General features: G+C 41.8%; 1 non-coding gene and 2 pseudogenes across 1 annotated transcript; 2 read left to right on the top strand and 1 right to left on the bottom strand.

Moving 5' to 3' along the window:
* Positions 1 to 43,257: 43,257 nt before the first annotated feature.
* LOC119625393 (U6 spliceosomal RNA) lies at positions 43,258 to 43,364 on the bottom strand. The gene has a single exon (XR_005241601.1). It is a non-coding gene; the product is annotated as a U6 spliceosomal RNA (small nuclear RNA).
* Positions 43,365 to 51,328: 7,964 nt separating this feature from the next.
* Positions 51,329 to 52,493, top strand: LOC103217688 (nucleophosmin-like; annotated as a pseudogene).
* A 5,567-nt stretch (positions 52,494 to 58,060) lies between these two features.
* Positions 58,061 to 64,300, top strand: LOC140712649 (keratin, type I cytoskeletal 18-like; annotated as a pseudogene).
* The last annotated feature ends 7,789 nt before the right edge of the window (positions 64,301 to 72,089 follow it).

Genomic DNA, 72,089 nt, shown 5'->3' with positions numbered 1-72,089 from the left:
TGAATGAGACCTCTCTTTTATTCTGCCCATTGACCCTCACCTCTCCTTGCCACTCATGGCAGTGTATGGAAGGCAGGCATGCAATCATTATTGAAGGAGGTCACATTCTGGGAATACAGCAATTACTACCTAAAAAGTTCAAAAGAAGACACTGTTGGAAGATGAGTTATTCCACATTATGCTATAAAATTCTGAACATGACCAGAAAACAGATTATCATTCACACATTTCTACATATTAAGTAAGATTTGCATTTGTGGTCATCCTCAGTGAAGCACAATAACAATTTTGGAGATGGTCCAATACTCACAGGCAGCCTGATGGATGATGATGTATCAAGAAGAATGCTGCATCAGCATTAAATAAATAAAATCAGGGAACCACAGAGGCTGGAAGATCTATATTGCTTCAATACAAACAGGTTCTGAAGAGCTTTAGGGTTGTGAGTAAGAACAGCATTGCTACCTTTTCCTCATGGTGGTAGATGCTAACTTAGCGAGGAACAGCATATTTGATGATAAAGATTACAAAGAAATGGTTCCCAGACCCAAACAGAAATCTTCATGTGCACTGATTAGACAAAAAGTAAATTCAAAAGTACCATTTTTCTACACATTGTTCTAAACTTTCATTGACACATCATATGGGCCTTACAAGGGTTGATAAATTTTTGTGATACAATTTGTGATAATTTTTAATCGAATTATTTATATAGAGAGAGGGCCCACAAAATAATCTTGCCCAGGACCCTGCATACCCAGAAGCAGCCTTTGTTAAACCCTTCAACAGCGGTGGTGGTGGCCAACTGTAGTTCATTGATTCTCCTCAATAAACTTACTTGGCCAACCTTCAACGAGAACCCTCCTCACATCCTAACCAATGAGCAGAAGCCATACAGGAGGCAGAAGTAGGGGCTTCTCCCAAGTCCACCTCCACCTTACCTAGGTGGGGGTAGTTGGAGATACAGATGTGGAACTCAAGCTTCCCAGTGTCCCTTCGTACATCCTCAGGGATTCCATTCTCAGCCAACTGCTGGCTGGGGTCCCCCAAGTTGCCTGCCTGCATAAATCAAGAATGGCAACTTCTGGTTGACTTTTCTGTATGAATTAGCGCCACATCACATAAACAGAGTGTAACTGAGTCCAGACCATCAGATCATAGAATGGTAGAGCCAGAAAGCACCTGAGAAACTCATCTACTCCAAATACCACATTTTGCAAGTTGGTATACTGAGGCCCAGAAACTCAAGTCAGTTCCCCAGAAGTCTCACATGGCAGATCCAGGTATCTGCACCTGGATGGGGATAAAGGGGGTACAGAAGCCATACAGCATTTCAGTTAGGAGACTGAGTTCTGGAGTCAGATTGTCTATATTTGAACCTCTATCTCAGTTTTTCCATAGGAAAAACAGTATAACAATAATAGTACCTAATTCATAATGAAAATTACATGATAAGATATATGTAAAGAGTTTAGCCCAATGCTGGGCACTTAAAATGCACTAAATGAAAGTTGTTCATATCACTACATAAGACTAATTCACTAGTCAAGTAATGTTGATCTAACTCTACACCTAAGCCTGTACTTAGCAGAGCGAGGCCATTCTGCAGGCATTACTGAGAACCTGCTATATGCCGGTTCTGGACCCTGGGGGAGTCGGCACAAAGGGGTTTACTGGGATGACAGACAAAGATGTAGGAGATGCCGAACTCCAACCTAGAGGCCATGTTTGCATGTGAAACCTGCAATCCCTCCTACTCATCCAACCCTGAAACTCACTGAAGTTTGGCTTCTAGCCTTCGCACTTCCTTGCTCTTGCTAGGGTTACAGGATTGTCAAATTCAGAGGACAAATGCCTACTCGTTTTTGTTGACTATTTGCCTTTGTTTAAACAGTCCTTGAAACCCTCTCATCTTGGTGTATTTGTCTGCTCAGGCTGCCATAACAAGACATCACAGACTAGGTGGCTTAAAAACAGACATTTATTTTCTCACAGATCTGGAGGCTGGAAGTTCAAGATCAAGATGTTGGCAAGGATGATATATGGTGAGGCCTCTATTCCTGGCTTGCAGATGGTGCCTCTTTGCTATGTCCTTACTTGGCCTTTTCTCTCAGAGAGAGAGAGAGAGATCTGGTATCTCTTCCCTTTCTTATAAGGACACCAGTCCTATCAGATTAGGACCTACCCTTATAACTTCATTTAACCTTAATTACCTTCTTAAAGTTCCTTAACTCCATATACAGTCAGATTGGAAATAAAGGCTTCAACACATGAATTTGGGGGGTGGGGGAGGCAGGCCATAACACTTTGCTTTCATGACATGGCTCTCTCATGGTTCTCCCCTAGCCCTGTAACTACTCCTTCACAGTTTCTCTGCCTCTAAAGGCTGGAGTTCCCCAGTTCCATTGTCTTCACCCTGCTACACATTTCCTGAGCAATCACGCCCCACACCCACATGCACGGTTTTTACTTCCGCATCCATGTGGATGGCACCTGAATCTATATCACCGACTTAGATTTCTCTCCTAGCTCCACATCTGTATATCCCATTACCTGTTGACCATCTTGTATGATGTCTCACAGAAATGCCTGAGCCTCTTCCCACATCAACCTAGTGCTTTTCTAAGTTTTTGTGTCTCTATCATCTAAACTAGAAATCTGGAGTTATCTTTGATTATTTCCTCTTTGCACACTGTACTGCCCGTGAGCAGGGATGCCAGCTCTTTTCTCCCCTTTATTTCCAGCCCTTACTATAATGCCTGGTTTAAAGTAGGCATTCATTAACTATCATGAATAAAATAAAGAATAAATGCATCCCTCATTCCCTACATCTAATCACCAAGTTATGGCGAATCTACTCCCCAAGTAGCTCTCAAATCTGCACCGTTTTCTTCATCCACTGTGCCCCTGGGTATCTTTCCAGGCTTGTTTTAGTCTCCCTGCCCCCCTCACTCTCTCTCCTCTACACACACTCATCCTACACACCAGCCATGCCACCATATTCTCACACCTCCACAACTGTACACATGCTCTTCCTGTGGAAACATCTTGGTCACTCTCTTCACTTAACTCAAGCTTTCCCTCCTACGAGAAGCTTCCTGAACCACCCTCTCATCCAGACCTCAGGCCAGACTCCGGTATATACTACTACTATAGGATGGATCACACTATATGCTAACATCTCTCTTCTTCTCTGATGTCCAGCCATCACTGAGCTTAGAAACTGTCCACCAGCCACCTCAATAGACAAGGCACTAAAAATCACAAGAAACAGTGGCCAGAATCACAGACTTTGCAGTCAAAGCGATGTGGATTCAGTCCTAATTCCGCCCCTTAAGCTCTCTGAGCTTTCATCTTTTTATCTCTCAAACGTTGGGGGCAGGAGGGAATCAGATCTGCTTCACAGGATAAGATTGTTAGAGGGATTACTAAATGCGGTAACACATGCAAAGCACTCAGTGCATGGCTTAGTAAATAATAGGATCTTGGTAAATGGTTACCAAATGAACTAATTCATTAATGCTGTGAGTTAAGTATATAAGATGAGTAATTTTTTTCTATCTCACATATCTACTCCCTACGCTCCCTTGACCAAGATGAGCTATTGTCAATGGGAAGGTGTGAATCTTATTAGAATGATCCCCAATTCATTTGGTGCAACGATGTTGGACTATGTTAAACTACCACCTGGAATAACTGGACCCACATCACCAGGTAAACCCTGGCTGAGGGATGCTCTCTGGAGGGTAAAATGGCTTGTACAATACCGTTCGGGAAGCTTCATTCCCTGGCTTCTCACTCTCCCTGCCACATCCTCTCTCTTTTTCTCACCGATATACCACATGCCCTGTACTCTGGGACTGCACCTCTACATGAGAGTGAATTGGAAACCTTGGGTGACAAAGTGACACAGTACAAATCTAGTGAAAGATGACACCTTTTTCATCTAAGCAGAAGTGGCTCATTTGGCTCTACTTCAGGTTTTTAAATAAAATCCAAGGAGATGTTGGCTAAATTGGGTTGAGGAAAGCCTAATTATCTCCACAGAAGTTTTAAGAACTAAAGTTCTCCAGTTTGGATGTTTCCAGACACATAGTCGCTAGAGTATTCAATTGGAATGGGTTATTTTCCATGAATATTTTCCATTTTCCATTGTTTCTCATGGAAAATAATATTTTATTTAATAAATTTAATAAATTAATGAGAAGCAATGGAAAATATTCATGGAAAGTAATCCATTCCAATCCAGTACCATAGCATACCAGTAACATAGGCTTGGGGTGGGGACAGCAAGGGTGAGTGCAGAGCTAATATCCCTTAGAGGGATTTGGATGAAGCTGAAACTCCTAGTCTAGCAAAACTTGAACAATTACATATGAAGCAATTCTCACAGTATTGAGGATTTTCAAAAATAGGCAATAAAGGAATAAAGTGTCTCTTTGCTATCATGGTTACCATTGTCAGTTTTTCTTTTGGTTTGGCTGGGATTTTAATGATCTGTGTACAGCGAGGCTTTTGTCCTCTTTCTGGTAGCAGGGGAGTTGCTATAGTTTAGTCCACATCATGGACAGTTGCCCTTCCTTTCAGCTGCCTACCATTTGAGTCTCCTGCCTCTATTTGGAGCTCTGCCTTTCTTATGAGTCTTCATGGGAGGCACAGCGCCCTTTCCAGTATAAAAACTGAGATGTGGTACTACCTTTCTCAGCATCCTTTGCAGGTGGTTATGGGCACAGGATCCAGGATCCACCAATCAGAAGCACCCACTCTGGAGTCTGAATCAGATGCTAGTGACACAAAGAAACAGCGATTCAGACCCTTTCTAGAGGTGGCGGCAGTGGCAGCAAGATTGGGTTTCCACAGCAGCAGTGGCTGCAGTGCTGTCCCCAGCCTGCACCTGGAGCAGATATTCTACTGTGACAGAAACAGAATACGGCATCTGGACAGGCTAGTGAGAATGACACCTTCACCAGAACACCCTGTGGCATGATTTTGGGTAGGCTGTCCTGCTACCGTAGCTCCAAGCCTGGTTTTCCAACTCTCCTAGAACCCAGTAAATGAGTTTAAATCAGTTGGAGTGTGTGTTGCCTACAACTAAAAATTCTGACAACACCTATAATCCCAGCACTCTGGGAGGCCAAGGTCAGAGAATTGCTTGAGGCCAGGAGTTCAAGACCGGCCTAGGCAATACAGTGAGATCCAGTCTCCACAAAAAATTTAAAAGTTAGCTGGTCATGGTGGTGTATGCCTATAGTCCCAGCTGCTCAGGAGGCTGAGGCAGGAGGATTGCTTGAACCTAGGAGTTTGAGGCTGCAGTGAGCTATGATTGCACCACTACACTTCAGACTAATGACAGAGCAAGACCCTGTCTCAAAAAAAAAAAAAGAAAGAAAGAGAATTCTGACAGATTCCGAGAGCCTAAGGGGGTGGTTGGGGGTGGAGTACATTCATGAAGCTGGAGCTGGGAGTTTCCATCTCTGGGAAGTATAGAGTTAGTGGTGATACATTCTTCTGATCAGACCCACCACCGGAGAGATGGCCACATATGAGGGGCTTTTAACATCCCAGCCCCCAGATAAGCCAGCTGGAGCACAGTGGGCAATTAGCCAATGCCAATGGGTGCACACAGCTACATGCTGAGTGTAGCATAAAAGAAAAGAGATCGGGCTGGGCGCGGTGGCTCACGCTTGTAATCTCAGCACTTTGGGAGGCCAAGGCGGGTGGATCACGAGGTCAGGAGATCGAGACCATCCTGGCTAATATGGTGAAACCCCACCTCTACTAAAAATACAAAAAATTACCCGGGCGAGGTGGCGGGCACCTGTAGGCCCAGCTACTCGGAAGGCTGAGGCAGGAGAATGGTGTGAACCTGGGAGGTGGAGGTTCCAGTGAGCTGAGATCGCGCCACTACACTCCAGCCTGGGCGACAGAGCAAGACTCCGTCTCAAAAAAAAAAAAAAAAAAAAAGAAAGAAAGAAAAGAGATTGAAGCAACTCACTGCACTATACTGAACATGGAAGTGTCAGGAGAGCAGGCAACAGGTGCCCATGAACGGTGAATATCTCAAACCACAAATTTAAAATCTGTAATCCCTTGGGTCTGTTTCTCAGTCTGTTTTGAATACAGTTCTTATTTCTGCTATCACAACTCTAGAGGTATTCAAATAAGTGGCTCCGACTATTTACTTTTGAGAAACTAAGTCAACAGAATTTTAGCAAGAATGTATCACCTATAGAGTAGCAAGCGGGATTTCTTTTAAGGATTCAGATATGAATTCGATGCAGGCCTCAATATCTATACATTTACAAAGATGCCCTATTACATGCTTAAACAGTACTTCAAATAATTCCAAGTGTTACCTTCTTTTGATACTTCTCACAATAAATATTTTTATTAGCAAGGTAATTTTGTTCTTAAAAAAAAATGCTTCCAAGGTATATGAAAAGGGTTTATTTTCTTTTTTGAATTTTTTTTTTTTTTTTTGAGACAGAGTCTCACTCTGTCACCCAGGCTGGAGTGCAGTAGCGCCATCTTGGCTCTCTGAAACCTCCATCTCCCAGGTTCAAGCGATTCTCCTGCCTCAGCCTCTCGAGTAGCTGGGATTACAGGTGTGCATCATCATGCCCGGCCAATTTTTGTATTGTAGTGGAGACAGGGTTTCATCGTGTTGGCCAGGCAGGTCTTGAACTCCTAACCTCAGGTGATCCGCACCCCTCTGCCTCTTAAAGTGCTGAGATTACAGGTGTGAGCCATTGTGCCCGGCCTAGAGTTTATTTACATGGATAAAATATATCCACGCATTCTTGTAAATTCCCAATCTAAAACAATCAAGTATTCTAGATACAGAAAATCTGTATCTGACCCATAGATTACAAACTTTCAAAAACAGAAGATAAGATGTGCCTATTCTTTAAAAATCTGTTTCTTGGAAAATTCAGAAAAACTCTGCACCTTCAAGATTTCTCAGCAAGTGCCTTTGGAGTGACATTATGAACTCTGATGTAGATGTCCCAGTGCCAGGTAAAAGAGAAGAAAATCCTTCGTGCCGATTTGCTTAACACACACCTTTGAGGGGACAATAGAAGTCAGAGTTCAATGTGGTCTCTTTCCAAATTAGACATACTTCTAATGATGAGAATGAGAATAAATTCAATTTCACCACAGACCCTGGGAGTGTGGATGGCGGGGCCTGGAGCCAGCCTGGCACACACACGTGACCCTCTCAGCAGGGCCAGGCACAGTGTGTTTGCAGGCACTGACAGCTGTCTTTGACCCCACCTTCTCCACCCCATTGTGTAATGTTAATATCTTGTTCCACCAAGAAATCCTGGACAAGCTCTGCTGTGGCCTCACAGGAAGCTCAGAGTCCAGTTCAAGTCCTTTGATCCTCATGTTTGCTGTTACTCTGGGCCTGCAGGTCCCTCAGACTCCCCGCAGGAACCCCCTATGTTTGGTGTCCAGCTCTTCTGCAGCTTGCTTGCTCCTCCTCCACGGGTCCTTGAACCAGTTATTAGCATGAGACCACTTCCTGTCCAAGCACTACCAAGTCCCAGACAGGCAACTCTCAAGGAAGAGACACAGAAGCTCAACGCTCTACAAAGTCCTGTGATCTGGGACTTTAGGGTGACAGTGTAGACCTTCCCTTCTGGAAAGCAGTGGCCGCCATCTACTTGCGCCACAGCTGCCCACGTCTACACAGGGCTCCGCAACCAAGATATTCTGGCAGAAGTCTCTGAAAACTTCTTTAGTCAATACCAATGTATTTTTAAGGTTTCCAAGCCCAGTTTTTGCTCAGAAAGTAACCCCACAGGCTCCTCCACACTGGTGCAAGAGGACCACCTCAAGATTGGGCATGATCTGGAGAAGGGGTGGCAGGACTAGGGATTGGGTTATAGAAACTATTGAACTACAAGGTTTGGAGAGCTTTCTGGGCAGGTGAACACATCAAGGTGCTGTGAGGATGGAGCACCATGGGAGGGCATGGACACTCCACTCCACACATACCCTACCCCTTGCCCTATGCATCTCTTCCATTTGGCTGTTCCCGAATTGTATCTTTTATAACAATCAACTAAACACAAATAAAATGTTTTCCTGAGTCCTGTAAGCCATTCCAGCAAATCACCAAACTTGAGGAGGAAGTCAAGGGAACCTCCAATTTATAGCCAGTCAGTCAGAAGTATGCGTGAGCTGGGATTTGCAACTGGTATCTGAGATGGGGGCAGTCTTGTGGGATCAAGCCCTTTAACTTTGGGAGCTGACAGTAACATCAGGTAGACAGGCTCAGAATTGAATTGAACTGTTGGACACCAAACTCATGTTAGAAAATTGGTTAGAGTTAGACAAAACACCTCAGAAACACCCATGACTCCACTCCATAAATTCCAAAGCAGTAGAGTGCCTGTTTTTCCAGGAGCCAATTTACTTTGCCATTCCTTTGCCAATGGAAAAAGTTAAATGCAAACACCCCCAAAGGTCACAGACCAATAAGTCATAGTCCAGTGCTTGAGGGATGAGGAGGTATATTAGTTTCCTCAAGCTGCCTAACAGAATGTCACCGGCTGACTGGCTTAAACAACAGAAATGTATCTTCTCACAGTTATGGAGACTAGAAATCCAAGGTCAATTTGCCACTGGGTTGCTGTCTGGTGAGGGGTTTCTCCTTGGGTTGCAGATGGCCACCTCCTCACTGTGTCTTCCCATATCCTTTCCTCTGTGTGCCTCTGGAAAGAAAGAGAGAGAGGTCTCTTCCTTTTCTTTTTTTTTTCTTTTTTTTTTTTTTTTTTTTTTTGAGATGAAGTTTCACTCTTACCACCCAGGCTGGAGTGCAGTGGCATGATCTTAGCTCACAGCAATTTCCTCCTCCCTGGTTCAAGCAATTCTCTTGCCTTAGCCTCCCAAGTAGCTGGGATTACAGTCATCTGCCACCATGCCTGGCTAATTTTTGTATTTTTAGTAGAGATGGGGTTTCACCATATTGAAGACTGGTCTCGAACTCCTGATCTCAGGTGATCCGCCCATCTCAGCCTTCCAAAGTCTTTCTCTTCTTACAAGGACAGCAGTCCTACTGGATTAGGGTTCCACATTTAGAACCTCGTTTAACCTTAATTACTTCTCTGAAGGCCCTGTCTCCAAATAGAGACACGTTGGGGCTTAGGGTTTCAACATACGGATTTGAGGGATGGGGAGGACACAACTCACTTCATAACAGGAGGAATGCCTCTATTTGTTCTCCAGCACCAAGCTGCGCCACTGCTTCCAGTTACTGGATCAGAGAATTATAGAACATTAGAGGTGGGAGGAACGTTAGCTGCTTCATCTAATAGTGAGGAACTTGGGTTCCAGATGGGTGAAGTGGCTTGCTCATGGATATAGCTACTGAGTGGTAAGTTTGAGAATGGAACCCAGACTCCCTCCTGCCGGGTCAGCACTACTCTCCACTGACTTGCACAGGCTCCCAAAGGGGGCTCCTAAGAGAAGACATCAAGGGTTCAACTCTTGAGTTACTAGTAAGGGAGGGCTTTAGAATATTACCTGCTACCTTATCATGAAAGGTTTTCCTCAAGGGAGTCATGAAATATATGATCAATAAAAACTCAATATGTATTCCTAAATACAAACGCTTGGGATTTTCTCCCATCAAACTGATGATCACGGTGTTAGCCAAACTGGATTCAAAGATTTTAGCCAACTCTGTATGTATAGCATGAGCAACTCCCCCTGAGCCTATGAGGGTTTTCTCAAACTTACAGGTGTCAGCGACCCCTCTTACTCCTTGACCTCATTCCCCAGGAAACCTGCTATTACCATGTTACAGCCAGAAAGACCTAGTGTCCTCCCCTCCCCTGGGTCATTCTCAAATCTCTTTGGTGAATCAGAAGTCAAATGACCAGGCTTGCCTATACGCCAGTTCCTATTTTTGTCCCAGCTTTGCAAAACCAGGTGCTTCTTGCTGGCAATCAAAAGCAATTCTCTCGTGAACCTCAAATCGTGTTGACAAGACACTCACATGGCCCAGGCCTATGTGAGGCAACGGTTCTCTGCAAAACTCTTAAGTGGTTTTCCAGGACCATCTTGACACCAATAGCTGAGCCAGGTGTCCCCTGATAACTGTGCTACCCCACCTTATCACACCGCAGACGCTGAAACCCAGGACTCCTTCCAAACTCCGCTTTGTGCATTCTGTATCAGCCCTGACCCTTACCCATCTCTCCAGGACTCATCTTCTCTAATTCTCCCCAAATACTGCAGCCCAGTTAGCCTCTTGGATTATGTTTTATATTTCTCATCTTCAAAATTTAAAAAAAAAAAAAGTTGAAGGGTTGTACTGTGGCCATAATTAATCTTTCCAATTCGTACTAGCACTCTGGGAAATAGCTTATCTCAAGTAATGGAAGGAGAAAATTCTCCTTCTCTTTTTCCTGAGTTTAGTGGTCTTGTCATGCTCCAGCCAGAGGCCTCTCTGCACAATCACTATCCTACTCCACCCTTAGGGGTAGGAGGAAAGACAGAGCTTGCATCCCAGAGTGCTGCCCCTCCTGTCCCCACAGGACCAGGGAGGAATCAGAAAACAGGGGCCGACTCTATTACTATACTGGGAAAATGACACCCACAGTATTCCCTCCCTCAACTCTGCCATGAGTTGGTGAGTTGGCACATTTGGTCACCTTTAGCCTAGCTTCTAAAATAAACCTCCAAAGAAAACTTAATAATGGAATTGGTGCAGTTTTGTTACTGTTTTTCCCTCTTGACTCCTCCATGTGCCTCTTCCTGGCTAAGGGGGATGCAGGCACAGCGCCATACTTGCAATAGAAAGAAGGTTGATGTTGGACACAGAATCTGAGCTTCTGAAAAGTATGAATATGATGCATGGCACGTAGAGCCAATCCGAGGGATTGGCATAAGCTGAGATGTAAGGAATGGAGAGGAGTTCCCAGGGCACAGGGAGTTTCTAGCAGAGCAGGCAATAGATGCAAATTCCCCTAGTAATGGAGACCATAGTGCTTTCCAGAAACTGAAAGAGACTCATGTGGTTGAACCAGAGAAAAGGAGAGGGAGCTCAGCATGGCAACAGGCAGGTGAAATAGACATGGAGATCCAAAGAAAAGAAGCTAGATATGAGGCAGCCATGTGGGAAACTTGTGTCCTCTTTCTGCATGAAGCTCTCTTGAACTGCAGACACAGAACATAAGGTGCAGGTGGTCCTTTCCACCAGCCTATCCCCTCTTCCTGCGATTTTCATTTCTTTTCAAACCCAGAGCCCACCTCATCCCCTCTAAAAAGTCCTCCCTCATTTCCCATGTCTACTGCTCACCTACCTGTCCTGACCTTCATGGCACTGCCCCGTTTCCTTTGTCACAATCAGTGGCTTTCCCTACGCCAGTTGATGCTAAAAATAAAGCATTAGAACAATAGAAAGCAGAAATCGCTCCAACTCCTGGTCCCCTTTTCCTGTAACCTGCGGGAAAATGCAAGCCTCACAGGATTTTTCAAAATGATGGCTTTTAATGCAGAGGGAAGAATTTCCTGGCTATTAAAAACACATTAACAAATGGTATCCAAGCATCCAGGTCCTTCCTCATGCATGTCTCAATACAAATTTCCTCCCTTGTTCCAAAGAAATAATTATATATCATCACAAAAAAAGTTTTATCTACCAAAAACCAAAGCAAACATACTGAAAAAATGAAAAATGGTTTTTGTGGACAAAAAGGAGGTGTGACTAGTTTAACAAAAACATCAGCTTTGTGTCTGATGGTATCACAGCCTACTCCCCTGTAACTGCAATGAAACATATGAATCCATAGATGGCAGAAGGTGACTGCTAAATAAATATCTAGTTCCGGACCTCTCAGAATCAGTCAGGTCTAAACAGCTCTAGGCGGGAGCTTCGGGTCCGTCCATCTTTGCAACAACCACCGTACTGGTAGTGTAGCTTCCACTTCCCTGTTACAGTTGGATAATGAATCATAGAGGAGGACTCAGATTTCGCCATTTTCAAAAACACTTTCTGGCATTTTAAATTCCATGCATATGAAAATTAGCCCAATTATTCAAATCCTGATGCAATCATCCCAGCCCCATCTTCAGTGAGTAACATCTGGTACACATGCACTACATTAGAATCCCAACTGGCGAGGCACCGTGGCTCATACCTGTCATCCCAGTACTTTGGGAGTCCAAGGCAAGAGATTCACTTGAGAGCAGGAGTTCAAGTCCAGCCTGGTCAACGTAGCAAGACCCCATCTCTACAAAAAAATAAAAACAAATAAAAATAAAAAAATTAGCCGGGCATGGTGGCACACACCTGTGGTCCCAGCTACTCGGGAGGCTAAGGCAGGAGGCTTGTTTGAGCCCAAGAGGTCGAAGCTGCAGTGAGCTATGATCACACTATTGCACTCCAGCGTGGGCCACAGAGCGAGACCCTATCTCTAAATAAATAAATAAAAATTCCAACTCTTCCTCATGTCTGCCCTTGGCCTCTGAACTCCCTCCATGTTTTCCACAATCTTCCTCAGTTTTAGTGCCAAGACCTGGCCACAAACACCAAATCAGTCTGGGGCAGTGACTATCAGAGCTTCAGGGCTTACTTCAGATAATAACTCTAAGTCTTGATATATTTGTTTACTGATAAGAGTTTATCAAGCCTGATCTTTGCTTAATAAATCCTCACAATGGTGCCATGCACTCAATTCAGAAGGGACAAACAAATTTAGATACCAGGTGGCTACCATTTTCTAGCCTGTGACATTGGGCCAAAATGGTCCAGTGAATTTTCAACCCATTCAGCTGTGCTTCTCCTGTATTCATGTGTGTCCTCCTAAACTGGTTCTTTTTTTTTTTTTTTTTTTTGGTAATTTCCAAAGTTTCAGTGGTGATCTATGGTCAGTTTGCCATTAACTATTATTGTTAAGATAATTTTAGTCAGGTATGGTGGCACGTGCCTGTAGTCCCAGCTACTGGGGAGGCTGAGGCAGGAGAATCGATTGAACCCAAGAGGCAGAGGTTGCAGTGAGGTGAGATTGTGCCACTGCACTCCAGTCTGGGTGACAGAGCGAGACTCTGTCTCAAAGAAAAAAAGAGAGAGAGAGAGAGAAAAAGAGAGAATTTCCATTTCTTAGGTATAAGCATAATGTCAACACCACTACCTTGACCTCCCGTTACAGAGCACTTCCAGGGTGCAGGTACCTTCCTAAAGTACTTGCTTCTACACATTAATTCAGGTGAACCTCACGACAACCATATGAAGTAAGCAAAAGCATTGTTATTAAGCCTCAATTTACAGATGAGGAAGCTGAGCACAGAGAAGTTTAATAATTTCAATGAAGGTCACACAGAAAACAGTAGAGTTGGGATTTGAGCTCAAGCCACCTGGCTCTGTCTGCCATGTTCTTCACCACTATAATAAGGCTCACTTTGAACTATCACAGGGCACAAAATGAACACAATTCATCTTCTCTCTCCCTATTGAATTTGTGACAGATTGGTTTGAGGGTGAGCAAGGGAGTGGAAATAGCTCCTGCCTGGAACCTTATGGTGTGGTCTTTACGAGTCCAGACTGATCAAAGAAATCCACTATAGACCCAATAAGGCTGCCCACAAGCACTCGGTGAGGCTTCCTAAGGGCAGAGCCAGAAGTTTGATTAGAGGAGTTCTGGTTATCAGCGGAAGAGTGGGTTATATCGCTGGCTTAGCCTCCTATTTTTGTTTCTCATTTCTAAAATGGGGATAATTCCATCTAGCTCACTTCAGCACACATTGAACAGAAATCCCCAAATAGATACAGTGGGCAGCAGCGACCAGCTGGAGAGTCACCTGGATCCAGAGGAGGCAGCCCCTCTAGATCAGGTCCAACGTTGGTTTCAACAACCATAAGTCTGTAAAAACAACATAAAATACAAAATGTGAAGGGCATCTGGCAGCCCCTCAAAAGGTTAAACACAGAATTACCACATGATCTAGTAATTCCACTTCTAGGTATATACACAAAACACTTGAAAGCATGGACTCAAACAGATACTGGTACACCAGCGTTCCTGGCAGCGTATCCACAAGAGCCAAAAGCTGGAAATAACCCAAATGTCTACCGACAGGTGAATAGGTAGATAAAATGTGATATATCTATAAAATAGAATGTAATTCACCCATTAAAAGCAATGAAGTTCTGATACATGCTTCAACCTGGATGAACCTTGGAAATACTATGCTAAGCAAGATAAGCCAGATGCAAAAGAACACATACTGTGTGATTTCACGTACATAAGGTACTAACTTCACGGAGACAGAAAGTAACAGAGAAATTCCCAGTGTCTGAGAGCCAGGGCGGTGTGGAAGGAATTACTGTTTACCAGGTACAGTGTTACTGTTTGAGATTGAGAGATGAAGCCAGCTGGACTTCTGGGTCATGTGGGGACTTGGAGAACTTTTCTGTCTTACAAGAGGATTTGGTAAAATGCACCAATCAGCACTCTGTAGTTAGGATTGTAAAATGCACCAATCAGCACTCTGTGGTTAGCTAGAGGTTTGTAAAATGTGCCAATCAGTGCTCTGTAAAAATCCACCAATCAGCGCTCTGTGGCTAGCTAGAGGTTTGTAAAATGGACCAATTAGCACACTCTAAAATGGGCCAATCAGTGTTCTGTATAATGGACCAATCAGCACTCTGTAAAATTGACCAATCAGCAGGACAGGGGAGGGGACAAATAAGGGAATAAAAGCAGGCCACCCAAACCAGTGGGGGCAACCCACTTGGGTCACCTTGAAATATGTAGAAGGTTTGTTCTTTTGGTTTTAACAATAACTCTTGCTGTTGCTCACTGTTTGGGTCCGTGCCACTTTCAAGAGTTGTAACACTCACTGTGAAGGTCTGCAGCTTCATTCTTGAAGTCAGCGAGACCAAAAACCCACTGCAAGGAATCAACTCCAGACAGAAGTTGAGGGAAATGTTCTGGAAATGGATAATGGTGATGGTTGCACGACATTGTGAATATATGTAATGCCAATTAACTACGCACTTTAAAATGGTTACAATGGTTTTATGTTACGTATGTTTTACCGCAGTAAAAAATAAAATACAACTTTTAAAAAATGTGAAGTGCCTGGGACATCTGGGAGACACTGCCAGTTACCTAGCCAATATCCGTTCTCCTATATTACTTTATTAACGGAACCTGGATTTGGTGGCGACAGCAATAAGCACAGCTAAAAATCTGTTTCCCAGGCTCCCTGCAGATAGGGGTGGTCACATGACTATAAGCTGTCCAGTGAGATGTCAGTTTCCAGTGTTTGAGTGGGGCTTCTGGGACAGTTCATTAAAAGGCAGGAGCGGGAAATGTCAATTCATCTGTCATGCTCCCTTTCATCTTTGACTCCTAAGTCGTTCTTCCAGCATGAAACAGGCGCAATGGCTAGGGCTCCAGCCACCATCTGGGAGGATGGAAGTCAACAGTCCAGAGGCAGAGCAGAAACAGAGGCTCCTGACCCAAAAGGCAGTGCGGAGCTGCTATACCTTTACATGGGATGCTTATCTCTGAACTTCATGGTACCTGAGGGAAATGAGAACTCGTGTCTGGTTTAAACCAGTGTTTTTCAGGTCTCTGTTACCTGCGGCTGAACACAACCCCTAACTGATTCAGCATGTTAACCGCTACTGTTGTCATTGTTGCTATTGGTTTTATCATCAAGAAAGAGGTGCCCCGGGCCAGGGGTGTTTTGACAATGTCAGAAACACTTAGAGGACCCGAGATGTGAAATGAGTTGTCCACAAGCATAATTCATTTGAAGTTGGAGGATCTGCAGAAACAGCCATGCCTGTCCCGTCCACAGATGCATGGAGACATCATGGCGGATCCCCTGAGGCAGTCATTTTGATTGATGCGCCTTTCTCCTCAGAGAGTGCAAGTGTGAAGAGTTTTTTTTTCTGCTCCTCAGGGTAGACAATGGACTGGAAGGCATCTGGCGCTTCCTTGCTAGATTTAAAGGGAAGCTGAAGGTTTCTCTAACAGCATTTCTCCAGTTCTGATGAAGAGCTCATCAGCATAGACTGGCTGACATCACCGGTGTGAGTCACCCACCACTTCCTAGCTCTTTAACTTCCTCTGCTTCACTGACCTTCGCCTGCACTGTGCCCCATGCCACCCACTTCCTGGTGCGGGCACACCCTGGACCTTGTCCTCAGCAGGAACTGTGCCACCAGAATCTTGATGGCTGATATTCCAGGCCTCACTGCCCCACACTCCTCTTCTACTCCCTACCCCTCCACTTCCGTTCTTTGGCCTCCTAATGGTCAGTCCCATGGGAGTGTACGTTGGGTCCAGGAAATTCTGCACTATGTATCAATATTTTAGATGCATGTGTCATTCTACCCAGGAATTCTATTCCCACACACTTACCCTACAGATTCCTGGAATGTTCTCAGTAACACATGTACAAAAATACTTAGTTCAGAAGAAAACAATTTTTAAACAACCTAAAAGACGTGTTAAATAAATTGTGGTGCATCCATAAAATTGAGTGCTATGCAGCCATTTTAAAAACTGAGGCAAAGCTACATGCAGTAATATGAAAAGTTCCCCAAGATACATTTGTAAAAGGAGCACAATATATTATATGCTACTGCTTGTGTGGGGCAATTTATGTAAAAACGTAAATAACATATATGTGTACACATATACACATATATATTAACTGCACCTGTAATATGCATACATATATAATTACCTACCTGTATAATATGTACACACACATGCACACACAACACCGTTGTACTATCTCTGAAAGGATATATGAGAAAGTGCAGCAGAAGACAGAGGTGGGTAGTGAGAAAAGGAGACTTACACTTGTCACTGTGTACTTTTATACTTGAATTTTATACAATGTGGAGTATTATCTATTCAAAATAATTTTCAAAAGGATGTTCATCAAGTAATTTTCCTTGGCCGGGCGCGGTAGCTCATGCCTGTAATCCCAGCACTTTGGGAGGCCAAGGCGGGCAGATCACTAGGTCAGGAGTTCCAGACCAGCCTGACCAATACGGTGAAATCCCATCTCTACTAAAAACACACACAAAAAATTAACCCGGCATGGTGGTGCATCCCTGTAATCCCAGCTACTCAGGAGACTGAGGCAGGAGAATTGCTTGAATCCAGGAGGCGGAGGTTGCCGTGAGCCAATATTGCCTCATTGCACTCCAGCCTGAGCAACAGTGGGAGACCCCGTCTCACAAAAAAAAAAAAAAAAAAAAAAAGAACTTTTCCTCTACTTCCTAGGAGAGAAAGTAGGGAAAAATTTTCCTCATAGCTTCACTGCCTCTCTGCCCTAGCCACACACCCATGGTCAATCAGCAAAAGACATGGTTGCTGCCCTGTCTTTACTCCTTCAAGCCTTATCTTTCAGTGGACACTGGTGGACAGATTTCCAGCAGCCACCAACTCTTAGTCTGTGGTCTTTCTCTGGCCACCAGAGTCATGAGCAGCTCTCCACCCATGAGCACCCCGGAGCAGACCAACTATGGCTGATGGGAATTGGGTACACTGGTGAACACGGGTGCCTGTCGGGGGAGATGACTCGGGTGTATTCCACACTGGCTCCCAGAGGGCATCAGCAGGATTAAGCTCCAGTTGTCCACAGTGCACACCCTTTGTTGGCTTCTTTCCCTCCTCTGCCTCACCCCTCCCCTCCTCTACCAGGATCACCTCCCAGTAAACTTATCTGGACCCAGACACACTAATAAAGAAAAGACGGTGTAACAAGCTATAGGGAGAGACGCTGGGACAGAGTCTCCCTCATAGCCATAGGAAGGAACCAAACCTGCTGACACCTTGATCTCAGACTTCCAGCCTCCAGAACTGTGAAACAATCAATTTCTGTTGTTTGTCACTCAGTCTGTGGTACTTTGTTAGGCAACCCTAGCAAACTAATACAGATTAGGTGTCCTGTATCCAAAATGCCTGAGACCAGAATTACTTCAGAATTCAATAATTTTTCAGATATGGGGATATTTGCATTATACTTACCCATGCAGAGCATCCCTAATCCAAAAATCAAACATCCAGAATGTTCCAGTGAGCATTTCCTTTGAACATCATATCAGCTCTCAAAAAGTTCCAGATTTTGGAACTTTTTGGATTTGAGACTTTCAAATTATGGATGTGCAAACTATATAGTGGGTATCTGCTAATTAGATGGAAGGTCAGGGAAGGCCTCTCTGAGGAGGTAGTATGTAAGCTGAGGCCTGACTAAAGGAAAGAGTCAGCCATGCATACGTCTAGGGCAGACCATTTTAAACAGAAGGCACAGCAAAGGCAAAGGCCCTAAGCTGGGAATGGACTTGGAAAGTTCAGAGAACAGAAGGAAGGCCAGTGTGGCTAGATTTAGTGAGTAAAGGGGAGAACAGTACAGGAGGAGGTTGGAGAGCTCAGCTAATGACTCAACCATCCTTCTGCCTTGTTTTCACCTCCTTATTCTCACCTCCTCCTGCTTCCACTCTGCATTTTTCTCCAAGTCCCACAATCATTAGATATAGTTATGACAACTGTCACTGTGGAGAATAAAAAAAGGAGAGCACTAGGAATTAGGATTTTAAGTGGCATTAATGATGTAGTTAAACTAGAAGACACTACTCTTATGTTATGCGAAATACTTGGTGGATGGCATATTTGCTTGATGAAACACCAATTTCCTAGTGGAGAACAGACCAAAAATCCCTGGGCCGGAAATCAAACACTTGTTTGCCATTCGTTCTTGGATAATAAGTCATTTACCATCTCTGTGTTTCAGTTTTCTAATCTATCAAATGATTATGAAATTAACACTGTCCCTACCCAACTCGCTATATACAAAAGAAGATTATCCTCAAAAGTATCAGAAGGGAAAAAAATGAAATCAAATAGAATACTGAAAGAATACCCTATCATGATCAAATAGTACTGATCCCAGAAGTAAAAAGATATCTGAACATTTAGGTATCTATTAACATTCACTATATTAACAGATCAAAGGAAAGAAGTCGAACAATAATCAAGAAAGATGCCCAAAAGTCATTTGAAAAAAATTCAACATGATTTATGATTTAAAAAAAAACTGTTATCAAGTTAAAGAATTTTTCTTTTAATTTCCGGCTTGCTCAGTTAGTAATATATCCTATGTGTTTCTTATAAGCATAGTTGTAGGGTGAAGCATTTCAAAAGCCCTTGCTTTTAATGCTTTGTAATTTTTGTAAAAGCTACAAAAAATGGTTTTCAGTGATAACAAGCATGAAGGAATAAAATTTCATTATTTAATATTATTTTAAAGGCTTATACTTATGTCACTATTTTTGTGCATGGCATGGCCTTAATTTACTAATGCACAGTCTTAAGTCAGAAATGCCATCTCCAATAACTGTGTGAAAGAGCACCTGCTCTGGAAGTAGGAATGAGGTTAGCAATAGAGAGCCAGGGGCACAAAATGAATTTGGATATATCTTTTTTTTTTTTTTTTTAAGGAATTGGCTGCAGACATTCCTATCTCTTTCTAACAACTCAAGCTGACTGTATCTAATTGGAACACAAAGGCCAGTCATTCAACGCTCCCACCCCTGGCTTTTCCCGCTGCTTGCACACCATGGAATGAATGCTGGCAGCCCTGAATCATTTCCAAGTCACTGGGAATGCACTGAGGTCAGCAGAGCTTGTATTTATGTCAACTTTCTTCAGTGCAAAAGTGATTTGCCTGTGCTTCAAGCTATAGAATCACAGCACATTCTTACTGAAAGGGGTCTGAGCAACTCAGTCTAGACCAGTGGTTTTCAACCCTAGCCGCACATTAGAATAACTAGGGGCCTTTTAAAAAACTTAGTGATGCCCAGACTTCCCCCTCAAAGTGTCTGATTTAGTTGGTCTGGTAAGAGACCCTTTCTTTTGTATTTTTGAAAAGCTCCCCAGGGTGATTCTAACATATAATCACAATTTAAAACCATTAGTCTAGTTTTGTCTTTTCATTAAATGAGCAAATGTAGACCCAGGGTGGCCAACTATAAAATGGCAGATAACATCTACTTACAGGTAATTCTTGTGATTATATATATATATATATATTTTAAAAAAAAAAGTGTCCAAAACCTTTTTACCCAAAACTTGGAAATAAGGCAAAAAGATGACTTGTGTCCATTCAATCCCTTATTAAAACATTGCTTTTAGCCCATCCAAGGATCATCTGACCTTCTAGTGGAAAGTAACTTTTACCATTACTACTATTAAAGATCTAGACATTTTTAAGTCTGTAAAGGATTTGATGTTAATTTGTGGAAAACAAATATGATGCAAATGAGTTTTTTATCATAGAGATAAAAATTATTTCTGTTCAGCTGAGATGATAACTCCAAAGGTTATGATTTTATTGCCCTGTGGGACATTAACCAGTTTTGTATGTAATTTAGCAATTTTATTCCAGCATATTTTTCCATTCTGTCTTTCCCCATCTCTCTCCCTTTCTCTCTCTCTCTCTGCCTCCCCCACTCCCTCTAATACGTCATTCGCCTGTCCCTCCCTGCCTTTTTTTTTTGAGACAGAGTCTTGCTTTGTCACCCAGGCTGAAGTGCAATGGTGCCATCTCGGCTCACTGCAACCTCCGCTTCCCAGATTCAAGCGATTCTCATGCCTCAGCCTCCCAAGTAGCTGAGATTACAGGTGTGTGCCACCATGCCTGACTAATTTTTGTATTTGTAGTAGAGATGGGGTTTCACCATGTTGCCCAGGGTGGTCTCAAACTCCTGGTCTCAAGGGATCCACACGCTTCGGCCTCCCAAAGTGATGGGATTACAGGCATGAGCCACTGAGCCTGGCCATTTGCCTTCTCTTTGTGTCACTTTCCTAACTGGCTTTATCATTCTTCTGGTTACCTCATTAATGAGAAATGAAACTTTGACACTTACCCACTAAGGGGTTATATGAAAACTATGAGTATAAATTTATAATTGTTTTGACACTTATAGTTGATGTAAATTTTAGTAAACCATCTTAAACCATTCAGAAAGCTTTAATTGATCATTCAAGGTATACTTTATTTTGTCTGTAAAAATATTACTTAACCACATTCAGAAGCCATAATGTTCAAGACTTCCACTTCAGGCAAAGTGGAGTACAAAAGACCTAGTTCATCCTGTCTTGAAAAATGCTAAAAAGTAAATGGGCAAAATATCAGAAAGTATAGTTTTTAGACACTGAACATCAGACAACACAGGACAGTGATCCCTAAGAGTAGGAAAGCAAATAAGGTGAGCTCTATGATTGTTCCAGCTCACAGCCTTGAAAATTTCCAAGACAGTGCAGAGAGGAGGTCTCAGTTGAGAAGATGGAGCTGGGAGTCTGGAATCAGTAGTGAGAAAAATCAGCCTTGGACCAAAGGCAGCTCTCATCCCACCTCACAAAGCTTAAAAGCAAACTTCAAATTGTTTTCAAGTAATTTACATGTATCTCAGAACAAACATTAAATTTATGAGAATATAAAAAAAAACACAATACCCAACAAGGTAAAATTTACAATATCTGGCATCCAATCCAAATTACTGGGTATGCAAAGAAGCAGGAAAATATAACTCATAATTAAAAGAAAAATTGTTCAGTAGAAACAGACCCAGAAATGATAAAGATGTTAGAATTAGTAGAGAAAGACATTAAGACATGTAGTTATGGTTAGGCTCAGTGGCTCACACCTATAATCCTAACACTTTGGGAGACGAAGGTGGGAAGATCGCTTAAGCTCAGGCATTCCATACTAGCCTGGGCAACATGATGAAACCCCAGCTCTACAAGAAATGCAAAAATTAGCTAGGTATGGTGGCACGTTCCTGTAGTCTCAGCTACTCAGGATGCTGAGGTGGGAGGATCTCTTGAGCCCAGGAGGTCCAGGCTGCAGTGAGCTGAGATCATGTCATTGTACTTATTGTAATTATATGCCATATGTTCAAGAAGGTGGAAGAAAGATTAAGCACATTAAAAAGAGGCATGAGATCTATTAAAATGACCCAAATAGAACTTCTAGAAATGAAAACTACAACACCTGAAATTAAAAATACATTGGGTAGGATAAACAGTGGATTCAACACTAAATAAAATGGTATTAGTGAACTTGAAGGCATAGCCATAGGAACCATGCATAATAAAACTCCTGGAGAAAAAACACTGAGAAATGAAGAGAACATCAGACACCTTTAAGCAGTCCAATACACATATAATTGGAGTACCGCAGTCCAGTTAGATATTATTTTCCTGTTGGAAGGCAGATGTGAAGACAGAAAAAATTTTTAAATATTTTTTTAGATGTCAATTTGTCTAAAGCTATAAACTCACAGATTTGAAGCTCAACCAACACCAAGCTTAGGAAACAAGAAGAAAATTTCATGAAGGCATAATGTTATCAAATTGCTTAAAATAGAAAGAAAATCTTCAAAGCAATCAGAGGAAAAAACCATGAAGTTGTGTTGCCTCCCCCAGATTGTGAAATGTTCAATTCCACACACCCTGGCCTTGGGAAACCACAGGAGGTAGAGCTTGGGACTTGTGGACCTAGAGAACATGGCTTTGCTTCCCAAGTAGAGTTCAGAATGCAAACAATATCTAATATGAACTATAAATATTTTTTCTCATTTATTAACATTTCCCCTTAGCAGGGCAGGAGCTAAGATGAGTTGACATGTCAGGTACAAATTTTAAGGAGCACTAAAAAAAAAAAAATTAAGTAACATTTTCATGTAATATTTTAAAGAATAAAAATGAATGTGGCTGGGCATGGTGGTTCACACCTGTAATCCCAGCACTTTTGGGAGGCTGAGGTGGGCGGATCACGAGATCAGGAGATCAAGACCATTCTGGCTAACACAGTGAAACCCCGTCTCTACTAAAAATACAAAAAAATTAGCCAGGCATGGTGGCGGGCACCTGTAATCCCAGCTACTCAGGAGGCTAAGACAGGAGAATGGCGTGAACCCGGGAGGTGGAGCTTGCAGTGAGCCGAGATTGCGCCACTGCACTCCAGCCTGGGCAAAAGAGCAAGACTCCATCTCAAAAAATAAATAAATAAAATAAAATGAATGCAAGAAAAATAAATTATTATCAAAATATCACATTTTTAATGAAGACAGGATCTGACCCTGTGCTTGCATGACTCACTTCCTTCTCCTTGGTCCCAGCCCTACTCTTTAGAAAGAGACCTGACATATCTTTAGGGCAATTCCTTCATATCTCCCCCACGCACTGCCCATAGTAACTCCAGCCCTCCACCCACTCTTCACTGATTTCATTTTGGTGCCAAGACAAGAAACCTTAAGGCCATCTCCTTTCTTTCTTTCTTTTTTTCTTTTTTGAGAAGAGGTATCACTATGTTGCCCAGTCTAGTTTCAAACTCCTGGGTTCGAGTGATCCTCCTGCCTCAGCTTCCCAATGTGCTGAGATTACGGGGATGAGTTGCCACACCTGGTCTTTCTTATTAGTTCATGTTTTCTTCATGTTTCTCCCCTCTAGAGTCACAAGAGAATTATCTTCTTCAAGTACAAATTATATTCCTAAAATGTTTGTCTCTGTACTAGAAAGGGTTATCAAGGAATTGAAATCTTTTCACAGGGGGTTTCTAAGCAAATGGATAAAGGGCAAACAAAAATAAATGCCAAACTTCACTTACTAGCAAAAAGTGGAGTTTTTTAGTTCATTGACACAGATTTTGTGTGTGTGTTTTAACAGGGCTATTGTGTTGCTATGGTTGCAAGTTTGCATTGGTATTTTCACTAGGAGACAGTGTGGTCTGAACATTCCTCCCACTTTTCACATCTGCCCACGTGTTCCACACAGGGATTTGGTAACCTGGCTTCTAGCCCTAGCCTCCTCTGCCATCCCCGGGAGTGTGCATTTTTCAGCCCTTTCTCAGAAAATCTGAATTCCTCTAAGATGTGGTGAAGTTAAGTCCTGAATCCTGCTCAGAATGCAGATTGTCAAACCACAGAATGTTGATCAGCTTCCTGTGTGAGGCTCGATAAATTTTTACCTCTTTGGCATGATATTTATACATGAGATCGCTTTGAGATAATTAATTTAATAATGACCTCTTCAAAATAAATTTAGAAATTAATTTTATCACTAGAGAAGATATCAAGCTTAACAATTCTGGGTGTTTTTCTTAAAGCAATCGTTATGAAATATTTTGCAAACTAAGAATGACCTCTTAATGATTCTTCTAAGTTTTAGATATTCATATATCTTTTTTGTTTCCTCTCTTCCTCTCCCTGCTCCTTTTCCTCATCTTTTCTTCTCGTTTCCTTACCAGTTTTTCTTATAACACTTATATCCATCGTCCAAGCTTGCCTCTCTGAAATTTGATTCTCAAATCTGATCACAGATGTCTCCTAAGAAGTAAAGAGGCAGTGGGGACAATGGTCCCAAGTATTGTGTCTTCTGAAGACCTGCCCAGTGGCAGCAACTGAAACTGGTCATCCTCAAGCTTGGGAAGAACTTCTAGCCAAGACCTTGGTTCAGGCCCTTATCATTTTTTAGTGGCCTCTATTCCTGCATCCCTTTTCCAGCTTTTCTCCATACTCCAACCTGAGTGATCCTTCTAAACTGCAATTCCTCCTGCATGGCTTGAAATCCTCTAGTAGTTCCCCAGTGTCAACTAGATGAGGTCCAAGCTCCATAAAATGGCATTTGAGGCCTTTAGTGATCTGGATCTTCTTCCCACACTGACCTTGTCTCTCAGGTTCATGCTCCTCCCTATCCCTAATCTTCCCTTCCCCTGCCTCCCATACAGACACACACAGACACACACACACACAGCCACACCAAACACACTCCTTACCCAGCCACACCAAACTCCATATCTCCCAGTCCCTGTAATGCACCATGTTTTCTTATGCCACTGTATAAAGCTTTCTCAGCCTAGACTCCCCATACTATAAAATGATGATATAGTTTCAAGACTAATCTTTTATCCTTGAAGAGTGTACATAGCACTCTTCCTTTCATTGTCTCATTACTTTCATTGTCTCTGTTTTTTGTAGCCAAATATATTTATAACTGTTCTGACTATAAATTAGAATTCTCTGCAATGTAATTTTGTGATATTACGTGCCAGCAGGAAACTGAACACTTAAGTCAGTGATCCACATGTGTGACAATATTTGAATGCTTAACACTATGTAGCTCTGGTCTAAAAAGAAATGAGTCATTGTGGGTCCTTGGGTTGCCGTTCTCTGAAATCTCCAAGTACTTTCAAGAACATGCACATTCTCACATTCACTGGCCTTCCTCGGCTCCCACGTGGCATCACTCACATTCTGATGTTCTGCAAAAGATGCTTTTTACATGCAAAAGCAGCAGAAATTCGGGTTGCCTGAGCCATTGGCGAGTGCACAGTGGCTTGAACGCTCCCTGACACAAGTCCACCACTCTCCCGAGCACTCCTGAGCAGTGACCACAGGGCTGTTCTAACCCAACTACGTGGGAAGGGCTGTGATGTAATGGACAGAGTATGAGAGTGCAGGTGACGAGACCTAAATGCAAATGCCCACTCTATACCTCTGCTTCTATCATGTGGCCTCAAGCAAGTCATTTCCCCTCTGTGTGTCTCAATTATCTCATCCAAGACCAGTGAGTTGGGCAGTATCAGTATTTTTCAACTAGAACCACAGACTGCCTGCATCGGAACCACCAGGGCTGCTTTTTGGCGGCGTAGACGCCTCGGCCCCTCTCCTGACCTACTGAATCAAATTCTTTAGCCGAGGAATGAGAAGGGAGTTTAGAGAATAGGAGAGATCCAGAGTCAACATTTATAATAGCTTCTAAAGTAACTCTTGTGCTTACCAAAATCTGGGAGCCACTGAAATAGATGATCTCTTAAGCCGGGCTGTCTACCAGGCTCTTGCCATACAGTGCTAACTTTCTATCTGTTGTTAGATGTATTACAAACAAAAAAAAAGAATGATTTTTCTAAAGTATTATAATTTAGAATTGTATTTAGAATATAAAATTGAGAATTGCATTTAAATTTAATTACAGGGGATTCAATGTAATCCTATAAATTGCACCACTTCTATTCATTTTCCTTTTCATTTGCTTGAGCAGGAAAGCAAGGCACAAATTTACCCCTAAAACTCCAGAAATAGTACATAACCTGCAGCTTATTTTACCTATTCACAGGCTATTGGAGCAGATCTCTTTGGTGCCAGACATCACCTGCCCTGAATTCACCTCTGATTTCAGCCATGGCAGTGGTGGGGCAGTTCATGACAGCTCAAATTTATCTTCAGCTGGCAGTGTCCCACCTCCAGCACTCACCAAATAGTTTGTTTGATTTTTTTAAATAACAACCTATCAAGATAAAATTCACAGTCCATGAAGTTCACTCGCAAAGTGTTCAATTCAGTGGTTTTAGTATATTCTCAATATTGTGCATTAATCAGTGCTATCTAATACCAGAGCATTTTCATCATCCCAGAAAATACCCATTAATGGTCAATTTCCATTTCTTTCTCCTCCACCCCTGGCAACCACTAATCTACTTTCTGTCTCCATGGATTTGTCTTTTCTGGACATTTCATATGACTGGAACCATACAGTACATGGTGTTTTGTGACTGAATTCTTTCACTTAGCATAGTTTCCAATGTTCATCCATGTTGTAACATGTATCAGAACTTCATTCCTTTTTGCGACCAAATAATATTCTCTTATATGAATGTACCACATTTTGTTTATCCATTCATCCCCTAATGGACATTTGTTACCACTTTTTGACCATTATGAATGACTTCGTTATAAGCATCCATTGTATGTGATGAGTTTTTTCTTGCTTTTTTCAGTAGTCTCTTTGTCTTTCAAAAGTTTGACTATAATGTATGTATCTAAGTGTCAATCTTTTTGAGTTCTCCTGCTTGGAGTTTGTTGACCATTTTGGATGTGCAGATTAATGTTTTTCATCAAAGATTGGAAGCTTTTAAGCCATGATTTCTTCAAATATTTTATCCCCTTCTACCCCTTTCTCTTCCTCCTGTCCTTGGACTCTGATTATTTGTATGTGGTATGCTTGATGGTGTCACACAGGTCTTTGAGGTTCCATTCATTTTTCTTTATTCTTTTTCATTCTGTTCCACAAGCTAGGCACTCTCAGTTGACCTGCTTTCAAGTTCACAGATTCTTTCTTCTTCTAGGACAAAGCTGCTGTTGATACCCTCCAGTTAATTTTTAATTTTGGCTATTGTACTTTTTACTTATTCTCTTTGGATTGCTGTAACAAAATATTATAAACTGTGTGACTTATAAAGAACAGAAATGTATTTCTCACAGTTCTGGAAGCTGGAAGTCCAAGATGAGATTGCTAGCATGGTCAAGTTCTGGTATGGGCTCTGCCCTCATGACCTAATCACCTTCCCAAGGCCCCACCTCCAAATACCTTCTCACTGGAGATTCAGTTTCAACATATGAATTTGGGGGACATAAACATTCAGGCTATAGTAACATTCCAAGCCCTGAACTTCTATTTAGTTCTCTTTTTTCTTATAATTTATAACTCTTTGTTGATATTCTGTATTTAATGGACCAACATTCTTATACTTTCTTTTAATTCTTTAGACATGGTTTCTTTGAGATCCTTGAACATATTTATGATAACTAATTTGGAGTCTTTGTATAGTAAGTATAACGTCTGGGTTTCCTCAGGGGCAGTTTCTATTGACTGCTTTTTTCCCCCACTGTGTGGGCCATACTTATGTGAGGCCTTGGAAATAAACAGCCTTGAAACCGAGAATTGTGAAAACGCAGCTGAAAATAGCAGCTACCGCAGGGTGCAGAACAGACTCGGAGTTCCCCAAGAGCCCATCTCTAGAGAGTTGTCACTATTTGACCTGTCAGCTTATTGGTTTTTTTCTTGAAAACTAGATATTTTAAATGATGTCACTTCTGGAAATCAGATTCCCCTCCCTTTCCAGGGTTTGCTGTTGTTGCTCTTTGTTGTTTTTTTCATTGTTGTTGTTTATTTGGTGACTTTCTTTGACTAATTCTATTTAGTCCATATTCTTTGTCCTCTGCAGCCACTGGAGTCTTGGCTTGGTTAGCTTAGCGGTCAGCTAATAATTGGACAGAGATTTCTTTAAATTCTTTGAACCAGTGATTCTCCCAGCCTTTGCCTACTGTATCTGTGTGTATTTTGGGGCACTCCTTCAACATTTTATTTATTTTATTTATTTATTTTTTTGAGATAGAGTTTTGCTCTTGTTACCCAGGCTGGAGTACAGTGCCATGATCTTGGCCCACCGCAGCCTCCGCCTCCCAGGTTCAAGTGATTCTCCTGTCTCAGCCTCCTGAGTACCTGGGATTACAGGCACCCGCCACCACGCCCAGCTAATTTTGTATTTTTAGTAGAGACGGGGGTTTCTCCATGTTGGTCAGGCTGGTCTCGAACTCCCAGCCTCAGGTGATCCTCCTGCCTTGGCCTCCCAAAGTGCTGGGACTACAGGCGTGAACCACTGCGCCTTAGCCAACATTTTAGCAGCCATTTCCAATTCTGCCTTTACCTTCACTTCCTGCATGTGCAGAGCTTTAAAGTCAGCCACAGGTGAGAGCCTAGGGTCTTCTAGGCCTTTCCCGAGCATGTACACAGCCCTATGCATGCATGTGGCCTTCTAGATTTGTAGAAATACGGCAGAGCTTTTCAAAATCCCCTACAGATACCTAATTCACCAGTGTTCCTCTTACATTTTGTGCTTAGCCTCCTGTTAGCCTGAATTGTAATGGTACCTCAGGTAATGCAATGATAAACAACTGCCTTTTGTTTATTGTTGATAAATGCCCTATGGGTGGGGCTGGTTGCATGGAGCAACCTCTGAGTCAAATGAAACAAAGACAAGCCCTGAGCTGTCAGGTCAAAAAGTGACAGCTTCTCTAGGGATGGGCTTTTGGGGAACTCCGAGCCTGTTTTGCACCCTGCAGTAGCTGCTAGGCTGTGTTTTCACAACTGCTGGTTTTAAGGTTGTTGATTTCCACGGCCTGACCGAGCTGTGAGAGTGGGATGGAATTAGGGCAACTTGGAATGCCACAGGTCTTGCTTTTCTTACTGAGATTCAGCTGTTTTTCATGAGTAAGCACCCAGATTGCTGTAAGCCTTTAAGTAATTTCCAGAGTTCTGAAAAAGTTGATTTTGACAGTTCTCACTGCTTGTATGAAAGAGCAGATTTTTGAAGGTCTTTATTCCACCTTTCTAGAAGATCCCCCTACCCTGATTTGTTTTGGTTTTGTTTTACCTCATGGCTCTCTCTGGATTCCACCTCACCATGTGCAAGCATAAACCCAGAATTTCAGAGCAGTAAAGCTCAGGGCAATCCTCAACAGCATATGATTGGAGAACCCTTCAGGTGGATGCTTCTGAGACGCATTCGGCATGCTTCTCCGCGGTCCAGGGAGAATCAAGGCCCCCTTGCTTAATGTGACAAACTCCATCATGTGCTCTTATCTTAGCTTTTCCTCCTTTCCCACTTTATCTCATCACTCCTTAACTCCTGCTTCATAGAATCACCTCTCAAATAAACTGCCTGGGCCGGGAACAGTGGTTCACTCCTGTAATCCCAGCACTTTGGAGGTTGAGGCGGGTAGATCATTTGAGGTCAGGAGTTCAAGACTAGCCTCAAAAATAATAATAAAATAATAATGATAATAGTAATAAACTGCCTGCATCCAAGTCCTTGTTTCAGACTTTCCTTCAGAGAAGGCCCAAACTGAGACAGCTACCAGCTCTGGTGAACTGCACATAGTTCTGTCACTCATGAATAAGTGTGGTGCTTTGCTTTACCACAATTTGCTGTTTTTGATCAAATCTGGATACATTCAGTGGAAGTGTGTAGCATTCATGTGTATCCCCGCAAAAAAAGGGGGGATTGGGCATTAAGAAGAGGTATTCTAAAACACTATGATTTCTAGGACAGAAAAAGAACAGCCCACACATCAAGTTAGGAGGAAAAAACAGGGTATCTCCATATGCCACAACTCCTGTGTTCCCTAAACCTGATTTTATAACCAGAAAAACAGTTTCCCTTGCACTAAGTTCATCCTGCAACCAGCTAGAATGAGGCAAGCTCCTTCTTGGTTGAGCCGTCAGATAATTACCACAGAGCCATGAGAATGGTGATTTGGATGCTGACAACAGAAATAACCATCACTATTACTGACTGCTGACCATGCTACGCACTGTGCATGCATTTTCTCACAGAGCCCTCATCATAACCGCTGAAAGCTTAGACTACTCCAGCTAATGAGTTACCACCTGATGGGAACATGCATCCGGGTTACTTTGCCTTATCGGGTGCCAGAAGGCCATGGTGTTAGTCTAAATTGAATTTGGATTTACGTAAAGTGCATGTGTATCCCCAGACTTCCAAATGTTCTTTTAACTATATAAAGTCTCACTAGCAGCATCCTTCCATCTGGAGATTCTTGTTGCTATTCCAAGTGGCTACAAGATGCATTAGCCACTGAGACACATGGTTACTGTTACCAGGTACTCACAGAAAAACTTGCACCTAGCAGTTTCCACCAAGAAGCCTAGCAACGGACTCTGGAAAGATTTAAAGGGTCCATGTCATCACCTCACATACAGGTAAGGGGTGACTTACCTACCAGCAAGCAGCTTTTCAGCTACCACTAGGCAAGGGGTATGGCCTGTCTCAGTGGCAAAGCTAGTGAAAATATAGGTCAGGCCACCCTGATTCAGGGACCAAAAGACATCTTTCAACTAAGGATTTAGCACAGACAATAAAAATTAGTTTAAAAATTGTAGACACATAAGAGACACACTGAATCTTCTTTTAGGGATAAAACACACATTGTTTTCTATGCTGTTAATTGTAAGCAGCATCTAACATACTGTGGCACCAGTTCCTCCTCACCAGAATTATTGTGAAACCATTCCCCAACAGTGGTTAGTACTAAACTGGGCACCTAATAGGAAGAATAAGAACAACGACAATGTTCTAATTTTTTTTTAGTATCTGTTAGGTGCCAGGAACTTCACATTCATTATCCCTTACTTTCAGAAGTATCCTGTAAGCAAATTAAGTAGTACCCCTGGATTGTCCCCATTTAACCTGTGAGAAAATTGCCAATCAGAGAGGTTAATTTGCCTTAGTATATGATATTTAAATGAATATTTTTATGATCAAATAAGTGAGGATGAATGAATGAAATTAAGTAATTAAGTGAAAGGGGAAGCTGGGCTGTTCTAGACCTGGTCTAGTAATGCTTCTGCTTTTGTCATATTAGTAATGAAATGGTCTAGCTTTTTTTTTCCACCCTGTCTTCAATATTTCATGTCAGGCTGGCATTTCCTGATAGTGGATCCAAAATACTAATTTCAGAGCATATTCGTATTTTCCTATCTGCAATGCCTTATAGTTCTCTTTTTTGAATACAGAGATTTTTTGACCCGAATAAAGATATTTTATTTCTGCCCTTAATAGTCCATATATGGATGAAATGCCATAAATAGTGAAAAAACTCTAAAATACCTTGACAACATGCTTATAAATGTTTTTTGTCAAAGGAAACTTTTGCACTTAAATTTTTTAAGTTTCTCGGGTTTTTTTAGGTTTATTGGTTTCTCTTTTATTATAAAATATTATAAACTCATTACAGAAAGGCTGACAGCACAGAAAATAATAGAAAGAACTATTTATAAATACACATAATATCACTTTTGAAAAACAACCATTGTTAGTATTCTGGTGCACTCTATTTCCTTTTGGTCTCCTTTCTATGCATAAGATTTTTTTTCTGCAAGGGCAGGAGATATTTTTATACCTATCATTCCTTGTTTCTCTTAACCTTTAGTCTTGAAAAGGGGTTAATCATCCTATAGTCTTTTTAAACATCATTTCTAATGACAGCCAAGAAAGATACGTATTGCATTATTATCTGGGTGACAATATCTATGTCCAACAATTGCAGAATAGTTAAGTCTATCTACCTGAATGCATCTAGTACAAAGTATTTTCTAAATTTACATTTATTTCCTTAGAAGTTGGAGATACATATAATTCTTCACCGCAAAATTTATGAGCTCTGCCCCATCTTGCTTTGTGGTGTCTCTATTAAATATTAACTTTAACAGGTTTGGTAAAAGCCATCCCTTAGTTTCCTCGCTAATAGTTTGCTATTTATCTATTTGATGTCCACAGTTGCTTAAATGTGCTGCCTTGAATATGCGAGAAAAGATGGCAGATATTCCTAAAGGCTCTTCCAAGTCTCAGGCCTGCCAAAGGACCAAATTGCCAGTTTGTCCCTGCTTATTGCAGCAAGTGAAACAATACAGTTCAAAAACATAGACAGGCAAGGCTAATTATACCCCTCCTACCCCCACTTGACTTCCACCCTCGGAAGAGACCCATACTACCAATCCAGTGGACATGCTTCCTCCTTTTTCCTTCTTCCTGGTTCATAACACCACTGCAAGCATGCATAAAGATACATGTTAGAGGTTCTTACTAAGATAGTTCCAGATGAAACTACACAGTATTTGCGATTTGCTTAAAATTGTTTATTTGCTTAATTTGCTTGAAAATTTATTTATATGTAAATATACACACACATACATCCTTTTACATAAATAGGATTATATTTTACATGGTGGGCCCTTTTAAAACAGCCTCTGTTTTTCTAATGTGTTTCGATCTCTTACATCCATGTCCATCCGGTCATCCTGCCCTACTCTCCACCCTCATACCTCATGTTAACAACCAGTGTGTGCCCTTCTGTACTTTTTATATACACATAGCCACATACAAGCATATTTACGCATATACATATACACATAGATATTCATAAATCATCAGATAAATGGCAGGATTTTGACACCGGTTACTTTATAAGCATGGGGTCCTAGTATGCTTATCTCTTTCTGTATCTGATTTTTCTTCTTCAACAATACTTTGTGGCAATCACTGTAAGTCAATTGTTTTCATTCTTTTTAATGATTTCGTGTTACTCCATGATGTAAATGTACTCTTATTTATCTATTTCCTTATCTTTAGGCATTTACACTATTTCCAGTCTTTTATCACTAGAGCAATGCCAAATAAACATCTCATATTCGTGTTCTTACCTACTGCTGCTTATATTTCTTTTTTTTTTTTTTTTTTTTTTTTTGAGATGGAGTCTCACTGTGTTGCCCAGGCTGGAGTGCAGTGGCATGATCTTTGCTCACTGCAACCTCTGCCTCCTGAGTTCAAACGATTCTCCTGCCGCAGCCTCCCAAGTAGCTGGAACTACAGGTGCGTGCCACCACGCCCAGCTAATTTTTTTATTTTCAGTAGAGATGGAGTTTCACCATGTTAACCAGGATGGTCTCAATCTCCTGACCTCGTGATCCGCCCGCCTCAGCTTCCAAAAGTGCTGGGATTACGGGTGAGAGCCACCGCGCCCGGCCTGCTGCTTATATTTCTATGACATAGGTTATCCACAATTGGGATTGCTGCATTAAAGGATATATGAATTTTTAGTTTTAAAAGATGTAACCAAATTGCTGTCTTCACAGTCTATAAGAACTTAACAACATAAATATATAATAATTTGCATTTCCCTATCTCCATCAAGAGTGGGTGTCTCGTACCCCTCCCAAGTAGCTGGGATTACAGGGATTACAGGCACGCAAAACCACTGTCCGCTAATTTCTGTATTTTTAGTAGAGATTTCACCATGTTGATCAGGTTGGTCTCAAACTCCTGACCTCAGGTGATCCATCCCCCTTAGCCTTCCAAAGTGATGGAATTACAGGTGTGAGTCACAGTGCCCAGCCAATTTTAGCTACTTTCTACATTAGTTTTATCTTAAGTTATACACACTCAAATAGTATAGTGTATTACCCACTTTGATTTAACTATACATGGTTAATTAGATATAGTTATCCATTTCCGTTTAACTATACATATTGCAAGATTCATTTCATACCACTAATCTCTCCCCAAAGTATCTTCTTCTATCTTGAGGTCTTTGGATTTATTTGTTGTTTGCTTAAAATCTTTCCGCAAGTAAATTACTCCGATGTTGTTAAGGTCCTCTTTGATTATTTTATTTACTCTTTCTCTCTATGGCTGCTGGCCCAGGTGGTGAAGTGTTATTTTCTTTGGTCTGTTCTTGAAGATACTTTAGCAGTAGCAGTCTTGAGAGCAGTAGAAGTGCAGCAAGCTGTGATCCTCTGACCCATTGCATCAGTGAAAAGGTTTCTAAGCCTCTGCTGAGGAATTGGGAGGATGTTTCTCTTCTCCATGGGCCTCTCATGCTCACTCAACCTCAGAAGTGGAGAGAACCCAGCCTTCCCCCTCAGCCTCCTGGGGACCAAAAAGACAGGCACACTCATGCTAACCAATGTCAACCTTCTCCCTGAGTGCTCAGGGATGTCCATAGTCCAAGCCTTCCCCCAGGAACTGCTGCTTTCAAATCTTCTCCAAGGCTTTGCCTGGATTTTATTTGGCTTTAGGGTAGTAGCAGGATTGGAAGTTCAGCTACAGGGCTCATGCCCTCCAGGTTCCACCTACCTCCCAGTCCCAACTCCTAGTTAGCTGGGAAGAGGTTGGAGGTTGGAGTCTTCAGTAATTAAAGAGAAGGGAAAGTGAGACTTGCTGAGCCATCATCTTTCCAGCATGCCCTCTTCCATGTTTAATATATACCTTGGTTATGTAAATATCCACAATGATTTAGTGTTGTCCTTCACTGATGTAGGATGTACTCCTCCTTCAAGCAGCCCCCTCACCTTACCCAATACCACCTGACCCAACTCCATCTCCTTGAAGAGCTTCCTGCTTACTTGATGCACCAGTAAATCCAACTCTAAGGGACCTGGTTCAGAAAGCACTGGGGGCATTTATCTTCTTTTATTTGAATACCTTTTCTCTAGGGGTTAATTCCCCACTGTCTGTATCTTGAAGTAGAAGCCAGAAAGACCCAATAATTTGCCTCATCCTTAACACATAAAGGACATTGGTTTCGCCAATCAGATGCTTTCATCAGACACTTTGACTCTTGTGGTGGTGACACAAAGATCGAGGGATGGCTGAGAAACTGTATGTGTCTCCAGATGATCTGGAGAGTCTTCTACTTGATTAGGTTCATTTGAATTTAATCAATGAAGTCATCGTCAGCAGATCAGTTAGCACAAAGTTGGTTTATTTGTTAGGATTTGGTTTAGCAAATAGTCCCAAAATAATAGTGACTTTAAAAAACAGCTCTTTATTTCTTACTCATATGAATAAAGTCTGGAGGTAAGAGGTAGTAGGCAGGTATGAGTCCCTCTGTGGAGTCAGAAACCCAGATGCTTCTATCTTTGCTCTGCAGCACTGCAGTTCTGTCCTTGTCTGTATTTTCCAAGGTGACTTGCCATTCCATTCACACTCCAGGCCCCAGGAAAGAGGACCCCAGTGGGGCACTCTTTTCCCTTTGAGAACATTTTCACAAAGTTACAAATTAACCTCTGCTCACATAGGATTGGCCATTATTTAGTCACCTGGCCATACCTCACTGCCTATATCCTAGGTACCTTTGTACACAGCTACAAATCTTGTCGCTATGGAAGGAGTGAATAAATACTGGTACAACGGAAGTCTCTTCACAGTTGATGAATAAAATCAGCTTTCTATGGAAAACAATTTTCTACTTTAACAGCTTTCCTCATTGATCATTCTACAAATGTAATCTTTTGTAACAAACATTCAAAGTCCCAAGATAATCAGTCAGCGGATTTTGAAACTATTAAAGTTCCATTATTTCAGAAAAAAAAAATTTTGCTCTTTTTATCAAAGAGCAGTAGACAGAAACTCAATATAATAATAAGAAAGGGAATAGAAACTAAATTAACCCAAATCGTATGGTCCCTGGTAGGCAAACATTTTCTAACTTGCTTTCTTATCTCTCACAACAAGATGTCAAGAAGCCAGCTCAGAGTTTTGTATTCCCAAAGCACATGTATCAACAGCTTTTTATTATCTCAAGATTCCTATTACTAAAGATTTTAATTTATGACTTCAGCTCAATTTTAATCATGGCTGAATTAATGAATTTGGGGCTTATTTTTTTTAGGTCTACAGTCATCCATTCTTCTGTGCTAGGGTCAACTCCAGTTGTTTTATAAGAACATCTAGAAGTGCTGTCTGCTTACTGGGATTCTCCCACAGCACATGATTAGAGAAGGGGGATGACTGTATTTAGATGTAAATTTTCAGTGATTTTTCAGGTTCCTCATAGCCTTAAAGGCTTGTCCAGGAGTATAACCTGGAGGTCACTAGAAGTAATAGTTGTAAAGGACGTCTTGATTGCATTGGGCACACTAAAAGTTTATCCTCAAACCAAACCATCAGAAATTTGCACACTTATGTTGTGTGCCTTGTAGAGTTAATTTCACTGATGTGAGCTTTGGCATTGCGTCATAGATATTAAAGTGTATTGTAAAGAATGGCCCTTTGAAACTTGTTATTGTACTTGCAGTAAAGATGATGTCAAGGACATTATTCACTGACTTGCCCTGTGATTCATAAAAAAATTACTATTGTCTCATCACAAAGAGTAGTAGGTGGAATCCAGGGTGGGTTGGCTTTTGCTGCCCTGGCACATAGGCCAAAGGGCAATTGTCAGGATAATGAATTTTAACACTGCCTAGAGAACAGATGTTTGGAAATCACAGCCTTTGCTTGTAAGATAAAACCCAGAACACAACTGCTAAACTTTGAAATTACCTCTGTGGAAGGAGCTCCAAGTGTGTTTTCTGGACAGAGGAAAGAAGCAGATCATGACCTGAAATAAACACAGACACACACAGACACACACACATACACACATACACATACACACACACCAGTGAAAGAGGAGAAACAGAAAAGCAGATCAGCCCAGGAGAAAAATATATCAATGAAGTCCATTTCCACCAGAAGCCCTCCCTCCTTGCTTTGGCAATCATGGGAGACCCAGCCTGCCTTCCTGCTACTGCCAGACAGCCTATAGGAAACACTGCTTTTAACAATAATTGTCAACCTGGAAAAGTTTTCCCCAACCCTTGTTGTTGGCAGCTTGGGGCAGAAATAGGAGCTGGATTGATTTTTGCTTTTTAGCAACTGCTAAACCTGCAGTCTGAAGGTCAATGAATGAAAACAGGAGAATCTGCATTCAGACTGACATATAAAAGGAGAAAGGGGATAACAATAATAAATAATAACAGAACCTACTTCCTAGAGTTGTGAGGGCTAAATGAGGTAATACAAGCAAAGCCTCTGCCTAGCACATGGTAAACACTGTGTAAGTAATTATCATCATCAATTACAAAGTTCAAGTCTACCTTTAGTATCAGTCAAAATAAACTGGCCTTAATATATTATGTAAATAGTCAAGTCCTCCAGCCAGCCACGGGAAGGGAAAATGAGGAAGGAGACAAGGAAATAAAGTCTAGACCCTAAATTTAAGATTAAAATATTATCTTTTAAGGTCTGGCATTCTGTCTTGTTACAAGTTAGTCTAAAATTGTACTACATTAAGTCCACTAAGTTCATTTAAAAAAAATAATATTTTAAATAAATACTTCCTAATCAGAGGGTAGAAAACTCCTAAAGAGTTTAGAGGATTATGTCAAGGAGTGAACAAATCCATAGATACAGATATATTTGTATGTCAGGATCAACAAAAAACAAATTTGTAAAAATTAACCAAATTCTTAGAGGCTTCTTATCATTATCTCCTCAAGCAAAACACTATTATGTGGAAAAGTGATAAGGAAATTAGGGCACATGGTGCTCTTATTTTTTTATTTTTATTTTTCCCAACCCTTTGGTCAACGTACAACATGATGTTCTTCAAAGAGATTAATGCTTTTCTATTTCCAGTAATGGCAGGCCAGTTTTTCAGACCAATCCTTTCCCTAAAAATAAATGAAGGTATGTATCTATCATTTTATGGACTTTCTTCCTGGGCTATTCTTGGCACAAGGCACACAAGCATGAATAAATTGTGATCCCCACATTCAAGGAGTTCATAGGAACTCTTCAAAGTAGGAGTTTTCATACATAATTTCAGAGGTGACACAGAAAAATCAAAGTGGGGTGAGTGAAAGAAGTAAAATTTTTTTTTTTTTTTTTTTGAGACGGAGTCTTGCTCTGTCACCCAGGCTGGAGTGCAGCGGCACGATCTCGGCTCACTGCAACCTCTGCCTCCCGGCTTCATGCCATTCTCTTGCCTCAGCCTCCCAAGTAGCTGGGACTACAGACGCCTGCCACCACGCCTGGCTAATTTTTTTGTGTTTTTCGTAGAGACGGGGTTTCACCGTGTTAGCCAGGATGGTCTCGATCTCCTGACCTCGTGATCTCCTGACCTCGTGATCCGCCCGCCTCAGCCTCCCAAAGTGTTGGGATTACAGGTGTGAGCCACCGCGTCTGGCTGAAAGAAGTTAATTTTGAGCTATACTTGAAGGCTAGGAACTCCCGGAGTGGTGTGGGGAAGGTATTCCAGGTAGAAAGCGTAAGCAGTTTCCAGAGGGAGGGATTTAAGTCCTGGGCATGCACAGCAAGTGAACTGGCTGGGCTAAAGCAAAAGGAGCCTATTAAGGAATATAAAAATCCAGGTACTTCCATATGACCCCCACAGTACCTAGCACAGGAATTCGAGGAGTAGGTCATAAATATATTCTGGTTCATTACTTAGGTCCACCTGACTCCAAGTTTCGTGTATACTATAGTAGGCAATGAAGCTAAAGAGACATGAAGGGGTAGAGAGGCGAATCATCATGTAGAGGGAATATTATTGGCCTTCAATTCTGAAAAACTGGGGAACTGAAACTAAACTAAAAAATCTGAACAAACTCTTCTGGTATCTTAGTTTATTTTGGTCTGTCAAGTAAAGGACAAGAGATGTGCAGAGAAATTCCTCCAAGATTCTGAGTTAGAAAGGTACTAGTGACTTCTGTTGAGACAACCTTCTCCTTTTCCACTTTTTCAATTCCTTGGCCTGCTTAAACAATTTCTGTGGCTCTCCTTTCCATAAGCAACCTTGCTATCTGACAGAGGTGGGTTATGGGGCCTATCCATGATTTTAACTGGCTCATGAAGAACTTCTTCTTTTCTTTTATTAAATCTGAAGGTTATTTCTTGAGCAATTAATTCATGGTGATAAAATATCCAGCAATATATTTACCACCAATCTTTAGAATAAACGTGAAAATATTTAGATTTTGTCATCTGCTTTTGTTGCTCTGAATGAAATAGAATTTTCAAAGGAAGCGTCATCCTGGTAGTCATAAGTAAATGACTAAATTAGCTTTGATTTTTAGAAGCCTATATTGATGCTTGCTTTTCTGAAAAATTCACAAATTCTAAAAATACGCAACTTAAACACTTGAATTATAGTGGTCAATATGGATTTACAATCACAAAGCTTAACTAGTTTCATGGCCTACAGAAAGCCTTTTTCTAGTTCTTCCCTTTGGACATAAATGCAGAACCTCTGTGTTGTAATATTAAATGGAAACATCCCAGAAAAATAATCCTCCAAGTTTGTCCAAATTGCTGGTTTGGCTTTAAGATCCAACAATTTTCTTTCAGATGTACCCCAGGGCACAATGAATTGTCATGGGGTTTTCCATACGGAGAAAAGTTTCAAAGTTGCAGATTGAAAACCTCCATTGAAACAAATGCATTATGTCACTTGAAATAAGAGCATCTGTACATATTTCACAAAATAATTTTCTTTGTTCAGCAGAGGAAGGCCAGATGATGCAATATCTAGCTTCCAGCTGTGCCTTCCTCACGGCAATTCAGCCTCTTTTAGTGCTATTTGAAAGACTCCTGACCACTTACTGCGCAGTTTTGATGTGCTTACACTCAATTCTTCATCTCATCACTGCCAAGGAAGAGGGAACAGAAATTGTATGAGAACGCATGTGTCCACAAAGCAACAGAATGATGGTAATCTTTCCCTTAGGCATTATTTTTTAAACACAAACAGCACCAAAGGAAGAGGGAAATCAGTCAGAGGCCTTGGGGATTCAAATGAAGGAAATCCTCCCACAGGATGAAGCTATACATCCTATAGAAAGTACACAAACAGCATTATAAGCTGGCCGTTGTTATGATTTCTCTGAAGTTTTTACCTTTTCCAAACTCTTTAAACCATGAATTGTTTTATTCCGCCAAAATAGATGAGCTAATAATTTGGTTTCCTGCTACTAAAGGAGGTTAAAAGACAAGCAGAGAAAAGTCCCATAAATAAAACATAACCAAAATATTTCAGTAGATTTAAATATAGTCTTGGGCACTTTAGAATCGATAATATTATCAGGGCCAAATGTTGAATAACAAATAATCAAAATAAGAGTGTTGAGCTGAAACAGCTGTCAAATCGGCCATTTAATGAAGGGGGAAAAAATGTTCCAGTTCCACATCTGAGCATCTGATAACATTTTTAACTTTTCAAATTGGTATGGAGGGGAGTATTATTATTGATTGCCATTGTCTAGCCTTTGATTGTTCTGAATCTAGAAAACTGGACTTTTACTTATTTTCTGAAACTTTGCCCCAAGATAGATCTCTATGCTCCAGTTTAACAAAAAAAAATTTTTTTTAATAAACAAACAAGATTCATAGCTTTGAAATGTCTTATGTGGACCTTCAAAGGCTTCATGGTGCACCACCATTGGTGGGATGTGTCCTTGGTTTAGACTCTTAGAAGCAATCATGTGTTTTTCCCTCTTACCCCTGCCCTCTGACCTGCATCCTATCATGACTAGAGATGTGCACCAACACCAAACCCAAAAAGCTAACCGTTTTTTTGGTTTGTTTTTTGTTTTTGTTTTTTTAGACGGAGTCTCGCTCTGTCACCCAGGCCGGAGTGCAATGGCGCTATCTCAGCTCACTGCAAGCTCCGCCTCCCGGGTTCACGCCACTCTCCTGTGTCAGGCCTCCCGAATAACTGGGACTACAGGCGCCCACCACCACGCCCAGCTAATTTTTTGTATTTTTAGTAGAGACGGGATTTCACCATTCACAGGATGGTCTCGATCTCCTGACCTCATGATCTGCCCGCCTCGGCCTCCCAAAGTGCTGGGATTATAGGCGTGAGCCACTGTACCCGGCCCCAAAGTTAGCCATTCTTTAACCCAAAAAGCTAGGTGGGTTTTTGCTTGTTTGTTTTGTTTCTGTTTTCAAATCAGGCATGACCTGTGGTGACCAGCAATGAGAAAAATGGAAGGAGCTCTCTAATCTTGTCCACAGCTTCCCTGCCCATCACTCATGCACACCCACATCCCCCTCAGGCCCACAGGGTTACTTTGTGATGACCACTGGCACGTTTAGATTTCTCAGATGTAGGAAGAACTTCAAAGCACAAATTCCTTTCATGGGGACACAAGTTTTAAACTATGTTTCATAACTGTGAGCAATAGAAAAAATGGGACCATCTAGGGATACACTTAACATTCCTGGGACTCTGGACATACCAAAATGCTCACATAATTCTGTAACTGGAATGTTATAGTAAGCTTTTTACTCTAAGCAATTCATGGCAGATAATTTAAATAGGCATTGAATCGAATGTGTTGTGAAGAGAAATGCTGCCTGTGGCTCCCTGGTTCTTTAAATGAGTCAGTATATGCAAGCATCTAGTGTAGTTCCTGGCTCACATTAGACCTTGAGTCCTTCTTCCAAATGAGGCTCAGCTCCACAGAGGCTGTGAAATGCCTCCAGCTAGTTTCCCACCCATTGCAAACAGATCTTGGCCTAACACCTGCTCAAAGTCCACTTATGTCATCCCATCTGTATTTCTCAAACTCAGATCTACAGACCACCTCCATCTCAAACACTTGGTGGGATGAGAGTTAAAAATGCAGATTTCTGGGCCCTTCTCCAGGCATACAGAATCCAAAGCTCTGGGAAAGGGGCCTAAGGATGCACCTTTTTATCAAGCTCCCAAAGTCATTCACTAAAGCTTGAGAATCCCTGATGTAGAGCTTCACAGTTCTATCCCTCTATTAACTTAAACCTTGGAAAAAGAATTTCTGCACAATGTCAACAGAGCCTGTTACAAAAATAATTTCATTATTACTTAAAGTTATGCTCTCTGTCTTTATGGATGTCTGATTCAAGAGCCATCTGAGGGCTCATTTCAGTATCTTTTATACTGAAGTTAAGATTCTGTTCACTCCATAAATCTCTGTATTTTATACAAGAACCCACACCATTCATTGGTGATTTCATTTATTTGCAGGGAGGAAAAAAAAATCTATCTGCTGATGGATTTATTTGGTTCCTGTTGTCAGAAAATAAAAAATATATAACTGTGTTTCTCTTACAGCTTTGTCTACTGGAAATCTTGTAGCAATTTTCTTGCCCAAGTGTGGCAATCTGTTCAATTCTGTGCTCCAAATATATTTACTCTTTCTTCCCCTTTGGGGTGAACTCTGTTTTGTTTCACATTTTAATGGCATAGGCAGTGACTTCTGAACCACTTTAGACAGGGTATAAATTTTTACAAACTAGAGAGCATTTTCTTGCAGTGTTGTATTCTTGGCATGCAGCAATTCCTAAATAGCCGCTTGAGCCCAGATAAGAACTTGCTTGTTGTAGGATACAGGACTAGTAATACTGTGTTCTGTCCATTGAGTCTCTTCATCAGTTTGGATACTTGGGTCCAGTTATATTTGTTTTGCTTATCTGCTTTTACAAATGCAAGCCAGAGACAGGGAATTATGATGCACTTCCAATGCTTTCAGAATCCACTCGCCCTTTGTAGACTATGAATTTCTGAAGCAACATAGCGTCTCCATGGCTACCTGACAAAATTACTAAGGCTGCCAGCGCCTGCTTCTATGTGTGTGAACTAAACAAATTACTACAGCCAACAGAAGTAGACGATTTGCATCTCCAACTCCTATAGGGGGAGATGTTGAGCATCCAACTGAAGCCCAGCAATATTCCTGGCAGTGGCTGTATCAAGATTTGCTTTGGTGGTAGCCAAACCCTCATGCATAGGACGTAGCCCCATGAGTCATTTTCACCCCCAAACCTCCTACTGTTTATTAATCACTTATGGTAACCACACACTCATGGCGAAGTTTTAGTTGGAACAGCAATGAATTTTGCTTAACTTTGCTTCCCTGTGTGAGTCCTGTGCTTCCCTCAGCACCCAACACCAAAGCACTAGTTACTTAACAGAGCCTTTCAAGGTCCCCAGAAGTTTCTTTTTAAATTATTGTATTTATGTCATTTTTATTTTTACAAAATTCAGGTGGTAAAAATATGGAACACTTCAGGAATTTGCATGTCATCCTTGCACAGGGACTATGCTAATCTTCTCTGTATCATTCCAATGTTAATGTATGTGCTGCTGAAGTGAGCACCCAGAAGTTTCTTTATACATACCTATCATGAGACAGCTTCCATTTCAGTCCAACTCAAACACAATGAAGAAATCCTCTTTGAAATATCCCTGCTGAACTGTTATTATCCACACCACCTAATCACAAAATTCCTTAAGGGCAGTATAGCCTAGGGTTTAAGTGCACACACTTTGGATTCAAAAAGACCAGGATTCAAATCCTGGTCCTGCCTCTTACTATATGTGTGTCATTGGGCAAGTTACACAATCTCTCTAAGACCAGTTTCTTCATCTTCAAAGTATGGATATTAGTAGTAGTATTTCAAGAGTAGTTATTACAACTAAATGATTTAAGATTTTAGCACATAGTAAGCACTTAATAAAACAGTGTTTATTAGTACTCAGAGTAATCTGCTCTGAGATGAACAGCTCTATTGATAGCAAGTTCTTTCTTATACTAAACAGATAAAAATTTGTCCCATTTGTCTAACTCTTTCTTCCTACTTCTGCCTTCAGAAGCTATCCAGAGTAAGTATATTCCTTCTTCCACACAACAGCACTTTAAATATTTGAGGGAGCTATTGTGTGCCTCCTTTCATATATTTGAGAACAGGTATCATTTTTTTCCAGTTTGACTTTATCTAGTTCCTTCAACTGTGTCCCACATGACTTTGGATCTGTCACCATCTGTGGCAGAGGTAGCTAGATGCTCCCCAATCCCATTTCCTCTTCTTGGGCATACAAGAATACCGTAGCCATTAGGTTGGGGCATGTGACTGGGTTTTGGCCAATAAAACAAGATTGAACATATGTGTGCTACTTCTATGCTAGGCCATGTGTCTTATGAGATCTTCCTTGATCTCTGTCACTCATTGGCTTGCTTAGTGCAGAGGATCCAGTGGAAAATTCTCAGGACACATAAGAGGCATGGAATCTGTGAGATGGAAGAAGCTTGAATCCCTGCGTCAGCACATAGAAGGCTACCTCTCATGCACCTGTCAGACTGTGGCATGAGTGTTGCATTAAACCATTAAGACTTGAGGGTTGGGCCAGGTGCAGTGGCCCACACCTGTCATCCCAGCACTTTGAGAGGCTAAGGTGGGGGGACTCCTTTAGTCCAGGCGTTTGAGATCAGCCTGGGCAACATAGCAAGACCCCCATCTCTACAGAAAATTCAAAAATTAGTTGGGCGTGGTGGCTCTCTTGTAGTCCCAGTTACTTGGGAGACTGAGGTGGGAGGATAGGTTGAGCCCAGGAGGTCGAGGCTGCAGTGAGCCATGATCACGCCACTGCACTCCAGCCTGGGTGAAAGAGCAAGACTTTGTCTCAAAAACAACAGCAACAACAACAACAACAACAAAAAGGCTTGAGGGTTTATTTATCACTGCAATATATCCTAGCCTGCCATGGCTAATATATCTTTGTAGTTACCATTCTCTGGACATGCACTAGCCTGTCAATGTCACTTTTAAAAGGTGGTATCCAGAAACGAACACAATTTTTCAAATGTGACCTAACTCTGATGGAATAAAACTGGAAAACTACTTCCTTCTTTTGTTGTTGTTGTTTTTTTTCCTGAGCACCATATTTATTTTTTTTCAGTGCTTTCCAAAGTTGCCTTATGCTTAGCAACCACATTACACATACACAGGTGGCACAAGCTACATTTGTAGTTAACTAAAAACACTGCAGTATTTTTCAAGCCAACTGCCATCAAGCTAAGTGTGGCAGAGTCAGTGTTCACCAAATATCCCATTTGCTTTCCTGCACTTCCCAGCCTCCTCACAGTTTGGTAGGGGCCATGTTTATAGTTTCAGGAGGAGAAATAACATGTCACTCCTGGGCCAAGGCAGTTAAAAGTCATTATGTCTCTTCCATTCCTCTCTTCCCCTGCTGCAGAGACCTTGGAGGACACATTCCACATGAAGATAGGCTTCCCATCAGACTTTGCATCAACGAGAAAGAAATGTTTGCTCTTTAAAATACTGAAATTTCAGAGTCTGTTCATCATCGCATCTAACATTAGTTAACTTGACTCCTCAGTGAGAGGTGAAGCCAGCTGGACTTCCTGGGTCGAGTGGGGACTTGGAGAACTTTTCTTGCAAGAGGTTTGTAAAATGCACCAATGAGTGCTCTGTAAAAACCCACCAATCAGCACTCTGCAGCTAGCTACGGGTTTGTAAAATGCACCAATCAGCACTCTGTAAAATGAACCAATCAGCACTCTGTAAAATGGACCATTCAGGAGGACATGGGTGGGAACACATAAGGCAATAAAAGCTGGCCACTCCAGCCACAGCAGCAACCCACTCGGGTCCCCTTCCATGCTGTGGATCCTTCATTTTTCACTTTTCACAATAAATCTTGCTGCTGTGCACTCTTTGTGTCCCTGTCACCTTTAAGAGCTGTAACACTCACTGCGAAGGTCCGGGGCTTCATTCTCGAAGTCAGTGAGACCACGAACCCACCAGAAGGAACCAACTCCAGACACACCAGGCTGCTGCTTATGAACTTCAATTTTTGCACTTTCGCACTTCAATTCAAAACTTTGTATTTATTTTTGTTAACTTTTAAATTTTTTACCCATGAATTACATACCTACAGAAAAGTGCCATATCATAAGTGAATTCAATAAATTTTCACACCCACTGAACGCACATGTGTAACTAACAAAAAAAATTACCAACACCTCAGAAGCCCCTTCACGCCTTCTGGCATCTACTGTCTGCCCAACAGTAACCACTCCCCTGCCTTCTAGCAGCACAGATTAATTTTTGTGTTTTTGCATTTTATATACATGGAATCTTACTGTGTGTACTCTCTTGCCCAGTATTACATTTGTAAGTTTCATCCACAATGTCTTATATGGCTATCGCTGGTTCATTTTTGTTGTTAGAAAATACTCCACTATGTAATTATACTGCCTCTTCATTCTCTTAATGGTATATTTGATAAAACAAAATTTCCTAATTTTAATATAGCCTAATTAACCAATTTTTTTCTTTATAATTAGCACATTTTATGTCCTGTTTAAGCTATCCTTGCCTACTCCAGAATCATGGAATCCTTCTACTACATTTCCTTTTAAAACTTTATTGTTTTGCTTTTAAAATTTAGATTGACAACTCATCTGGAATAAAATTTGGGGGCATGGTATGAGGCAGAAATCAAAATACACTTTTTTCGTTTGGATATCCAGCTGACCCAATAGCTTTTATTGACAAGACCATCCTTTCTGTTAAAGGATCCATTGAAGGACTTTTTAAAAATCATGAGTCAGGAAACATGCATATGTGGATTCTGTTTCTAGACTTTCTATTCTGTTTCTTTTGGTAATTTTGCCTCTCCTTTGCCAATACTACATGTTTTAATCAGCGTTGATAATCTGATGACGTATATCCTTTAATTTTGTTCTGCTTCTAAAATGCTTTTACCATTCTAGGTTCTTTGTATTTCCACATGTATTTTTGAACTACCTGGACAATCTCTGCAAAATAATCTGTGGTATTTTGACTAGAATTCTGTTGAATCTATACATTTATTTCTGTAGAACTCACTTCTTCCCACCCCCACCCCCCGAGACTGAGTCTCTCTGTGTTGCCCAGGCTGGAGTGCAGTGGCATGATCTCAGCTTGCTGCAACTTCCGCCTCCTGGGTTCAAGCAATTCTTCCTGCCTCAGCCTCCCGAGTAGCTGGGATTACAGGCACCTGCCATCACGCCTGGCTAATTTGTGTATTTTTTAGTAGAGATGGGGTTTCGCCATGTTAGCCAGGCTGGTCTTGAACTCCCGACCTCAGGTGATCCACCCGCCTCGGCCTCCCAAAGTGCTGGGATTATAGGCTTGAACCACCGCACCTGGCCAGAACTCACTTTTTTATAATACTGAGTCTTCCAACCCATTAGTCCGGTCTCTTCCTCTGCTTGTTTAGACATTCTTTAATTTCTCCCAATAATGTTTTGTAATGTTTAGGGTAAGAGTCTTGCATGTGTCTTTTGTTACATATATATCTAGATAGTTAATAGTTTTTGTGTGGCTGGGCACAGTGGCTCACGCCTGTAATCCCAGCACTTTGGGAGGCTGAGGTGGGCAGATCACAAGGTCAGGAGGTCGAGATCATCCTGGCTAACACGGTGAAACCCTGTCTCCACTGAAAATACAAAAAATTAGCCAGGCATGGTGGCGGGCGCCTGTAGTTCCAGCTAGCTACTCGGGAGGCTGAGGCAGGAGAATGGCGTAAGCCCGGGAGGCGGAGCTTGCAGTGAGCCAAGATCGCGCCACTGCACTCCAGGCTGGGTGACAGAAAGAGACTCCGACTCTACAAAAAAAGAAAAAAAATACATAGTTTTTGTGCTGTTGCAAATGACATTTTATTTTCTATTTGTTTGTTGCTGGTATATAAAAATACAATGATTTTTGTATGTATGTCTTGTATCCAGAGACCTTGCCAAATTCATACATCAATATAATTTGTCTATAGATTCTTTTAGACTTTCTACATATGCAATCATGTTATCTGTGAATGATGACACTTTGTTTCCTCCCTTCCAATCCTTACGCCTCTCTCTAGTGCATTTTATCTTTCATTTTAATTCTAAAATTCAAACTGGTTGAGGTAATTTCAAATCACGATTTTACAACCCAGAATATTGTCTGCTTCCCCAGAATTTGTCAAATTTGTGGGTAACAAAGGTGCATGCTGTGTGCTCATTCAAATCAGTGTCCAGTAAAAATGCTTAAATAAGGCTGAAAACAAAGCCATGGAGAAGACCCCAGGAGATTTATTTCCAGGTTGAAACTAATCAGTTAGTTCTCTTTGGATGCAAGTATTCAAACTATCACTTGATCCATCTAAATGTGTCTCAGTCAGTATCCATTTCTTCTCTAAAATATCATGAGATATTTCATCACATTTTACTTGAAATCAGTGTATATTATGGACTGACAATTCTCTATCTCTTTAGACTGAAGATCTTATGAAAGATGTAAAATGTTTATTTACTCCTCTCTTAATAACTATGCTTGGTGACGACTACTTCTTTTTCTAAGTAATCATAAAATATCTGCTTGAGAATTTGTTCTGGCATTTTACTAGGAATCTATGTTTTCATGGATATGAATTTGCTGGAAGCCACTTTTCTCTCCTTTGGGGGGACTTCATGTACCACAGCTGCTTATCTCTAGTTTCCTATCGTGTTTCCTAGCCTCCACAGCTTTTAAGAAATTATTAATAATGATTTGAGAGTGCTAATAATACAAGTGACTTCAGTTCTATGAGTTATAATCTGTCTGTGGTTGAGAATGTAAATTCCCTTAATGCAGCAAGTAAATATCTAATCATGTCTTCATTTAGTGTGTTGGTCACGGTCCGGGTAGGACATAGAATCCTCTCCTCACCCCAGAGGGATAACATGAAGAGACTTTAATAGAAGGACAACTTACAGGGATGAGGGCAGAGTTAAGGAAATAGACAGGGATAGTGCAGCAACCAGAGATAATGGAAAGCTGGTTAAGACTCTGAATGAGTCAGGGTGGCAGAAAGAACTAGATGACCCACTTAAACTAGGTAATTGAGGGAAGGGAACACTTACAAAGCTGTGGGCAGTGTTTACGATATACAAGAAGTGATGGTTCAATATCTTGGGGGCTAGTAAGGACAGGGGAAGTGCATATCCCTGGGTCTGAATGAATAAGTGGAGGAAACTATTGTTAGACTCCACAGAGATTGTAGTATAGGACAGCTCTGACAGCAGCACTGTGTGGCCTTTGGTAGAGGCCCACAGCCCACAGCCAACCCAGCACTGTTGGGGAGGGGTATGGGAGGTATATGAGGACAGGGGAATGAATGCCCCAATCTCACCCTCCTCACTCTGAAATCCTGCTGATGCCTCTTATTGGCCGAGCCCACTTGGATGCCAGAGGAAAGGGAAGTTTTTAGTGAAGTCTATACAGGGGAGCCACCTGAGCACAGAGCAAGGCGGAGGATCGGGGTGAGTGGATTCAGAAGAGCAAAGAATAGCCAGCACAGCCCCTTAAGCCCAAAGGGTAAGAGAAGGAAGTGTTGTTGCTAGAACTGTCTGCAAACTGAAACTGGAACAGGAGTAGGGTCCATTGGTGTGAAGGAATGAGACACCAAAGTCAGGGAGGGTGCTGGGAAGAAACACCTCAGCCTCTCTCTCACCCAGCTCTGAACTGCCCACCAGTGCTTCCCACTGGCCAAACCCAACAAGAAGCCAATTAGCAACAGAGCACATGTGACACAGAGAAGGGTAGAGATGAAGATGAACCAGCACCCTTAGCCTGAGGAATCCCCTTAGCCATTTTTACTTCACATGCCTCAGTTGAGAGGTTAGTTTATTTCACATGCCCCAGTTCTAAAAAAACAAGGAAATAAAATCAGAATTGAGTGACTTTCTCTTTTTAGTGTCATCTGATATACCAACCTGGCCAAATAGTAGGCTGTCCTTCCTTTTTCTCCTATTAGGATGCTCTTCAAAATTCTTTGTGTTATCCTTAGAATTCCTCATGAGTCATTGCATTCCAAGTTTCAGATGCTCACACATTTAAAAAATATTTATAAGCTTTTGCCTAGTAGTAAACTCTGTGCTAGAAAATCATGGGATATGACTTTGAACAAGCATAGCCAGAGTTCAGTGCACAGGTGACCTCGACTCAAGGGCCCTACAGACCACTCTTCCTCCAACCGTCCTACGGACAATCTCCTTCTAACCTGGGAAAGTCCCGTGCTACCTAGACACGCTGCCCCTATCCAAGAAAGCTGTCTTCCTTTTTGATTAAGGACTCCTAAAGGCTCAAATTCTTGGAAACAAAAACTAGAAAGTCTTGGATATTTTACCACACTACAAATCTCTTCTGAGACAAGGAAGCTTAGGGTCGCTTGCTTTCTCAAACAGAGATAGTGGAAAAAGAGAAAACGCCATGAGAAAAAATGTAAGAACTGATGACTCAGTGACATTTGGCTGCTTTCTCATCCTCCATTGCTCGGATGTGTCCTTTTAAACTCTGAGCTCACCAGTAAGCTCCTCGACCACTTCGCTATCTCTGTTAGTTGTTTCCACTTCTTCCTCGCTGTAATCATTTTCAACACATTCTCAAGATTTCATTTTAAGAAATGCCCATCCACTTTGTATCATCTATCCTTTTGGAGTCTCCGGCCATGAGAAAACCCCAAAAAACATTTTGAAATCAGTTTTCATATGTAGGACAAACCCAATATTGGCCTCAGTGACTATTCTACGGCCTGTAAAATGGGTATAATCACTTTTTCCCCCAATGTTGGCTTAACTTTCACAGCAACTATATATTCGTTGCTGATCAATTGTTTCAGAGACATGGTTCTTCTCTTTCTATCCTCTGTATCCTGGAGGATTGGATCATCAATAAATCTGTTTTTTAAAAGAGAAAACACATATAAATTGTTTATTTTAGGAGATTGAGACTTCCAGCAAAAGTCCAGTGGTACTATTCAGTGCGTAAGAACAAACAACTATATACCTGACAATAAATAATAGCACATTAAACATGCCAATGTGGAGTTCACAAGCCAAAGTTGCCCACGAGGGACTTCTGTGTCTTGTGGAAATAGTCCTGCATTAGTACTTTCACCCTGGTTAGCCAATGGCTGGGAGCAGTCCACAGGAAGTTTGGCTTCGGTGTGAACAAAGTGCTTTCCAGTAGGGTAGCAGCTGGGGTCATCAGGCAATTGTGTTCCCTGCATCAGGATGTCTGATTAATGTGTTTGCATGGCCATCACAACCATGTTAATAGATCAAAATTAGAAAAGCCGTAAGATTAGCTTTTAAAATGAAAAGATGAAAAAATACTTGTTTTAGCTCAGTGTTCATTTGTTATTTTTAAAAACTACTTAGCAAACTGATGTGATTCCGTCCTGAGCGGCTGTTCTCTTGAGCAGTGGTCGTTTATCTCCGTCTGCCTTTTCTCCCACCTAAGTGCATGCTGCCACCTGATGGAAGATTCAATGGACATGGACATGAGCCTCCTGAGGCCCCGGAACTACCTTTTCAGTTGTGAACTAAAGGCCGACAAAGATGATCACTTTAAGGTGGATAATGATGAAAATGAGCACCAGTTATCTTTAGGGGCTGGTGCAAAGGATGAATTGTACATTGTTGAAGCAGAGGCAATGAATTACGAAGGCAGTCTAATTAAAGTAACACTAGCAGCTTTGAAAATGTCTGTACAGCCAACGGTTTCCCTTGGGGGCTTTGAAATCCCACCACCAGTGGTCTTAAGGTTGAAGTGTGGTTCGGGGCCAGTGCATATTAGTGGACAGCACTTAGTAGCTGTGGAGGAAGATGCAGAGTCAGAAGATGAAGAGAAGGAGGATGTGAAACTCTTAAGAATATCAGGAAAGTGGTCTGCCCCTGGAGGTGGTAGCAAGGTTCCACAGAAAAAAGTAAAACTTGCTGCTGATGAAGATGATGATGATGAAGATGATGATAATGATGATTTTTAAGAGGAAGCTGAAGAAAAGAACCAGTAAAGAAATCTATTTGAGATACTCCAGCCAAAGATGGACAAAAGTCAAATCGGAATGGAATAGACTCAAAACCATCATCAACACCAAGATCAAAAGAACAAGAATCCTTCAAAAAACAGGAAAAAAATCCTAAAACACCGAAAGGACCTAGTTCTGTAGAAGACATTAAAGCAAAAATGCAAGTAAGTATAGAAAAAGGTGGTTCTCTTCCCAGAGTGGAAGCCAAGTTCATCAATTATGTGAAGAATTGCTTCCGTACGACTGAGCAGGAGGCTATTCAAGATCTCTGGCAGTGGAGGAAATCTCTTTAAGAAAATAGTTTAAACAATTTGTTAAAAATTTTCAGTCTTATTTCATTCCTGTAACAATGATATTTGGCTGTCCTTTTTATAAAGCAGAGTAAGAACTTTCCTTACCGTGTCTGATAATTGTTGTCCAGGTTCCATTGCCAAGAATGTGTTGTCCAAAATGCCTATTTAGTTTTTAAAGATGGAACTCCACCCTTTGCTTGGTTTTAAGTATGTATGGAATGTTATGATAGGACATAGTAGTAGCAGTGGTCAGACATGGAAATGGTGGGGAGACAAAAATATACATGTGAAATAAAACTCAGTATTTAAAAAAAAATACTTAGCAAGTAGGACCCGAAGTGAACATACTTCACTGGAAAAGCACATCTACCCAAAAAAAAAAAAAAAGTCCAAAAAAGTATACAGAAAAACTATCATAATTTAAAAGAGGGTTTGGCAAGAATGTTGGATATAAAATCAATACATAAAAGTCAACTGTGTTACTATACAACAGCAACAAAATATTAAGAAATGTATCTTTAGTAAAGTTCTTTAACTTTCTTCTTGAAGTTATTGCATATATTTTCCGAATTTACTTCTATATACCTTATTTTAATTCTTTTTAAAGTGGTATAGTTTCAGAACACTAAATATATGCAGAGGTATGCTATGTATTTAGATGTGAAAACTTAGCGTATAAATATATATAAGTATATAAATACTTTCTCCCCAAATTGACCTTTAAAGTTAATGAAATTCCAATCCTAATACCAACAAGATTTTTCATAGAACTTGGTAAGTTAACTCTAAAATTTACATAAAACAAATAGCCAAGGTACTCCTAAAGAGGAGCATCAGAAAGCAAGATGTATTATAAAGCCATAGTTATTAGGGGAAGTCAATTTTAGGTCAACAAAATAGAGTTAGCTGAAACGAAGTAGAGAGTCCATAAATAGATCCACATCCGTATGTGGGTGACATTACACATTGGTAAAATGGTGGAATGAAGATCACGGAAAAAATAAAAGTGTATCCCAACTTCATACTGTCTTTAAAATAATCAGTGTCAAATAGATTGTGGACTTACATGTGAAAGACAAACTTAAAAACCTTTAAAAGAAAACGTTTATGATCTCAGGTAAGCGATTTTTTAAATGGAACCCAAACACACAAACTTAAAAGACTTTGAGCAGAAATTATCAATTTTATCTCAGCCAAGAAGACATCATAAACATCATGTAAAGATAAGTCACAAAATGGAAATATGTGCTTGTAACACATAAATAACAAAGAACCAGCATTCAGAAAATATGAAGAACTCCTTAAAGTAAAAGAGAAATAGGGAGAAAAAAAACACACACACAGAAAAACGTGGATAGAAGGCTTATACTGGAATTTTACATAAGAGAAAACATAAATAGCCAAAAAACATAAAATGTACTTAAGTTCATTTGTAACCTCAAAAATAGGAAGTAAAAAACATCGAGGTTTTTTTTTTTTTTTTTTTGAGACAGAGTCTCACTCTTGTGGCCCAGGCTGGAGTGCAGTGGCCCAGGCTGGAGTGCAGTGGCCCAATCTTGGCTCAGTGCAACCTTCGCCTCTTGGGTTCAAACAATTCTGCCTCAGCGCCCTGAGTAGCTGTGATTACAGGTGCCCACCACCACGCCCAGCTAATTTTTGCACTTTTAGTAGAGATTGGGTTTTGCCATTTTGGCCAGGCTGGTCTCAAACTCCTGACCTCAGGTGATCTGCCTGCCTCAGGCTTCCAAAGCACTGGAAGAGACACTTTTATACCCATCAGACTAATAAAAATTAAATGAATAATACTGGCAATGATGTGGGGAAATCGTTAACAACTATATTGAGGTATAATTGATACACAAAGAACTAGACACATTTAACGCAGGCAAGTTGAGGAGCTTGAAATGCAAACACCTGTGATATCATCACACGTAATAGACATATTCCAATACTTCCCAAAGTTTTCTTGTGTCCCTTTGTTTTTGTTTTGTTTTTATTCATTTTGTTTTGTTTTTGGCAGAACAAACACACAAGATCTATCCCCTTAACCAATTGTTTTCTTTTTATTTCTGAGACGGAGTGTCTCTGTCGCCCAGGCTGGAGTGCAGTGGTGCAATCTTGGCTCACTGTGCAAGCTCTGCCTCCCAGGTTCACAGCATTCTCCTGCCTCAGCCTCCCAAGTACCTGGTGTGTCCGGAATTGGTGGGTTTTTGCTCTCACTGACTTCAAGAATGAAGCCATGGACCCTTGCGGTGAGTGTTACAGTTCTTAAAGATGGTATGCCCGCCGTTTCTTCCTTCTGGTGGGTTCACAGCCTCGCTGGCTTCAGGAGTGAAGTTGCAGACCTTCGCAGTGAGTGTTACAGCTCTTAAAGGCAGCGTTAACCCAAAGATTGAGCAGCAGCAAGACTTTTTGTAAAGAGCAAAGCAGCAAAATTTATTGTAAAGACCGGGAAAATAAAAAAAAAGCTTCCACAGTCTGGAAGGGAACCCGAGCAGGTTGCTACTGGCTGGCTCAGCATCCTGCTTTTATTCCCTTATCTGATCCCACCCACATCCTGCTGATTCGTCCATTTTACAGAGAGCTGATTGGTCCATTTTGACAGAGAGCTGATTGGTGTGTTTACAATCCCTGAGTTAAACACAGAGTGCTAATTGGTGCGTTTACAATCCTTTAGCTAGACACAGAGTGCTAGACAGAAAAGTTCTCCAAGTCCCCACTAGGTTAGCTAGATCCAGTGTACCGATTGGTGTATTTACAAACCTTGAGTTAGACACAGAGTACTGATTGGTGTATTCACAAACCCTGAGCTAGACACAGAGTGCTGATTGGTGCATTTACAAACCCTGAGCTAGATACAGAGTGTTAATTGGTGTACTTACAATCCCTTAGCTAGACATAAAGGTTCTGGAAGTCCCCACTAGACTCAGGAGCCCAGCTGACTTCACGTAGTGAATCCTGCACCAGGGCTGCAGGCAGAGTTGCCCGCCAGTCCCGAGCCACGCCTGCACTGCTCAGCCCTTGGGTGGTTGATGGGACCAGGTGCCACGGAGCAGGGGGTGGCACCCATGGAGGCTCGGGCTGTGCGAGAACCCACCGCGGGGGTGTGGGCTCAGGCATGGCGGGCTGCAGGTCCCAAGCCCTGCCCCGTGGGGAGGCAGCTGAGGCCCGGCAAGAATTCGAGCCCAGCGCCCATCGCCAGAAGGCCGTCACTGCTGGGGGACCTGGCGCACCCACCACAGCTGCTGGCCTGGGTGCTAAGCCCCTCAATGCCCTGGGCCGGCAGTGCCGGCTGGCCACTCTGAGTGTGGGACCCGCCAAGTCCGCACCCGCCAGAACTCGCACTGGCCTGTGAGCGCTGCACGCGGCCCTGGTTTCTGCCAGCACTTCTCCCTCCACACCTCCCCACAAGCAGAGGGAGGCGGCTCTGGCCTCGGCCAGGCCAGAGAGGGGCTCCCACAGTTGCCGTGGTGGGCTGAAGGGCTCCTCAAGCACCACCAGAGTGGACACCCAGGCCAAGGAGGCACCGAGAGTGAGGGCTGCTAGCATGTTGTCACCTCTCACTGGGACTACAGGCGCCCGCCACCATGCCCAGCTAATTTTTGTATTTTTAGTAGAGATGGGGTTTCACTGTGTTAGCCAGGATGGTCTCCATCTCCTGACCTCATGATCCGCCCGCCTCAGCCTCCCAAAGTGCTGGGATTATAGGCGTGAGCCACCACACCTGGCCACTCTTAACCAATTTTTGAGTGCACAAGACTGTACTGTTTACTCACAATATTGTGCAGAACTCTAGATTTTACTTGTCTAGCATAACTAAAACTTTATACTCCTTTGACAACACCTCCCCACTTCTCCCATGCCCTACTCCCTAAACCACCATTGTATTCTCTGCTTCTATGAGTTTGACTATTAAAAATACCTTATACAGCTAGAATCATGCAGGATTTGTCCTTCTGTGACTGGTTTATTTCACTTAGCATACTGTCCTCCAGGTTCAACCATGTCACAAATGACAGGATTTCCTTCTTTTTCTAAGGCTGAATTGTATTCTATTGTATGTATATACCACATTTCCTTTATCCGTTCATCTGTTCATGGATATTTGTGTTGTTTCTGTATCTTGGTTATAGTGGGAAAAAAAACTGCAATGAAAGTGGGAGTGCTATGATCACCTCAAGATCTTGATTTCAATTATTTTGTTTGTAAATCCAGAAGTAGGATTGCTGGATCATCTGGTTCTATTTTTAATGTTTGAAGTGTTCTCCATACTGTTTTCTATAGTGTCTGCACCATTTCATATTCCCATCAACACTTTTTTTAAATAATAACCATTCTTACAGGTGTGAAGTGATAGCTCATTGTAGTTTTGATTTGTATTTCCCTCATAATTAATGATGTTGAGCATCTTTTCATATACTTGTTGGCAATTTACATGTCTTCTTTAAAGAAATGTCTGCTCAAATCTTTTGCCTATTTTTTGTTGTTGTTATTGAATTGTAAGAGTTTCTGGCTGGGTGTGGTGGCTCACGCCTGTAATTCCAGCACTTTGGGAGGCTGAGGCGGGTGGTCACGAGGTCAGGAGATGGAGACCATCCTGGCTAACATGTCAAAACCCTATCTCTACTAAAAATACAAAAAATTAGCTGGGTGCAGTGGCGGGCGCCTGTAGTCCCAGCTACTAGGGAGGCTGAGGCCGGAGAATGGCATGAACCCAGGAGGTGGAGGTTGCAGTAAGCCGAGATCACGCCACTGCACTCCAGCCGGGGCAAAAGAGCGACACTCTGTCTCAAAAAAAAAAGTTTCTTATATATCTTGGAAATTATCTTCTTGGCAGATATATATGGTTTAAAAATATTTTCTCTCATTCTTTTTGTTACCTTTTCATTCTGTTGTTTCCTTTGCTGTGAAGATTTTTAACTTGATGTGGTCCCACTTGTCTATTTTTTGCATTTGTTGCCTATGCTTTTGCAGTCATGTCCAAGAAATCAAAACCAAGACCAATGTCAACAAGCTGTTTTTTTATGTGTTGTTCTAGGAGTTTTACAGTTTCAGGTAATCCTAAACATTGCTAATGGTAAAGAGGATTGACACAATAACTGGAAAACAATTTGCCATTATCTAGAAAAGTTGAAATTTAACACAACCTAAAATACAGCAATTCCACTCCTAGATATATATTTTTTAAAGAAAATCTTCCACTCATGCACAAGAAGACATGTAATAGCCTGATTCCTTAAAGTAGAAAAAAAAGAAAATAACTAAAATTGGAGACCAGAAAGATATATTGAAACAATGGAAAAACTGTAACAATGGAAATGTATAGCATCAGTATAGATAACTGTCTCAAATCTAATATTGAGCAAAAAAGCAAGTTGCAGAAGAAAACATAGAATATGATTCTACATAAAGGTCAAAACATGCAAAACTGAAAAACATACTTCTTAAAAATGGATACATATATGTTAAAATTAAAGAAAAGCAAGAAAATGATAAAAACACATATCGATGTTTATCTCTGATAAGGAGAAAGGAATATAGAATAGAGAAGGGATGCAAGGAACTTCCCATGTAGACAATCTTCCATGCAATAGAAAATAGTTATTTTCTATTTCTTATTCTAGGACAGACATATACAGGTTTTCATTATATTATCATACGTTGAACCACATATATATGTGTGCACACATATTATACATTTATTATTCGAACTCTTTTTATGTGGATGGTGTATTTTGCCAAAAAATAATAACACTTTTGAGAAGAAAACAAGACAAGCTCATGAAGGCTTTTGACCCTTTACGTTTCTTCCCGAATGATACACAGATATAATTCCTGAAATGAAGCAGATACCTTGCAAGTTTGAGGACAATAGCCAAATCCTAAAATGGTGGCGTCTGAAGACAGGAAAAGCCTGGGCTTTGATCATGTGATTCCGCTCCTGTACCAGCCATGGACAACCTACCAAACTTCTCGTGATGCTGTTACTAAAACCCCAAGGATTTGGTTTATGTCCTTCTGCTTGCTGCACAGAACGCCACTTGCTGAGATGCCAATTACTGCTGGGGAAGAAGGTTTTAATCAGGTGCTGCAGCTGAGAAGGTGGAAGAGTAGTTTCAAATCCATTTCCTTGACCAACTGAAATTAGGGGTTTACATAGCAGGGAAGAAATGTAACTTTGTGTGGGAAAACAGGAACTACTGAGAGGTAAGGGAGCAATTATGACAAGTGAGGGGTCTGGCTTCTCATTGTCTGGATGGATGATCTGGTGAGTTTCAGTGATTTGATACTTTTTGAGAGGCCTGAGGGTTGTTTTCTAAGTTAGGAACTCATATAAAACAAACCTAAGTTTCAAGCTTTAAGATCAGAAGGGTTTATTGCTATGTTTACAAAAAAAAAGAAAAAAAAAAAAACCTGTCTATGGGACTATTGGGTCAATCTCTATGTGAGCAATTTGTTACTAAAGTAGAGCTGTCTTTTATACTCATCTGAATGAAATCTTTAAGAACAAAGTATTAATGAAATTCTTAGGATTCTAGTCCCAACTATAGTCTTCTCTCATGATCTTCTGATCACATTCTCGTCAATGACACGTTTTTGTTTCTTGGGGTGTTTTTTTGTTTGTTTGTTTTGTTTTTGAGACAGAGTCTCACACTGTTGCCCAGGCTAGAGTGCAAGGGTGCAATCTCAGCTCACTAGCTCACTCCGCCTCCCGGGCTCACATGATACTCCTGCCTCAGCCTCCCAAGTAGCTGGAACTACAGGCATGCACCACACAATTTTTGTATTTTTTGTGGAGACAGGGTTTCACCTGCCCATGCTGGTCTCAAACTCCTAGACTCAAGGGATCCACCAACCTTGGCCTCCCAAAGTGCTGGGATTACAGCCTCGAGTCACCACACCTGGTGATATGTTGATTCTTGAATCAGGCCTAACAGCAACAGACCAACAACAAAGCATTCAAATTTCTCTGGTGCTAGTAGTTCCATTTTAAATTACACTTTCTATTTCAACCACATGCTTCATTAACTATATACATCTATTGGTGTAGCTCATTGTGGTCCTAAATCATTACTACATCGATCCATGCAAATTCTGAAATATCAGGACATGCAAAGCTCCCATGGAGAAATATGTTCTGGAACATTATCTGCAAATGTCTCCTATAAAAGACCATTACAAGAAATGTTTTGTGGCTGGGCACAGTGTCTCGCACCTGTAATCCCAGCACTTAGGGAGAGCAAGGCAGGTGGATCACAGGAGGCCAGAAGTTTAACACCAGCCTGGCAAACATGGTGAAATCCTGTCTTCACTAAAAATACAAAAATTAGCTGGGCATGATGGTGCATGCCTGTGATCCCAGCTACTGGAGAGGCTGAGGCACAACAATTGCTTGAACCTGGGAGGTGGAGGTTGCAGTGAGTCAGGATTGCGCCACTGCACTCCAACCTGGGCAACAGAGGGAGACTCTGTCTCAAAAGAAAGAAAAAAAAAGGAAAGAAAGAAAGGTTTTCTATATCTATGAAGAATATATGTTTAGAGAGCTCCTTACTTGAGGTAGAAAAAATGTATGGCTTCTGGGCAGAGTGTGACCTGAATTTCTCCTCTTCATTATTCATAAGCCTTTTCCTTTTTATGACTGTTTTTCTTTAAGACTCACACTATGAAAATATCTCCTTGAATTCAATAGCTTGACCAAAAAATTACGTTTCTTGACTCATCAAAGTCTTGTAGTCTAACGATATCATGCTTCATGTGGCTATACAAACACACACACACACACACACACACACACACACACAAGAGATTAAACCTTTTGTTCTTGAGAATATTATTGTGGAATTTTTAATTTCACATGCCAGAACCTTTAAGAATTCTTGTTTAAAACTTTTCCCTATGACTATTTAGAAATCCTTCTGGGATTTAACAAACTGTATTGCCCTTGTTTTGTCTATGGTTTTATCTTGTTTTATCTACACAGAGATAAGATACTTCACATTTCAGTAGTTGCGCTTTTTGTGTTCTTTCTTCCCAACGATTAAAGTATTATTTCTGACTAGGTGCGGTGGCTGATGCCTGTAATCCCAGCATTTTGGGAGGCTGCGGCAACCAGATCACCTGAGGTCAAGAGTTCGAGACTAGCCTGGCCAACATGGTGAAACCCCGTATCTACTAAAAAATACAAAAATTAGCCGGGCATGGTAGTAGGCACCTGTAATCCCAGCTACTTGGGAGGCTGAGGCAAGAGAATTGCCTGAACCCGGGAGGTGGAGGTTGCAGTGAGCCAAGATCGTGCCATTGCACTCCAGCCTAGGGGACAAGAGCTAAACTCCATCTTAAATAAATAAATAAATAGTATTTCTACTTAAAAAAAAACAGAAACTTTAACTGAATAATTTAAATGATCGTAGAGTCATTATGAAATCCAATAAACTGTTTCTCCAATTTCCATTGGCAATATAGATGATTAGGTTCTGTAACCTGCAGTCTGATCATCACATCGCAATATCTGTCTCTCTCTCTCTCAGTCTCTCTCCCTCTCTCTTCCCCCTCCCAGCCAGTTATATACATTTCATCAAGTATATACATTTACATAAAAACACTTTCAACAGCATAATCAATATAAGCCTGCCATTTAAATGCAGAAGACTAAGGTTCAACTCCCTTCTCTTCTCTACATGTTGCCATAACAACCACTTAAACGCTCTGTGTCTCAGTTCCCTTATCTGTGAAATGAGAACAATATTGCCTACCTCAGACTGCTGTCATAGAGACCAACAGAGAAAGTAGATGTGATAGCATTTCATTAACTGAACAGTGCTATACAATTAAGGTATTTTTATTATTATTTTAATTATCAGCTTCAAACTGGATAAGACAAGTACCTTCATTAGAGGACAAGGGTTGAACCAATATGAGTTCTGGGCCAGCTTCCCAAAATGTGGTACAGAACAATAGTTCCATAAATTATTAATAGATATTATGTAAAAAATTAAAATGTTTAAAAAGTAAGATGATCAAAATGAGTTGGAAAACATTTGTTTATCCAAGTTGCATCAGCTTTTTTATTATGGGACTTTTCAGAACCTTTAACATGTTAATGTACACAGTGACAACTGAGGACAACATCATCTATAGTGTTTCTCCAAATTTTTGACCCCCTCCACTCTCTTTCCTTTTGCAAAATACTGTTTCTAGCAAATAAAACTTTATATTTTGCCCCTTCCTTTTTTGTTTCTGCATTCCTACTTCCTGTTACCTAATTCTCAGAGTATCTTCTCTAATTTTTGTTATGTTGGATTTCTGTTCCCAGGTAAGGAATAACAAATGTCCCAAAACAATGTTTTATTAAGCAAAAAACTATATAACTATTCGCACCCTATATAATATGATACAGTATATAGGAACTCAAGGAAACAAAACATTAACATAAACCCAAAGCAACAAAAAGATGGTTTGTACTGAAGCAACACTTCCCCCTTCTCAGTCTATAGAGCAGATTTTCCTAAAGGTAATTAATCACAATTTGTTTATGATGTAATACTATAATATGAAGTGTTAATCACAAGTGTCTTTTCTATATGTTTTTAAAACCTAATGTCTCAGTTACATATTTTCAGATTACATACAGTTTTTGGTGCCTGTAGTCTATGTAACTATAGTCATTGGTGCTAATATAAAAACAGAGCAGGCCGGGAGCAGTGGTTCATGCCTGTAATCCTAGCACTTTCGGAGGCCGAGGCAGGTGAATCACCGGAGGTCGGAAGTTCGAGATCAGCCTGACCAACATGGAGAAACCCAATCTCTACTAAAAATACAAAATTAGCCAGGCGTGGTGGCACATGCCTGTAGTCCTAGCTACTTGGGAGGCTGAGGCAAGAGAATCGCTTGAACCTGGGAGGCACAGGCTGTGGCGAGCCGAGATCACGCCATTGCACTCCAGCCTGGGTGACAAGAGCGAAACTGCATCTCAAAAACAACAACAACAACAACAAAGCCTTCAGCCAAGCCTGATCTGTCCTCTCACTCTACCCCCGGCCAGGACAGTTTGAACCTCACCATTTGCTTCCCCACCAACTACGAGTCCCTTGCTTCTGTCCAGGCGCCTAGCTACCCTACCCACCAGTCAAAAGTGTGGCCAGCGTCTATGCAGGCGCTGGAGGCTCTGGTTCCCGGATCTCTATGTCCCACTCCACCAGCTTCCGGGGTGGCTTGGGGTCCAGGTGAGAGGTGACAACATGCTAGCAGCCCTCGCTCTTGGTGCCTCCTCTGCCTTGGCGTCCACTCTGGTGGTGCTTGAGGAGCCCTTAAGCCTGCCACGGCACTGTGGGAGCCCCCCTCTGGGCTGGCCGAGACTGGAGAGGGCCGAGGCTGGAGAGGCCAAGGCTGGCCCAGGCTCCCTCTGCTTGTGGGGAAGTGTGGAGGGAGAGGCGCAGGTGGGACCGGGGCTGCCTGCAGTTCTCACAGGCCAGCGTGAGTTCCAGCAGGTGCAGGCGTGGGCTCCACGGGCCCAGCACTCAGAGCAGCCAGCCAGAACTGCTGACCCAGGGCAGTAAGGGGCTTAGCACCCACGCCAGCAGCTGCAGTGGGTGCATGGGGTCCCCCAGGACAGCTCTGTGTTAGAGTTCTTGCCGGGCCTCAGCTGCCTCCCCACGGGGCAGGGCTCAGGACCTGCAGCCTGCCATGCTTGAACCCCCCACCCCACGGTGGGCTCTCAGGCCGCCCGAGCCTCCCTGACCAGCGCTGCCCCCTGCTGCCGCATGCTCAGGTCCCATCAACCGCCCAGGGGCTGAGGTGTACGGGTGCATGGTGCGGGGACTGGCACGCAGCTTCGCCCACTTCCCCGGTGCCAAATCCACTAGGTGAAACCAGCTGGGCTCCTGAGTCTAGTGGGGACTTGGAGAACTTTTATGTCTAGCTAAGGGATTGTAAATACACCAATCAGCACTCTGTGTCTAGCTCAAGGTTTGTAAATACACCAATGAGTATTCTGTATCTAGCTAACCTAGTGGGGACTTGGAGAACTTTTATGTCTAGCTAGAGGATTGTAAATGCACCAATCAGCACTCTGTCAAAACAGACCAATCAGCTCACTGTAAAATGGACCAATCAGCTCTCTATAAAATGGACCAATCAGCTCTCTATAAAATGGACCAATCAGCTGGATGTGGGTGGGGCCAGATAAGGGAATAAAAGCAGGCTGCCCAACCCAACCAGGGACAACCCCTTTGTGTTCTTTTCCGAAATTTGGAAGCTTTGTTTTTTCACTCTTTGCAATAAATGTTGGTATTGCTCACTTTTTGGATCCACCTTGCCTTTATGAGCTGTAACACTCACTGTGAAGGTCTGTGGCATCACCCGTCAACGAGACCACAAACCCACCAGAAGGAAGAAGTTCCAGGCACGTCTGAACGTCTGAAGGAACAAACTCCAGACATACCATCCTTAAGAACTGTAACACTCACCATGAGGGTCTGTGGTCTCATTCTTGAAGTTAATGAGACCAAGAACCCACCAATTCCAGACACACAGGGTTGGGGCTGCAGGAATGGTGAGGGGGTCTGGCAGGAATGGGAGGCATCCAGAATGTGAAGAAGACCATGCAAAGCTTAAATGACCACGTGGCCTTTTTCTACCTGGACAGAGTGAGGAACCGGGAGACAGAAAACTGGAAGCTGGAGAGCAAAATCTGGGAGCACCTGGAGAAGAAACTACCATAGGTCAGAGACGGGGACCACTACTTCAAGACCATCGAGGACGTGAGGACTCAGATTTTCACAAATAATGTTGACAATGCCCACATCATTCTGCAGATCGACAATGCATGTTTTGCTGCTGATGACTTTAGAGTCAAGTAGGAGACAGAGCTGGCCATGTGCCAGTCTGTGAAGAATGACATCCATGGGCTCCACAAGGTCATTGATGACATCAGTGTCACTCAGCTGCAGCTGGAGACAGAGATCAAGGCTCTCCAGGAGGAGCTGCTCTTCCTGATAAGAAGAACCATGAAGAGGAAGGAAAAGGCCTACAAGCCCAGATTGCCAGCTCTGTTGACCGTGACAGTAGATACCCCCAAATCTCAGGCCCTTGCCAAGGTCATGGTGGAGATCTGGGCCCAATACAATGAGCTGAATCAGAAGAACTGAGAGGAGCTAGACAAGTAGTGGTCTCAGAAGATTGAGGAGAGCACCACAGTGGTCACCACGCAGTCCGCTGAGGTTGGAGCTGCTGCGATGATGCTCACGGAGCTGACACACATAGGCTAGTCCTTGGGTATCAATCTGGACTGGATGAAAAATTTGAAGGCCAGCTTGGAGAACAGCCTGAAGCAGGTGGAGGCCTGCTACACTCTGCAGATGGAACCGTTCAATGGGATCCTGCTGCACCTGGAGTCAGAGCTGGCACAGACTTGGGCAGAGGGACAGGGCCAGGCCCAGAAGTACCAGGCCCTGCTGAACATCAAGATCAAGCTGGAGGCTGAGATTGCCACCTACTGCTGCCTGCTGGAAGATGGCGAGGACTTCAATTTTGGTGATGCCCTGGACAGCAGCAGCTCCATGCAAACCATCCAAAAAACCCCCACTTGCCCTATAGTGGATGGCAAAGTGATGTCTGAGACCAATGACACCGAAGTTCTGAGACACTAAGCCCCAGAAGCAGGGTACCCTTTGGGGAACAGGAGGGCAATAAAAAGTTCAGAGGTCAAGAAAAAAAAGCACACAGTCGGTGTTTGCACTTAGCACATTTTAGTCCTTAGGAGAGCCCAAGTAACATGTTATTTAGGGCATGAAAATGTTCGAGTATACTCTTGAAGTGACAGATGTACTGTCCTACGTGCGTGCACTCACATCCTCCCAAAGCACACACCTTCCTCCCCTTCTCTCGAATGTTTTCAGGTGTCTATGAGTCAGATCATAAGCTTTTAGGCCAAACCCAACTCCGTTGCCCCTCTTTTTTCCTTTTGTATTATATTTAGTACTTATAATCCTTCCCAAACACCCAGAGGCCACCCAGGCGTAGGATATCTCTGACTGTGGTAGTTGTCCTTGTAAACATCACCTATACCTCCCCCAGCATGACCCCCACACTCCCACAGACCTTCATGGCTCATTTTCTCCACTCCAGCCAGAACAGTCAAGCAGAAGCCTCACCTAATTTATAAATGACTACATTCTGCAAAAACCTGTCTGGAATCAGAAAACAACCTTGGGTGTGATTTGAGTGTGAAAACCACTATACTCACTTGTTTGTTAAAAAAGTTATGATGTGTCAATCTTTTCAATTTTAAAGGAAGGAAAACAGGTGGGAAGGAAACCTCATACAGTATTATATCATCTCCTTTTGCTACTGTGCTTTGATGCAGAAGTTAGTAGACTTGTAGAGTGTGAAATAGAAGAGATCTTAAGATCAAGTTGATTTAAGCCCTTAGCCCATAATTAAAATGTCATCTGTACTTGCGAGAAGAGAATAGGCTTGGATGCCGGACAAACTGGATTGGCCTTGTCATTTCCTGGTCACAGACCTTAAACAAGTTACTTAACCTCTCAGAGTCTCAATTCCCTCAGACAAAAAAATGAAGAAAATAGTGTGAAGGGTTATTGTGAAGACTTGAGCTAGTATATTTAAGATATTTAGCAATGTGCCTAGCACTAAATAAAGGATAGCTATGATTTTTATTTACTTACTTAATTCCTACATAGTTCACAAATCATCACCCAGCTTCCTTAACTCTTCTTCAGTGATGAGGAACTCCTTGCTTCCCTAGTTAGTCCTTTCCATCTTTGGAAAATTCTCCAAGAGTTATAGAGTACATTCTTATTGCTGGGATTGCTAGCTGTCTAAGAAGAAAGAGGCTTGGGGTAGGCGATAGCAAGGACTCTGTTGATAACTGACAGAGGAGGCTTTGGATTCAGATAGACCGGAAGATAAAATTTAGTCTCAAATCAGGTCAACATCTTCTCATTAGCCCTACGACACATGCCCTGAAGCCCCCTAGGCTTGTTCAAAGAAGACCTAAAGAATGTGACTGTCTAATTGCTGGCAAAAGTGTGGGAGGTTGGGGTGGTGAACACTTTGGAGCCTCCAATATCTGAACAATGTATATAAACCTGTAATTAATGAAAATTAGAAGTAAACATAGAGTGTCTTAGCTTGGGTTCCTCAAAAAGCAAAGTGGGAAACAAAGATGTCTATATGAATACTTTACTGGGGAGTGAATCCAGGAGGCAGTAGTCATAGCAAGGTGACACAAAACCTGGAAGAATGGAAAGCCAAGTCAGGGGTAAATACCTGAGACTGGGTAATTTATAAAGAAAAGAGGTTTCATTGACTCATGATTCTGCAAGATATACAGGTAACTTGACTGGGGAGGCCTCAGGAACTTTCAATGATGGCAAAAGGTGAAGATGAAGCAGGTACATCTTAGATGGCCAGAGTAGAAGGAAGAAAATGAAGGGGAGGGGCTACACATTTTTACACAGGCAGATCTTGTGAGAACTCACTATCACAAGAACAGCAAGGGGGAAATCGGCCCCACGATCCAATCACCTCCCACCGGGCCCCTCCTCCAACACTGGGGATTACAATTTGACATGAGATTTGGGCAGGGACAGAGATCCAAACCGTATCACCAACTATTACTGCAACAATACTATATAACAAACAACCCCAAATTTTAAAAGTTTACAAAACAAATGTCAGTTTTTCACTCCTGGGTCTGTAGTTCAACTGACCATGCTCCACTCTAGTCTGTGAGTGGGTTGGGTTCAATTCTACTCCATATGTATCTTCTCCTTGGACCAGAAACTTCCTGGTCCATGCTTTCTCATGGTGAATGGCAGAAACATGAGACCAAGTCAAACAACACAGACATTTACAGCTTCTGCTTGCATCCCATGCACTCATATTCCACAGGCCAAAGTAAGTCATATAGCCAAACCCAAAGTCAAGGAGGCAGAGATAAAATCTCTATCTCTTCTACTGGGAGGTACTAAAAATAAAAACATTTGACAATAAGTTTCAATGTATAATTCTATTAGAGGGAGGGAGTGAAGATTGAAAGTCATAATCTAATCTGCCAAGCATATATGGGCACCAACTGTGTTTCTGAGTAATATACACAAGGGTATCAGCTCAGAAGTCACAGAGCAGGTGAGCAGCATTCAGAGGGCATCTGAGATGAGGTACTGTCAGGTTGAAACTGCAAACTGCTTGCCTCAACAGAAGGAGAAAAAAGACAGGCAAGGTTGAGATTTGCAGTGATACATAAGTGATGTCCAAGGCATATAGTCAACTCTGATGTCAATTAGAGTCTTATAACATGACAAAGATAATTACTTCATCCTACTATGTAAGAAGAAAGTGCCACTTCTACTGGAAGTTGACTCTCCTGCCTTTCCTGTGTAGGTGGAAGGGAAATAGGCAGTATAAATTGAAGCAAGGAATCATCATTTCCCCACACTGCTCTCTCACGAAGTTTGGAAGTGGAGTTAAGAAGAAGCTTCTGTCCCTTTTATAAGCAATGAGTTGTTAACCAAGGCCCTGATGTTAGATAGGGGAATACCATGTACCCATTAGTAGACCAGGCCTCACTCCCTAACACTTTGACCTGGGGTGAGGAATTTGAGGACAATACACCCCATTGCCATATTTTAAACAGGTGATGCCTCTTGAGCCCAACCAAAGCCCTTTATTCTTGCTTTCAACATACATCTCTTGCCATTTTGGAATGAGAGAGAGAGGGGCTTCAACTGTCTTAAATTGGTTCTTCTGAGAATTCAAGTAATTGGTCCTTATTCTATACCTCTGGGCCTCATAAAATGAAACTCATTTATCTCTCTTCTACCCAGAAAGCTTTCAAGACTGAAAACAAATTAACAAACATTATATCCAAGTGTCTCGTTGATAGTATGTCAAAGACATGGTGTTTGACATCACATGTTTGACATACTAATTTGTGATGTTTGACATCACAAATGCACAACAACTAACTGAATTTTTTTGTTTGTTTGAACAGAAATGACGTTAGATTTGTATATCTTTCTGTGGGTTGATTCAACATGAGAATGGATTCAAAAATACACATTCCTTCACAGTGCCTGGTTTTAACATCATATCAAGGAAAGGGGCACTGAAGAAGGTAATAAAGACAGTCTTGAATCACTGACACCACCCCTTCCCCATAGCCTGGCAGCAGCAGAGAGAAAATGTGTGTGCTTGGAGGAGAAAGAGTGCAGTGATTGTGGGACTTCACGTTGGAACTCAGTGCTGTCCTGCCACAGCAGAAAGCAACACAGGGCAGAATTCAACCAGAACCCACAGAGGGAGCATTTAGACCAACCCTAGCCAGAGGAGAATTGCCCATCCCAGTGGTCAGAACCTGAGTTCCAGCAAGCCCCACCACTTCAGGCTAAAGTACTCTGGGGTCCTAAATAAACTTGAAAGGTAGTCTAGACCACAAGGACTGCAATTCCTAAGCAAGTACTGATGCCATGTGGCTTGAAGCCAGTGGACTTGTGGGGCATGCGATCTAGCGAGACACCTAGTGAGACAAAGCAGCCAAGAGAGTGTTTGCATCACCCCTTCCCAGCCCAAGGCAGCACAGCTCGCAGCTCCAGGAGAGGCTCCTTCCTTCTGTTTGAGGAGAGGCATGGGGAGAGTAAAGAGGACCTTTTCTTGCAACTTGGATACCAGCTCACCCACAGCAGGCTAGGGCATGAGGCAGAGTCCTGAGGCCCCCATTCCAGGCTCTAGCTCCTGAAAAACATTTCTAGATACATTTAGGTCCAAAACGGAGACTGCTGCCTTGAAGGAAAGGACCCAGTCCTGGCAGGATTAATCACCTGCTGACTAAAGAACCCTTTGGCCTTGAGTAAACGTCAGTGGTAGCCAGGCAGTACTTACCACAGGCCTTGGGTGAGACTCAGAGCCATGCTGGCTTCTGCTGTGACTCAGTGCATTACAAGCTGTGGTGGCCTCAGGGAGAGACTCCTTCTGCTTGAGGAAAGCAGAGGGAAAATTAAAGGGAACTTTGTCTTGCAGCTTGGGGACCAGCTCAGCTACAGTAGGGTAGAGCACTGAGCAGGCTCTTGGGGTCCCAGATTCCAGGCCTTCGTTCCTGGAAGGCATTTCTAGACCTGCTCTAGGCTAGAGGGGAGCCCAATGCCCTGAAAGGAGAGACCCAAGCATGGCAGCACTCACCACAAGCTGACTGAAAGTGAACGTCAGCCATAGCCTGACAGTATTTGTCATGGGCCTGGGGCAGTGGTGGACAGGGAAAGAAACTCCTTCTGCATAAGGAAAGGAAAAGGAAGAGTGGAAAAGACTTTATATTGTGTCAGTTCAGCTGCAGTAGGGTAGAGCACCAAGTAGATTCGTCAGGTTCCTGACTCCGGGCCCTGGCTGCCAATGGCATTTCTGGACCTTCCCTGGGCCAGGGGGAGCTCACCACCCTGAAGAAAAAGACACAAGCCTGGATGGATTCACCACCTGCTGACTGAAGAGCCCTTGGCCTTGAGTGGACATTTGCAGTAGCCAGGCAGTAGTCACTGTAGGCCTTGTGTAAGACTCAGTGTGCTGTGCGAGCTTTGAGTCTGACTCAGTGTAGTCCCAGTGCTGATGGTCACAATGGTGCTTGTGCCACCCCTCCCCCAATTCCAGGCAGCTCAGCATGGAGAATGGGACTTCATGACTTCATTTGTTTAGGGGAAAGTAAGGGAAGAGAACAAGGGTCTCTGCCTGGTAATCTAGGGATTCTCCTGGATCTTTTCCAAGACCACCAAGATGGTACCTCTATGAGTCTGCAAGAGACACGGCATTGCTGGGCTTAAGGTGCCTGCTAATGCAGGTCTGGTTATAGCGATCAAGGATTTAAATCACAACACTCAATTTTCTTTGAATACTTGGAAAGCCTTCCCAAAAAGGACAGGTACAAACAAGCCCAGACTGTGAAAACTACAATAAATATCAAACTCCTCAATGCCCAAACAACGATAAATTTCCACAAGCATCAAGATCATCCAAGAAAACATGACCACTCCAAATCAACTAAATCAGGCACCAGTGACCAATCCCAGAGTGACAGAAATATGTGATCTTTCAGATAGATAATTCAAAATATATGTTTTGGGAAAGCTCAGTGAAATTCATAACATAAAGAAGGAATTCAAAATCCCATCAGATAAATTTAACAAGGAGATTGAAATAATTTTTAAAAACCCAGCAGAAATTCTGGAGCTGAAAAATACAGTTGACATATTAAGGAATGCATCAGTCTCTCAACAGCAGAATTGATCAAGCAGAAGAAAGAATTCATAATCTTGAAGATAGGCTATATGAAAATACACAGTGAGAGGAGAAAAAAGAATGAAGCACGCCTACAAGATCCAGAAAATAGCTTTGGAAGGGCAAATCTAAGAGTTATTGGCCTTAACGAAGAGATAGAGAGAGAGATTGGAGTGAAAAGTTTATTCAAAGGGATAAAAAAGGGAATTTTCCAAACCTAGAGAAATATATTCAAGTACAAGAGGATTATAGAACACCAAGCAGATTTAACCCAAATAAGACTATTTTGAAGCATTTAATAATCAAATTCTCAAAGGTCAAGGATAAAGAAAGGATCCTAAAAGCAGCAAAAGAAATAAATAGCATATAATGGAGCTTCAATATGTCTGGGAGCAGACTCTTCAGTGTAAAACATACAGGCTGGGATAGAGTGGCATAACATATTTAAAATGATGAAGGAAAAACTTTTATCCTAGAATAGTATATCTGGTGGAAATATCCTTCAAACATGGTGGAGAAATAAAGACTTTCCCAGAGAAACAAAAACTGAGGGACTTCATCAACACCAGAATTGTCCTACAAGAAATGCTAAAGGGAGTTTTTAATCTGAAAGAAAAGAATATTAATGTGCAATAAAAAATCATCTGAAGGTACAAAACTCACTGGTAATAGTACACAGAATATTACAACATTGTAATTGTGATGTATAAACTACTCATATTTTGAGTAGAAAGACTAAAAGATAAACCTACTAAATATAATAACTATAGGCTAGGTGTGGTAGCTCATGCCTGTAATCCCAGCACTTCAGGAGGCCAAGGCAGGCAGACCACTTGAGCTCCAAGAGTTCAAGACCAGCCTAGGCAACATGGTGAAACCCCTTCTCTACAAACAATTACAAAATAAAAAAGTTTGATGGATATGGTGGTACATGTCTATAGTCCCAGCTACTCAGGAGGCTGAGATGGGAGGATCACTTGAGCCAGGAGGTTGAGGCTTCAGTGAGCCTTGGTCAAGCCTCTGCAGTCTGGCCTGGGTAACACAGCAAGACCCTGTTTCAAAAAAAAGAAAAAAAATACACACGTGTGTGTGTTTATATATATTATTTATCATATATTATATAATGTATTATATTATATATTATTTTTTATATACACATATTAATCACAAAAACTTCTGAAGACATAGACAATATGATAAGAAATAAATAGAAACAACAAAAAGTTAAAAAGCAGGGGGAATGAAGTTAAAGTGTAGAGCTTTTATTAGATTTTGCTTTGCTTGTTCGTTAGTTTGTTTCTCCAATCAGTTTTAACTTGTCAGTTTAAAATAAGGGGTTTTATTATTTGCAAGCCTCATGGTAACCTCAAATCAAAACATATACAACAGATACATAAAAATAGAAAGCAAGAAATTAAAACATACCACCAGGGAAAATCACCTTCAGTAACAGGAAGACAAGAAGGAAAGAAAGAAGGAAGAGAAGACCACAAAACAACCAGAAAACAAATAATGAAATGGCAGGAGTAGGTTCTTAGTTATCAATAATAACATTCAATAACATCAATAGTAATATAATCAATAATAACATTAAACGTAAATGGACTAACTTCTCCAATAAAAAGGCAGAGTGG

This window comes from Chlorocebus sabaeus, chromosome 10 (genome assembly GCF_047675955.1).
Source record: "Chlorocebus sabaeus isolate Y175 chromosome 10, mChlSab1.0.hap1, whole genome shotgun sequence".
NCBI lineage: Eukaryota > Metazoa > Chordata > Mammalia > Primates > Cercopithecidae > Chlorocebus > Chlorocebus sabaeus.
This window is presented reverse-complemented; position numbering and strand designations above follow the sequence as displayed.